Source organism: Microtus pennsylvanicus, chromosome 7, assembly GCF_037038515.1.
Source record: "Microtus pennsylvanicus isolate mMicPen1 chromosome 7, mMicPen1.hap1, whole genome shotgun sequence".
In the NCBI taxonomy this organism is placed as follows: domain Eukaryota; kingdom Metazoa; phylum Chordata; class Mammalia; order Rodentia; family Cricetidae; genus Microtus; species Microtus pennsylvanicus.
The window spans coordinates 39862042-39934130 of NC_134585.1; positions in this window are offsets into that span (position 1 = coordinate 39862042).

Sequence of the window (72089 nt, forward strand, 5' to 3'; positions counted from 1 at the left end):
GTGTGTATGGGCTCATCACAGTAACTCTCTTCATTTATCATCTGCTATAAATGTTTGTGCCTTCCTATTTTGGAGTTAATATTATAGCATAATTTCATTGCGACTACTCAGACATGTTTTTAGGATACTCTTTCTATTTATTCTCATTTGTAGCTTTCTAAATCACCAATCTCCAATCTCTGATTTACTGTCTTCAGTTATTGCTTTTCCAGATCATATGGATGAGCACTTTGTTGATGATGCTTTCCTTTTTTCCATTGTACAATTTGGCTTCCTCATCAAAAATCAGGTGTTGATAGGTGTGAGGGTTTATGTCTGGGTCTTTGATTTGGTTCCATTGATCCACCTTTCTATTTTTATGCCAATAACGTGCAGTTTTTTTTAAAATTACTATGGCCATATAGTAGAGCTTGAAATCACAGGTGGTGAAACCTCTGGAAGTTCTTTTATTATACAGGATTATTTTAACTATCCTGAGTTTCCATTTTTCCATATTAAGTTTTATTGAACTTGATAGTCATGTTTTGGCAATAGCTCTTAGAAGCCTACCCTTTTCTGAATAGAAATGGAGGAGTGGATGGAGTCAGCAGGAGGGGAGTGTGGGGGACAGATAGGAGGGAGAAAAATATTTTTTAAATTATGTTTTTTGTGTCCTGCTTGGATGTATGTCTACATACCACATCTGTGTCTTGTCCCAAAGAAGCCATTAGAGTGCATTACATTGCCAAGAACTAGAGTTACAAGTAGTTATGATCTGCCATTTGGGTATTGGGAACCAAATCTAGGTTCTTGGAAAAAGGAGCCAATGCTTTCCATATCTGAACCATCTTTCCATGGGCTTCATTTTTAAGAAGTATTATGTTTAATTAAGTGTATACATATGGGAGTGTTTTTCTGAGAACAAATACATGTGAGTCCTCTTCCCTCAGAGACCAAACAAGAATATAGTATTCCTGGAAGCTGAACTTATATGGTACTGTGAACATCCACTGTGAGTGCTGGGAACCAAACTTTGTCTCTACTCTAGTCAATAAGAACTGCAAGTCTTTTTTTCTTCTTCTTTTTTTTTATTGAGAAAAGGAGAAAAAAAAAAACAAGTTTCCACCTCCTCCCAGCCTCCCATTTCTCTCCCCCTCCTCCCACCCTTCTCCCCCTTCCCCCACTCCTTTCCCCCTACCTCTCCAGTCCAAAGAGCAGTCAGGGTTTTCTGCCCTGTGGTAAGTCCTAGGTCTTTCCCCCTCCTCCATATCTAGGAAGGTGAACATCCAAACTGGCTAGGATTCCACAAAGCCAGCACATTACGTAGGATCAAAACACCGTGCCATTGTCCTTTGCGTCTCATCAGCCCTCATTGTCCGTCATGTTCAGAGAGTCCAGTTTTATCCCAAGCTTTTTCAGTCACAGTCCAGCTGGCCTTGGTGAGCTCCCAATACATCAGCTCCACTGTCTCAGTGGGCGGGTGCACCCCTCGTGGTCCCTACTTCTTTGCTCATGTTCTCCCTCCTTCTGCTCCTCATTGGGACCTTGGGAGCTCAGTCCAGTGCTCCAGTGTGGGTCTCTGTCTCTATCTCCATCCATCACCAGATGAAGGTTCTATGATGATATGCAAGATATTCGTCAGTATTGCTCTAGGATAGGGTCATTTCAGGTTGCCTATCCCCAGCTGCCCAAGGAACTAACTGGGGACCTCGGCTTGGGCACCTGGGAGCCCCTCTATGGTCAGGTCTCTTGCCAACCCTAAAGTGGCTCCCTTAACTAAGAATTGTGGTTCTGTGCTCCCCTGTCCAACCTTCCTTTATCCCAATCCTCCTGTTTCCCCAAGGCTCCCCAAAGGCAATTTATAGATTCAATGCAATCCCCATCAAGATCCCATCAAAATTCTTCACAGATCTGGAGAGGACAATAATCAACTTTATATGGAAAAACAAAAAACCCAGGATAGCCAAAACAATCCTATACAATAAAGGATCTTCTTGTGGCATTACCATCCCTGACTTCAAACTCTATTACAGAGCTACAGTGATGAAAACAGTGTGGTACTGGCATAAAAACAGAGAACTCGACCAATGGAATCGTATAGAAAACCCGGATTTTAACCCACAAACCTATGAACACCTCATTTTTGATAAAGGAGCCAAAAGTATACAATGGAAGAAAGAAAGCATCTTCAACAAATGGTGCTGGCACAACTGGATGTCAACCTGTAGAAGAATGAAAATAGAACCATATCTATCACCGTGCACAAAACTCAAGTCCAAATGGATTAAAGACCTCACTATCAGTCAGAACACACTGAAAATGATAGAAGAGAAAGTGCGAAATACCCTACAACAGATGGGCACAGGAGATTGCTCCCTATGTATAACCCCAGAAGCACAGACATTAAGGGCAACATTGAATAAATGGGACCTACTAAAACTGAGAAGCTTCTGTAAAGCAAAGGACACTGTCACTAAGACACAAAGGCAACCTACTGACTGGGAGAAGATCTTCACCAACCCTACAACAGACAAAGAAAGGTCTGATCTCCAAAATATATAGAGAACTCAAGAAACTAGACTGTAAAATGCTAATTAACCCAATTAAAAAATGGGGCACTGAACTGAACAGAGGATTCTCAACAGAAGAAGTTCAAATGGCCAAAAGAAACTTAAGGTCGTGCTCAACTTCCTTAGCAATCAGGGAAATGCAAATCAAAACAACTTTGAGATATCATCTTACACCTGTCAGAATGGCTAAAGTTAAAAACACCAAGGATAGCCATTGCTGGAGAGGCTGTGGAGGAAGGGGTACCCTCATCCATTGCTGGTGAGAATGCAATCTTGTGCAACCACTGTGGAAGTCAGTGTTTTGGTTTCTCAGGAAATTCGGGATCAACCTACCCCTGGACCCAGCAATACCACTCTTGGGAATATACCCAAGAGATGCTCTATCATATGACAAAAGCATTTGTTCAACTATGTTCATAGCAGTATTATTTGTAATAGCCAGAACCTGGAAACAACCTAGATGCCCTTCAATGGAAGAATGGATGAAGAAAGTGTGGAATATATACACACTAGAGTACTACGCTGTGATAAAAAACAATGACTTCTCGAATTTTGCATGCAAATGGATGGAAATAGAAAACACTATCCTGAGTGAGGTATCCCAGACCCAAAAAGATGAACATGGGATGTACTCACTCCATAATTGGCTTCTAGCCATAAATAAGGGTCACAGAGTCTACAATAGGTGAATCTAAAGAAGATAAGTAAGAAGGTGAACCCAAGGAAAATCATATAGTTATCCTCTTGACTAAGGGAAGTAGACAAAATTGCCGGGGAGAAAATTGGGATCTTGGGGGTGGGGTGGGATGGGGGTATGGGGAGATGGGGAGAGAAAAGTTAGAAGGGAAGGAGGGGGGCCTTGAGGAAACAGGAGGATTGGGATAAAGGAAGGTTGGACAGGGGAGCACGGAACCGCAAGTCTTCTTAACTGCTGAGATGCTTTTCAAAGCCCTGATGAGCTCTTCTTAAAACATTTAAATGAAGCATGCAATAAATTTACAAAATGTGGCACATATCAATGATGAAATATGTAATAAGAAGGGCAGAACACCATTTATACATTCTTCTCCCATTTATAAGTTAATTATTGTTATTTAATCTTGCTAGAATAGTTCAACCTCTTCCTTAATTCATTTTGATTTCATCTAGATAACACATACTCTCTATCTGATTGTATGGTATATTTAGGTGCTATTTAAACATTAGATTGCAAAATATGTAAAGTAAAAATATGTGAATAATGTCAATCTGTTCATTTTAACTCAGGAAAGTTCTCAGAACAAAGTGGGTTAGATGACTACATCACATTTATAGAGAGGGAAGGTAAGTTTATATAACTTTAAGTTTAAATGGTTGTTTTCCATTCCTGTCATAAATTCAGAAGTTGAACCGTGCTTATCACTGTCATGCAGATGTGATAGACTCCATTTTACCCTCCCCAGTGATCTGTAGGATAAATAACTGTAGCTACAGTGACGTCTGTGAGATAGTAAATCACTGATGTCAGCTGCCAAGTCAACTCATGTTGTTGACTCAGAGTCAAGTTAACTCAAGTCAGGAAACCTTGCCTCTAGATTCTTTTTGTGTATTTTTGTTTCTTAAGCTAGAAACAACTCTAGCCCAGCTGACTGCATTTGGAAAAAAATGATGGACACTATTTGATGGTTTGGGTTTCCTTCGTGGGCACTGAGAATTATTTACCTACCACCACTTCCCCTACAAACTATAGAAGCACATTACCTTTTATTATCTGAACCTTAATTGCTGGAAATCACCCTGAAAGCACAAATTAATGTATTGTTTGTCTACTGTGTGGAATATATCTAATATATATGACAATTTGACTCAAAATAGTTTATAGAATTTATATTATGTTAATATAATAAGCATGAAATTCACAGTTAAATTTTTCTACTTCTTGGGAAAATGCACTGATTTAACATTATTCTTAGTGCTGAGAATCACATCATTCCCAAAGGAAAATCACTTGCGCCACACATTTCAAGTATACTTATTTGACAATCTCTTGATCAATGGTTGTCAACCTTCCTAATGTGACACTTTAACACAGACTTCCTCGTGTTATTGTGACCCCCAACCTTAAAATCATTTCATTGCTTTTTCATCACTATAATTTTGCTTCTGTTATAAATGATAAGGTAGATATCTGACATGTGACCCCTTAGAGGGGTCACAACCCACCATTTGAGAACCACTGCTCTTTAATCATTACTCCCAAGCTATGTATGAATAAGCATATATTGATAAACAGTTGGTATGGTTCTCTCTGGGATCAACTGTCTTTGGATTTCATTGTTTTTAGAAAGTAATATGCTTAATAATTATATTCAGAAGGTCCATAAGACGAGGCAACTCCAAGTCCCAAAGGAAACAGAGAAGACTGTATCATTAAAATCAATGTGCTTTTCTGATGTTTTAGCAATATTTAGGCAGTTTAATGTTGTTTGCAAAATAAAGGATATTAAGGGAAGAATTTCCTCCTGTTTCCTGCTTTGGTCCATCTGCTATGCCAAATTCACCTTGCCAATGAGAACCGTGTCAATAGACCCAAGCCCAAAATTCTGCTCACACAGGTCACCTAACACCTCATGAACATAACCTTTAATTTCATTGTCTTTTGCCTGCAACATTAAATATTTTTCTTCTTCCTTCTATACTATTTACAGGATTACATAAATATTCTTGAACTTTATCCCCGTTAATAGACAGTCCTGGTGAAAAGTGATGGGTGTGTGCTGGCAGGTGATCCTATCTACAATATTTGAAACATTAGAAATTTCTTTTGGATGGTCTGTTACAGGGTGGCACGTGGGGAGTCTCAGTTTGTAGTCTTTTGTGGAACCAGGTATTGCCTCATGGCAAACTACTGAGACTCAGGTCTCTATTGATCTTGTCATGGCTGTGTCCTACAGTTATCAACACTCTATTAGAGTACTTATATTTTTATTCTATTCTTGTTAAAGCATTATCTGGCAGGTGATATTGTTTATTCTCTTCCAGAGAAGCAAAATTAATCATAGTAAAATAATACAAGTTATCAGTGTCAACGCAGGGAATTAAATCCTAGGAATGTAAGGTATCATGCAACTAAGATCCCTCAGATAATCCTTATCTTACTTCTGCAACTTCAAATATCACTTACATAGTTCTACTTTCTACATAAACTAGTGATATCTAATTCCCCACTGAGTTTCTGATGTGGCCATGCATCTGTCACTCAGACATCTACCTTATATCTAATAGATATTATAAAAATGAATATTCTCCAGTGTTGTATAGATAATAATGTCTACCCCAGTATCCTATACTTTGGTATTTAAATAGCCTGTAAATGCTTCTTTATACGGTCTAGGGACTTAGAAGATACAGCTAAGATAAAGGTCCTTGTAGGGAGAGACTTCTGAGCTATTCTGGTACATTCAGTATTATAGCAAGTTTTGCAAGTAGGATTCAGAAAAATAACTGTTAGAAACCAGGATTTTATGAAACAAATGTTAGAAGGTGCAATTTAGGGGAAGTTACCAGAAAGCAAGAGACATGGGTGACTTGTAGAAGTAAGAACATTAAAGAACAGATTCCCTAACAACCTACATAAGCAGTGCTCTTCCTATGAAATCTTTCTTTTGTTACCAGAAAGTCCACAGCTATAGAATTATGCATTTTTAGAAATATAGCTACAAATTTGATGCATCAGCAACATAAAACTTATGTAAACAGAATATGCTCATTTCAACCAGCTCTTCATTATGCACTTTCCCCATTTTAATAAATATAAACACTTTCCTCTGACTGTTCTTAGAAAACCACAATTTTATGGTGAGTTAACTTGAAGAGTTGGGCTAATAGCTTACAGGTTCAATAGGCTGTCTTCACTGATAAGTTAATATAATTATAATACATCAAAAACTATGAGCTAAGACCTGTAAAATCAAACGAGCAGGTTCTTAATAGAAACATGACAACACTGAAAATACAAGACATACAAGCCAAAAAATATTGGTGCATGGATCTGTCATTTCAAGAAACTTCAGTAAAAGCTCTTTTTAAGAAGAGTCAGAAAAGATAATCTCAAAAAAAAAGTAAATGGATTTTTAGAATATGTCATTCTGAAGGAATATGGGAGCCACCTCACTTGCCATTAGAAAATAGCTATGCTATTTGATTAAAAATTAGTTGAAAATAGTCCTTTAATAACTAATAGAAGTGCCAGAAAAATCCAGAGAATATAGATAGATTTTTGTTGTGGAATAGGTACAACTGTGTAAAACACTTATTTACACATTAAAATAAAACAAAGGAAAGGTACGCTATCCCAACTTACTGCAATATAGAAGAATGCAGGCAGAAGATGTTTTCACAGCATCAAGGGAAAATTTCTCCAGTTGTTTTCCCAGGTGACACGCAAAGAACTTCTTCATTATAAAAGAAATTCCTCAGTGGAAGGTACAAATTGTAATTTTAAACATGATTTCACAGAAATATTATTTTCTACCAGAGAAATCTGTGTAGAAATAGTGAAAGCTTTATAGGATTGGTAAAGTCAAACATTCTCTTATTTTCGTTATCTTTTCAAAGTTACTATTAAGTTTCTGACACATTTGGAGTGTACAATGATTTAAACTGTTTTTATTTTTCAGAAAAGGAAGTATTTCATTATAACAGAATCAAGAAGAATAAAATAGAAGCAACCTTACATGTCATGGATATTACTTACTGTCTAATAAATTTAATGAATCCCCTTTTTTGAAGATGTGTGTGTGTGTGTGTGTGTGTGTGTGTGTGTGTGGTAGCCTGTTTGTATGTGTGTTAGAGAGCAGGGATATTTGATAAGCTTTGTAAACATACAGAGTAACAAATGATTCAGATTGTATAACAGAAAGAGTAGGTATAAGAGAGATATATCAATTAACTATCTGTTGCCATGGTTAGGAAAATATGAGTTGAGTCCTAGAATAGCCTTATCACAAGAGCTTGATATCATTTGCATACATTTAATTTTATTTTGTCATGATTTCAATGATATACTGAACAAACTTAGTAGGAACTGAATAAGGGCACAGAACCTTATGACATAGTAAAAATGGTTTAAACACAGAAGCTATGACTGTGTAAGGGCAAAGGATATAAGGGGAAAGTTTGTGGGCTACACAGAGGGCACTAATGGATAAAGTGGGTATGTGACAGTATATTGAGCAAGGCCCAGTAAGAGAGAAGCACATCAATATATAGTTTGATGAACAGTTTCCACAAAGAGGAAGAAGCAGGTATAGGAGTGGATTATTCTTCTTATGACCTAGGTGGCCATCACTTGAAGAGTAAGATGCTCCAGGGTCTCACATTGCTCCTCATGGATAGATGAATCTGTATTAAATGGAAGCTGCATTGAATGCCACTTATAGATTTATAAGACTATTCCAGGAATGCACAAAAAAAGGCTGTGATTACATTAGAGGTAGATACAATGGATAAACATTTTGCAAATAAATTTCAGGGAGGGAAATCTCTTTGACTTCTTTGATCAGAAAGTCCTGACCAGATCTCTATCTCCAGGAAAGAAAAGAGGAGGCCTCCAAATCTTTCACTTATTAGGTCCTTGCTAAAGTTCTGAGAGGTATTGTTGAAACCCATCTATGTGAGATTCCAGAAGAATAATCATGAGATCATACCTCCTCCAAGCTCCCAAAAAGAGAGTTTTGTCATACAGACTATCAAAAGAGGTCTATTCCAATGACCCATGAATTTGTCAAATACACCAAAGCTAAAGATAGAGACTTTATTGAGGGATTTTAGATTCCTGAATCAATTACGTGAGTTATCTTTTAATTATAACAGTTATTTTCTCTGTAGTTCCTGAAAACTGGGATGTCAGGCACAGTAGAGGTTAAATTGTATCTTCAGATTCTGCCTGAGAAACATCAGTTTTGAAGACCAGTCCATTGTCATTTTGTATGCTCTTTGGTATTCAAAACGTAGTATCAACTTTTTTTAAGTGGGCCCTTGCTACTTCTAATGCCTTTTCTATTTGACAAGGAACGTCTTCATCACATCTAGTGAACATATCCACCCCTACTAGAATACGGATTTACTTCCTCCAGTCATTTAAATAGATTGGACAGTCTTCTCCTGTATAATTTCTATTTCTGCATGTAGACTTGAAGCAGCTGATTGCTGCAGATTTTTTTTTATTTGACAGATTTCACATCTCTGAACTAGTGGGTTATAATTTTTGTATTATTTTCCCTGTTAACATTCTCATAAGAACAAGTTTGGTACACCATACAATTAAATGAAACAGCAGCCTCATTGATGAGTAGGAAGTATTCTACTCATCTCCGTTTAATAATTCCCTTTTGAGTTTCCACAATAGGTAAGTTATAGGGGTTGGAACATCCCCTCAAAAGTGTTCCCTCAAAAATCCCTTCAAAAGACAGCATAATAGACTTAAATCCCTTTGTTGTCTCAGTTTTGAATGTACAGTGCTTTGAATGGGAGGAAGTAGATTCTTCAAATGTATCAGGAGTAGTGTGGTAGCTGTCTTGGGAACTATTTTATCTCCATGTATCTTTATTTGAGAGTCTACCATTACTTTTTACCAGATATAGATATAAGGTTCCCCACAGAACTAATTCTACCCAGAACTGGACAAAAATATCTCTACTGCACAGAGTAGTGGAAATCATAAAGACTATGGAAAAAAGTGTTGGAAAAGAATACCCTCCTTCTTTGGCAGGCAAGAAGTTGCATAAAATAATCTTTTTAGGATTGGCCAAGGATCCCACTGAGGTTTGACTGGACCATGGTTCAGAACAAAAAGGTAATATAGAGAATTGGGTTTCCAAATCCACTAAGAAATTGATTATATGCTTGCCTATTTTTAAGATTATCCAGGGCTACTCAAGTTGGACTGATGAGTTAGAAACCTAGAGAACAGAACTTGAATCCCATCAATGTTCAGGGGAGGGACCATCAATATTCAGGGGCAGGAGAAAGTCTCTTGCTTTTTAAACTCTTGGGGGTTTCTGGCCTTCAAGTGATTATCTAGGGGCCTGAGACAGAGTTTTGAGAGGGGGCATCCTATCCCTTGTACCTGCTAATTACTGTTATATTCTAAATATGTTTAGAAGCATCATTCCTCAAGGATATAAAGCTACAGATTGGTACCCAATGTGGTAATGAACTCCATGTAAAACCTGAGAGAGAGCTTAATTTTAAACCAAAAAACAGAGTTTAACACAGACTTATCTATAGCAAAACCCTGTCTCAAAATAACAAAGTTAGAAAAAAAAAAGAATGATAAAAAGCAAACAATAAACAAAAATCAAACAACTATAAAAACCACTTCACCTCTCTGTCTTCCCTGCCTCTCCATCTTCTCTCTGTTCATCCTTGTGTCAGTCACTGGGAGCTGCTGTGTATTATGTAGTATATTCTTTTGTCCAAACAGCTTTCCTTGCAAATGTTCGCTGGTTCACTGTGTAACATTTGTTGAGCAGGTTCAAGGTTCTGGCTTCTGGTACACCAAAAATAGTGGATCCTCACCAACATTCCTCTCTGATATCCTGCTATTGTCCTGAATCATGGGGATCCTGCAACAACGGCTCCATAGGACCAATCACTTAACAGGCTCCAGCAAGTCATAGATGGGTAGATGTTAGGGAGTGTTTACTCAAATCCCTGGATGTGTGGCTGGGTGGTAGCTGAATTAATTGGTCAGTCTGAGCTGCTGGGACCACCACCTTCATGTGAAAAGCATAACCAGCTTTCCCAATTAGTGAGGCCAGGTACCTATGAGGAGCAGGGCCAGCTCTCCTACGAGTGGCCATTGAATCTGATATCCCAGGACCAGTGAGGGGTGGGGTCAGTTTCTTGTGGGATAGATGGCTATCCCTGGGTGAGTGAAAAGCAGAGTCTGGTCGGCATGTCCCCCATACTTCAGTACATGATTCAAAACATGGTTTATATGGGACCCTGTGGTGATATAGGCAATACACATCATCACAGAACCCAGCTGCAGCAGGACCATGGATCCAAACATGGCTATTATCGGAAGTGTGGTGTTTCCAGATTCCACCATGGTCCTGAAGGTGGCACAAATCCTGGAGATCCACAATAGACTTCGATGGCAACAGGAGCCATTATTAGTAGCACAAACCCTGGCATCAGTAGGAACCCATAAAAGGGTTGTGTTTGTCTCATGGTTCTTAGGTTAAACTCTATCACTGCAGGAAGTCAGGACAAGAACTCAATGCAGGCATCAGTAGGCAGGTACTGAAGCAAAGGCTATGGTGGAACACTTCTAGAATGACTTGTTCAGCCTGCCTTTATATAGCAATTGCGGTTACCAGCCCAAGGATGTCACTGCCCACAATGAACTTAATCATCCAAAAGCAATCATCAGTCAAATAAAGGAACTACAGACTTGCTTAAGGCCAACCCTATGGGAGCATTTTTTTTTAAATTAAGATTTCTTTTTATAAGATGACACTGGCTTGTGTCAAGCTGACATAGAACCTAGCTAGTACAGTTGGGCAGTACAGAAGGGGCCGTCATTAGTATCTGAAAATGGTAATAGGAGAAAAAAGAATCAAGGGTATGCACTTTTCACAAATATTTCTCAGAATTCAACAAAGTCATGACAAATGTCATGACCACAAAGAAGTCCTCCTGTCATTTGGGATGAATTTAAAATCCTTCTCAGCTGAAAAGAACTGACAGGATCATTATGTGTCATCATCAAAGTCTCTTAGTTCAGGAATAGTGGTACAAACCCTCACCTACTTCTTTGATATAACAGGTAGGAAATTACCATTTATTGTATGAGTTTCAACCTCTTCATTCTCCAGCAAGTTTAGTCTCCTATTCTTCACATTTTCCCAAAGAAAGAATACAATAGTTCACCGAGGATTCAGCTATAGTTCTTGTGCCCCCTGTGGTCTTCGCTTGGTGAGGACACCAGGTAATCCCAGTCATCCCAGAATCCTCTGCTGTAATTTTCACTAAGTGATATTGACCTTGAGTTGAGGAGTCTGCCTTGCATCACACACATGTCCCCTCAGAAATTATAGGGATATTGAAAATTGGGGTGCTTATCATGAAGAACTGACAAGCTTGTTCTGTGTGTTAAAAAAAAGTACATCCAGATAAGGCAGATAATCAAGATGTAGTGAAAGGAAGAGCAATCATAGTGGATATAACTAAAGCAACAAACTTTATTTAAAAGACAGGTCTTAACTGATGTAGAGGACTCAGAATTAAGGGACTTTCAAGTGGGCTCTGGTTGGAGGATATATAGGGCTTCAGGCCCCTCCTCTTTCTTGACTCATTTTCCAGCTTCTATACTGGTCCTTAGTATAACTTGACAGGAATTTAGTTCCTAGTATTCATAGTCACAAATCCACTGGGAAAAAGAAGCAGATCTCTTAAAGAAATCTGTTCTTGATTTCCCCATTTGCCTCATTTCATTTATTTCCCCTGCAGTGCTTTACATAAGGTGTGACAACCTGAGAATCAACTCCTGACTTCCTTATACACACACACACACACACACACACACACACACAAAGAAACACACAAACAAAATAAACAGTTTATAAGATATATTAAATGTCATATAAAACTTATACTAGTTTTTCCAATAAAAATTCTCATGTTGTAATTTTCTGTTACACAAAGATGTAAATAAAGAGCATGCTAATCTTCTAATGCAATAAGTTGAGAGAAATATCATTTTAGTTCAGTGACGGAAATCATTATTACATTTGGATTAAAAATATCCATCTTTAATTCTAGATTTCCAAAAAAAAAGTCACAAGAATAACAGAAACGGGTCCTAACATCATTCTTACTACAAACAGACAGTGCTACACTGTGCCAAGAGTGAGTAGAGATGTGTGCAGCTTCTATAAATTATAAATCAGACATTTGAACACACAGAGAAAATATGATATAGAAAAGGAAAGAATATAGTCCACAGATTTGAAAAGCCCAAATGCCACACTGTAAGTTTGACTTAGGAAAAAACATCTGTCAACTATTTCTTCATGGTTTGTTAACTGAAGGAGAAAACAAAGCCCCGGGATATGTGTCCATATACCATAACAACTGGAGACTTCTAATTGTGGAGACTGAAAAGCCGTTCTCTCATTTCAACTCAAAAAAGTTGATGGTTTGTGACCAGAGGGCAACTTGTCTAGACTTCAAACTGTATCGTGCCCTGCCTACTTGTTTTGTACTTCCCTGTTACTTCTTTACACACAGAAAATGAAAATGCCCCTTCTCAGAATGCTGAATATTTTAAAAGTTGACCCTTTGTCCCAACATTTCTTATACTTTAGCCTATAATATTTAGATTATATGCAACTGGGCAATAATTTCAAAGATTCTAAGAGTCTATAAAATATACTACACTGATGCAAAGAGGACTTCTCATTGCATTAGGAGGATGAGGATTACAAGACATATTTCCTTTCAAATTAATGGAAATACAATAGAAAAGTCAGGTAAAATGTGTATATATTTACAATGATTTTCATGATAAATATTTCTGAATATTTTATATTTCATAGTATAAAAAAGAACTTCCCAAAGATTGTATGTGTATCCTGAACTTTCTGAACATTTATGCATGTTTGTTTTTTATTTCTTCTGTTTTTAAATATTGACTCACATAAATATTTCATGTTCCAAACTCAAGTGGAAGTTTCTAAAAATAATTACCTTATATTTCAGTTTTCAATGTGAATAAAAATATTGTAGTTGTAAAAAGTATTTTATGTACATTTGGTTTAGAGTCAAATTATAAAATCTTTACCCATTGCTCCTAAAATTCCACAAGTGATTCTCCACTGGGTTCTAAATCAATTGTCTACTTATTGTATACCTAAATCTGGTCAACACAAAGTATTTGGAGTTTGGCTCCAAAGAATTAAATATATTTTGGTCTTAGCCATGCTCAGTTCATCCATTTTATTGATTTTTTGGAAGGGGCAGAATTGTGTTATGCTTATATGTCTCTTTTGATATTTGGCTTTGTGTTTATTATGTCCCATGTTCATTTGTTTCTCTTATATAGTCCTAAGCACCTAAGCTTTTAAGGCTGACATCTAAAACAACCACTTTTTAAAATTTAATGAGGTAATGATATAAATTAACATTTGTCACCACTCCAACTAGATGCTCCATATTTTTTTTGAGCACTCAGTTACCTGTTGACTTGTATTGTAACATCTATATGATTGTTAGGTCAGAAAGCATGGTATTGACATTGGTTTAAAAAGTTTCTGCATTCATGTACACTCAGTTCTATGGGGATCCAAAATCTCCTTCTGACCTCTGTGGACACTGCACACATGTGGTATACAGATACATATATAAGTAAAACACCTATAAACAAATGTAAAAAAAATAAAAAGTTTCTGCAAACAGACACACTTGGTAAATTTGAACAATATTAAATGTCAAATTTTGGGGAGTAGAATATCAACTTTCTTCAGAAAAGCTTCTTTTACTCTCAGGTCAAAGATCTTTGATATATTAGCAATTACCATCTGCTCCAAATAGTCATGCCAATGTACTTATTTAAAACAAATAAAAATTTTATTAAGGAACTGAAAAAGAAACTTTCACCTTTTCAGAAAAGAAGTTCTCTTCAACCATGTATGTATCATATTTTTGTATTTGTTTTTCTTTGTAAAATGGTTGTAGTCTAGAAACACACTGGTACATAGTAGCTCCGTAATAATTAAATGTCAATACACTGTGTAGAATGCCTTCTCTACTGAGTGCTTTGTAATAAGGGTGAACCTACTTTTCTTAACATTCTTAACCTTTTCTTCTACAGAATTAGAGAGAATTCCCAATTGTACAGGCTGTCTAGTAATGCATATCTCCGTTATAACCCATAGAGGCAGGAGGTACTTTTAAGCCTCTCCATTCCAAAATACTTTTAGATAATTTGTGAATCCATATATATCTTTCCTTTCCCCTTTACTATCCAACACTTTATCCTTCCTCCTCCCTTTTCTCCCTTATTTCAACACCATCACCACCTCCTTCCTTTTCTACATCACCCATCACATTCCTTTTATGTTATTGAGCCATACAATTTTCTCTGCTCCCCTCCCTGCTTCTCCCCCCTTTTCAACCCTCCCCCATGGTCCCCATGCTCCCAATTTACTCAGGAGATCTTGTCTTCTCTACTTCTAATGTAGATTAAATAAATGGATATCTCTCTTAGGGTCATCATTGTTGTCTTGGTTCTCTGGGATTGTGATTTGTAGGCTTGTTTTCTTTGCTTTATGTTTAAAAACCACTTATGACTGAGTACATATAATAATTGAATTTCTGGGTCTAGGTTACCTCACTCAGTATGATGCTGTCTACCTCTATCTATTTGCCTGCAAATTTTAAGGTGTCATTATTTTTTCTGCTGTGTAGTACTCTATTGTGTAAATGTACCACAATTTCCATATCCATTCTTCAGCTGAGAGACATTTAGGTTGTTTCTAAATTCTAGCTATGGCAAACAATGCTGCTATGAACATAGTTGAGCACATGCCCTTGTGGCACGATTGAGCATCATTTGGATATATACCAAAATTGTGGAAGGTTGTTTCCTAATTTTCTGAAAAATGGCCATACTGATAATCAAAGGGGCTGTACCAGCTTGTACTCCCACCATCAACACAGGAGTGTTCCCTTTACCCCACAACCTCTCAAGCATAAGTTGTCATCAGTGTTTTTGATCATGGTCATTTTTCCAGGTGTAAGAGGAATCTTAAAGTTGTTTTAATTTGCATTTCTCTGTCCCATTAACTTTCATTTCTCTCTCCTCCTCTCCCCTATCATCTCTTCTTTTCCCTTCTTTCTTCTCACCTTTGCCTTCTTCCTACTCTTCTTTGACCTGCTCTCCCTGCCCACTAGTTCTTTATCACCCTCTTTCCTACAAATTAAACCAGATTTATGATGGATTTGAAAGGACTGGCCTTGGGGACAAGAATAATAATGTTGGCGACAATCTCAGATCCTTATATAGGGCCAATGTTGCCTCCAAACTTTGAATTTCATTCTTGGTTCTTGTTGCTGATAAGAGGTTTCTCATCCTTACTTTGTCCAAATAGAAACCTTGTTTATATTTTATGTGAACTACCCTAGCAGTATCTCAGACTGAGATGAAACTCACAAATTATTAAAAACTAACTTCCTGCTTAAGTTTAATATCTGTGTGTTGATTTTTTGTCATTTCCAAATTATAATTATTTATTAATATTTGCTTTGATGTAGAACCCAATAATATTACACAACATTTTTAGAAGATTTTTATTGCAAATGTGGCTAACAAAGCAAGAAGTGGAAAAATTGACGTGTTTGTTGAAAAAGAAGAAAAAGAGAGTTTAGGCCTTTATCATGTATAGTTACTCTGGCTCTTAAAATGATGATAGAGTCCTTTTTGATTTTTTCACATTCATTATGTTGGATATTCATTATGTTAGATAACATAATATGCCATGACTCACATGTGGATTAAAAAGAAACACTTGTGGGAGCTGGTCCTCTCTTTCTACCATATTCTTTATTCTTTCTAGGGATGGAATTCAGGTCATTAGTCTCAGCAACAAGTGCCTTTTCCCAATGATCCATCTTTCCAGCTGAACCACACTTTGCTTTAAAAGCCAGAGTTATCAGTCTATGTTTGATATATAATCCGAACTCATGTCAATAGATAATAGACAAGAGAATCTGCTTCCTTCTTTAGTTCATTTTTGTCTATTTTTGGTGACCATTCTTGAAAAGTTGTTATCACACCACACTGAAACTAATTCTGCATAGTAGTTATCTCTAAAGAACAGATTATGTGTCATTTATACTTAAGAAAATTCAAGTATTTATATTTTTGAGCATTGAGTATTTTAATACCTTTAATCTGGTATATATTTTTAGCTTCCAGAAGATATGTAGTAACTTAGTCTATTTGGGATTTCTTTCTCCTTTTGAATTGCTCTTTTCACTAAAATGGCAGAAGAATTTTATTTATTTTTTGGATAATAAAATCCCAGGATAAAAAATGGAGAAATTACTATTCTAGCCACTGGTATGGGAGGCAAATTCATGTAATTCAGCGTTCTGAAGTATTTTGGAGGGAGGATTTCCAACTCTGCTATATTTTTGGAGGCGTAATCTCTCTCCATCTTATATCTTATTTACAAATAAGCAACTACAATCACAAGAAATGAGAGGCTTTGAAAATCAGAAAGTATATTCAAGCAGCTACTCATGGATCATTTTTTAAAGGCAATGTTCAGATATAGAGAACTGTGTATATTTTAATACTGTAGGGAGACTTGTTGGGAAAGTGTCTTCTATTACCATTAAATTTCATTCCTTTGGATAGCACCTAGAATTTGATTTTTGCTCCTGGAAATAATCACTTGACATATAATTGTAAGTCTTTGTGCTTTAGCACCTGTTTTACACTTGTCTCCAGAACGGCTGTTTTACAGTCTAATATAAATGTAACATTCTGAGAACATGTGAAGTTCTGACCATTTTTGGAACAAGAACTCATAAGGCTATTATTTCTTCAGTATTAATGTTGTAATTCTTTGAGTATTAAGGTAACAAATCTTTTATAATAGAAATCTATCAGGCCTCTCACTTTTGTTTACAAGGCACTGTTTCATGAAATTTCTTGTCTGTGCCATTATCCATGAAGGTAATGTGAGTTTACAATGGAACAACAGTATGGCAAAACACAATCAATAAGGAGTCTGTGCAACTAATCCAGTACAGATTTATATTCAGTAACTAACACTTCTTTACATCCATTGAACCAGAGTAGAAATGCAGGTTGTTTGCAGGTTCTCTACAAATAAACGAAATTATAGTCATCCCTACCTTGATTTGTGTTTGGAACTTTTATTCACTCCTTGCTTGGCTCTTGCTGCAGCTGCTGCTCCTGCTGCTACCATCTCCTTTGTCCCAACAAATTCTGTAAAAACAAAGCCAAATCTCATGTATGATTAGCATTTTTAGAAAATAAGAGTTAAGAAATGGCAAGTGAAGTCATAAAATTTTTCAAAATTGAAGCCGAGAATCACATATTGATTCAAATATAGGGTGGCTGAAATATTTGCTTAAATATGCATTATTCACTGATTTGACCCATGAGAAATCTATGTTTGATCATATCTTAATGTTTATATCTTATGGAAATACCATGGAAAACCACATCAAAACATATTTAAAGGGATGCCTGGTATAGTGATACTTCATTTGTATTTTAATAAATAAAAATTGCATGAAGACCAGAGACTAAAACAGCCCCACTGGTCAGCCTTAGAGACAGTGGTGACACACGTCCCACCATAGTCCCACTAGTTTGCCACAGAAACTAGGTGGTAGTGTGCACACCTTTAATCTCAGTCCTAGAGAGGAATATAAGATGGGAGAATATAGCTCTCAGACCGTCTCATTCAAGAATAAGGAAGTAGAATTGAATCATATACTAAGATCATATAGCCCCAATAGAACACTTTAGTGACTTTTACAAAGATTAACTAAAGCTGTACAAATAGGGGGTAACAGATTCAAACGCTAGATGAACACTTATTGAATTTATGGCTTGTGAAAATGCCAACTTAGAATGCAAAAAGATACCTAAGCCTTTAAAGTTATATTAGCACCAATGGATCCTGCACAGTCAATGTTGAGTCATTGGACTATAATACTGAGGCCTGGGTAGGAGAAGCAATTTCCAAAGGTATGAAGAGACATCAAAATACCAAATGTTTTAATTATGGTGTAACAGGACATTGATAAGGGACTGTAGACAAGACATACCTGGAAATAATGTTTCCGTTGGGAATGACAAAAATAGAAAGTCTCAGTCTTCTGGATTATGTAGAAGATATGGCAAATGACAACATTGAACCAATGAATATAGATAAACAAGATACAAACAAGGCCATCCATTATATAGGTAACCTCCCTGGGAGACCTCTTGCATGTCCCCAGGTCAAACATGGTCCAGTCATTCCCAGTCATTGTGGAGGACATGTCTCCCAGGAAAATTAAAAAAGCCAGTGCCTGTTGAAAAAAAAAAAACATACTGTTCTTGATGATAGAATAAACATTAATGATGAATCAAAAATTCCAATAGAAAATAGGAAACATATATTGGCATATTTTTTAAATGTTTAAAGTCCAAATATGAATAAACAACATTGTAATTGAAGGATTACAATAAACAGTAAGGATATAACTATTATTAGTCCAGAATCTTGGAATCTGAATTGGCCTCTTCAGGAGGCAGATGTTTAATTCCTGGGATTTAGAACTCTATTTCAAGTAAAACAAGCATCAGTTATGATGCAACAGGAAGTCTAGTAGTGGGCTAAAGGAAGTATCCTCAGTAAAGGAATAGACAAATTGGGGTTCAGAGTTAAAAAATCCTGCCATATGGACTTGTAAGAGATGAAGTTTATATTTACAAAGACATCTGAGAATGTGTCACAATGCCACATAAAACCTTTCTCCTAGCATGGGTTCTGTAGTATCTTCTTTTCATCCGCATTTGGCTTCTGTTCAAGAAGTGATGGAGGAAGGTCATTGGCTAATAAAGGAACTGCCTTGGCCCATCCTATTGGTTAGGACATAGGTAGGTGGAGTAAACAGAACAGAATGCCGGGAGGAAGAGGAAGTGAGGTCAGACTCGACAGCTCTCCTCTCTGGAGCAGACACCTCAGAGAGAGACACCATGCCTCGCTCCCGGGCAGACACATGCTATGAAGCTCCGACCCAGGATGGACTTAGGCTAGAATCTTCCCAGTAAGACCGGTGCTATATAGATGATAAGAAATGGGCTAGTCCAGGTGCGAGAGTTAGCCTAGAAGAGGCTGGGTAGAAATGAGCCAAGCGGTGTTTAAAAGAATACAGTGTCTGTGTTATTATTTCGGGTAAAGCTAGCCGGGCAGGCGGCTGGGGTGTTGGGAATGCAGCCCCGCCACTCCATATTACTACAAAGAAGTATTTTCAAATATTTCAGGCCCTCTCTCGGCGCGTGGCATTGGGCGCTGGGTCCCAGTCCTCGGGGAGCCCGGATGGGCTGCAGTTCCTTTGTTTCTGTGGCCTACCTACACCAAGCAGGGTAGGCGCTTTGTTTGCAAGCTGCCCAACCAGCACGGAGGCCTGATCTTTCGGCCCCAGGAGAACCAGCATTGGGGTGAGTTCCTGGCCTGCGGTGCCAGCCGGGGACGGGGAGCTCGGCGGTTCCTTGGCATCCTGTCCTTCTTGGGCTCTCTGCAGGGCCTCTATTCCCTGGGTACTGCCTCTTTCTTCCCGGCCCACCCAGCTTCCGTCCAGAGCCCTCCCCACTTAGGCCCCACCGCCCTCTCTCGGCGCGTGGCATTGGGCGCTGGGTCCCAGTCCTCGGGGAGCCCGGGCGGGCTCAAGTTCCTTTGTTTCTGTGGCCTGCCTGCACCAAGCAGGGTAGGCGCTTTGTTTGCGAGCTGCCCAACCAGCACGGAGGCCTGATCTCTTGGCCCCAGGAGAACCAGCGTTGGGGTGAGTTTCTGGCGTCAGCCGGGGACAGGGAGCTCAGTGGTTCCTTGGCCTCCTGTCCTTCTTGGGCTCTCTGCAGGGCCTCTATTCCCTGGGTACTGCCTCTTTCTTCCTGGCCCACCCAGCTTCCGTCCAGAGCCCCCCCCACTTCGGCCCCACTGCCCTCGTTCGGCACGTGGCATCGCCCAGCCTGTCTGGGCGCTAGGTCCCAGTCCTCGGGGCGCCCGGGTAGGCTCCAGTTCCTTTGTTTCTGTGGCCTGCCTGCACCAAGCAGGGTAGGTACTTTGTTTGCGAGCTGCCCAACCAGCACGGAGGCCTGATCTCTCCCCGCTAGACGAGCCAGTGTTGGGCACGGAGACCTGATCCCTTGGTGCCAGGAGAGCCAACATTGGGGAGGCTGCGTTGGGTAGGCAAGGAGACCTGATCCGGTAAAAGAAGATCCATAAGGGAGCATTTGGAAGAAGAGATGGGCAGACGCCAAGGCAAGAATTCGCCCAACAAACTGAAAAGCAACATGAAGCCACCAGAAACCAGCGACCTCACAACGGAAGGACATGAACACCTTAATCAAGAAGGAGAAAAGATTGACTTCATGAAAGTGATTGACGCCCTTAAACAGCATGTAAAAAACGCCCTTATAGAAATGGATGAGAAATATAACAGAAAGTTTGAAGAATTGAATAAATCAGTGAATGATACCCTAGAAAACCAAGGAAAAACAGTCAAACAGATAATGGAAACAGTTCAAGACTTGAAAACTGAAATGGAGGCAAAGAAGAAAACACAAACAGAGGGCCGGCTGGACATGGAAAATCTAGGTAAACGAATAGAGACTACAGAAACAAGCATAACCAGCAGAATACAAGAGATAGAAGAAAGACTCTCAGATTCTGAAGATACCATAGAGAAAATAAACACTATGATCAAAGAAAACAGCAAGTCCAACAAACTCTCATCACAAAACATTCAGGAAATATGGGACACAATAAAAAGACCAAACCTAAGAATAATAGGAGTAGAAGAAGGAGAAGAAGTGCAGCTCAATGGTCCAGAAAATATATTTAATAAAATTATAGAAGAAAACTTTCCCAACCTAAAGAAAGATATACCTATGAAGGTACAAGAAGCATACAGAACACCGAATAGGCTGGATCAAAAAAAAACATCCCCTCGCCATATAATTATCAAAACACAAAGCATACAGAATAAGGAAAAAATATTAAGAGCGGCAAAGAAAAAAGGCCAAATTACTTACAAAGGTAAACCTATCAGACTTACACCTGACTTTTCCATGGAAACCATGAAAGCCAGAAGGTCCTGGATAGATGTACTGCAGAAACTGAGAGACCATGGATGCAAGCCCAGATTACTATACCCAGCCAAACTTTCGTTCACTATAAATGGAGAAAATAAAATTTTCCAGGATAAAAACAAATTCAAACAATATGCAGCCACAAATCCAGCCTTACACAAAGTAATAGAAGGAAAATCAATAACCAAGGAGTCCAACAATGACCACAATAACTCAGACATCTAGAGACCCTTCATCAACACAAACCAAAGAAGGGAAACACACAAACTCTATGACTAAAAAAAAATGACCAGAGTTAACAACCACTGGTCATTAATATCACTTAATGTCAATGGACTCAACTCACCTATAAAAAGGCACAGGCTAAGAGATTGGATAAGAAAACAGGATCCAACATTCTGCTGTTTACAAGAAACACACCTCAACCACAAAGACAGGCACCTACTCAGAGTAAAGGGTTGGGAAAAGGCCTATCAAGCAAATGGACCTAAGAAACAAGCAGGTGTGGCCATACTAATCTCTAACAAAGTTGACTTCAAACTTAAATCAATCAGAAGAGATGGAGAGGGGCATTTTATACTCATAACAGGAACAGCTCATCAGGATGAAGTCTCAATCCTGAACATCTATGCCCCTAATATAAAAGCACCCACGTACATAAAAGAAACATTGCTAAAATTCAAGGCAGCCATCAAACCGCACACACTAATAGTAGGAGACTTCAACACTCCTCTCTCAACCAATGGACAGGTCAATCAGACAGAAACCTAACAGAGAAATAAGAGAATTAATGGAAGTAATGAAGCAAATGGACTTAACAGACATCTATAGAACATTCCACCCAAATAGGAAAGAATACACCTTCTTCTCTGCAGCTCATGGAACCTTCTCGAAAATCGACCACATAGTCGTTAACAAAGCAAAAATCCACAGTTACAAAAAATATTACTAACCACCTGTGTCTTATCAGATCACCATGGATTAAAGTTAGAATTCAACAACAATGCTACCCCCGGAAAGCCTACAAAGTCATGGAAACTGAACAGCCAACTACTGAACCATACCTGGATTAAGGAAGAAATAAAGAAAGAAATTAAAGTCTTCCTGGAATTCAATGAAAATAAAGAAACAACATACTCAAACTTATGGGACACTATGAAAGCAGTCCTAAGAGGAAAGTTCATAGCACTAAGTGCCCACTTAAAGAAAACAGAGAAAGCTCACATTGGAGACTTAACAGCCCACCTGAAAGCTCTAGAAAAAAAAGAAGCAGACTCACCTAGGAGGAGTAGGAGACTGGAAATAATCAAACTGAGGGCTGAAATCAACAAAATAGAAACACAGAGAACAATCCAAAGAATCAATGAAACAAAAAGCTGGTTCCTGGAGAAAATCAACAAGATTGACAAACCCCTATCCAAACTAATCAAACGGCAGAGAGAGAATTTGCAAATTAATAAGATCAGAAATGAAAAGGGTGACATAACCACAGACACAGAGGAAATTCAGAGAATCATTAGATCTTACTACAAAGGCCTATATGCCACAAAACTGGAAAATGTAAAGGAAATGGATACTTTCTTAGATAAATATCATTTACCAAAGTTAAATCAGGACCAGGTGAACAGTCTAAATAGACATGTTAGTCGCGAAGAATTAGAAGAGGTTATCAAAAACCTCCCTACCAAAAAAAGCCCAGGACCAGATGGTTTCAACGCGGAATTCTACCAGAACTTCCAAGAAGACCTAATACCTATACTCCTTAATGTATTTCACAATATAGAAACAGAAGAGGCACTGCCAAATTCCTTTTATGAAGCTACAGTTACTCTGATACCAAAACCGCACAAAGACTCAACCAAGAAAGAGAATTATAGACCAATCTCACTCATGAACATTGATGCAAAAATCCTCAACAAAATACTGGCAAACCGAATCCAAGAATACATTAGAAAAATTATCCATTATGATCAAGTAGGCTTCATCCCAGGGATGCAGGGTTGGTTCAACATACGAAAATCTATCAATGTAATCCATCATATAAATAAACTGAAAGAAAAAGACCATATGATCATCTCATTAGATGCTGAAAAAGCATTTGACAAAATTCAACATCCCTTTATGATAAAAGTATTGGAGAGATTAGGGATACAAGGGTCATACCTAAATATAATAAAAGCTATATACAGCAAGCCGACAGCTAACATCAAATTAAATGGAGAGAAACTCAAAGCCATCCCATTAAATTCAGGAACACGACAAGGCTGTCCACTCTCGCCATACCTCTTCAATATAGTGCTTGAAGTTCTAGCAATAGCAATAAGACAACATAAGGGGATCAAGGGGATTCGAATTGGAAAGGAAGAAGGTAAACTTTCGTTATTTGCAGATGATATGATAGTGTACATAAGCGACCCCCAAAACTCCACCAAAGAACTTTTACAGCTGATAAACAGCTTTAGTAATGTGGCAGGATACAAGATCAACTCCAAAAAATCAGTCGCACTATTATACACAAAGGATATGGAAGCAGAGAGGGAAATCAGAGAAGCTTCACCTTTCACGATAACCACAAACAGCATAAAATATCTTGGGGTAACTCTAACCAAGGAAGTGAAAGATCTATTTGACAAGAACTTTAAGGCATTGAAGAAAGAAACTGAGGAGTATACCAGAAAATGGAAGAACCTCCCTTGCTCTTGGATTGGGAGGATCAACATAGTAAAAATGGCAATTCTACCAAAGGCAATTTATAGATTCAATGCAATCCCCATTAAGGTCCCATCAAAATTCTTCACAGATCTTGAGAGGACAATAATCAACTTTATATGGAAAAACAAAAAACCCAGGATAGCCAAAACAATCCTATACAATAAAGGATTGTCTGGAGGCATTACCATCCCTGACTTCAAACTCTATTACAGAGCTACAGTGATGAAAACAGTGTGGTACTGGTATAAAAACAGAGAAGTCGACCAATGGAATCGTATAGAAGACCCGAATTTTAACCCACAAACCTATGAACACCTCATTTTTGATAAAGGAGCCAAAAGTATACAATGGAAGAAAGAAAATATCTTCAACAAATGGTGCTGGCATAACTGGACGTCAACCTGTAGAAGAATGAAAATAGACCCATATCTATCACCATGCACAAAACTCAAGTCCAAATGGATTAAAGACCTCACTATCAGTCAGAACACATTGAACCTGATAGAAGAGAAAGTGGGAAGTACCCTACATCAGATGGGCACAGGAGATCGCTTCCTATGTGTAACCCCAACAGCTCAGACATTAAGGGCAACATTGAACAAATGGGACCTACTAAAACTGAGAAGCTTCTGTAAAGCAAAGGACACTGTCACCAAGACAAAAAGGCAACCTACTGACTGGGAGAAGATCTTCACCAACCCCACAACAGACAAAGGTCTGATCTCCAAAATATATAGAGAACTCAGGAAACTAGACTTTAAAATGCTAATTAACCCAATTAAAAAATGGGGCACTGATCTGAACAGAGAATTCTCAGCAGAGGAAGTTCAAATGGCCAAAAGACACTTAAGGTCATGCTCAACCTCCTTAGTGATCAGGGAAATGCAAATCAAAACAATTTTGAGATACCATCTTACACCTGTCAGAATGGCTAAAATAAAAAACTTCAATGATAGCCTTTGCTGGAGAGGCTGTGGAGGACGGGGTACCCTCATCCATTGCTGGTGGGAATGCAATCTTGTGCAACCACTTTGGAAATCAGTGTTTCGGTTTCTCAGGAAATTTGGGATCAACCTACCCCTGGACCCAGCAATACCAATCCTGGGAATATACCCAAGAGATGCCCTATCATATGACAAGAGCATTTGTTCAACCATGTTCATAGCCGCATTATTTGTAATAGCCAGAACCTGGAAACAACCTAGATGCCCTTCAATGGAAGAATGGATGAAGAAAGTGTGGAATATCTACACATTAGAGTACTATGCTGCGGTAAAAAACAATGACTTCTCGAATTTTCCATGCAAATGGATGGAAATAGAAAACACTATCCTGAGTGAGGTAACCCAGACCCAAAAAGATGAAAATGGGATGTACTCACTCATAATTGGTTTCTAGCCATAAATAAGGGACACGGAGCCTACAATTGGTGATCCTAAAGAAGCTAAGTAAGAAGGTGAACCAAAGGAAAAACATATAGCTATCCTCTTGGCTATGGGAAGTAGACAAAGCTGCCGGAGAGAAAATTGAGATCTTGGGGGTGGGGTGGGAAGGGGGTAAGGGGAGATGGGGAGAGAAAAGGGAGAAGGGGAGGATGGGGGGAACTTGGAAAAAAAGGATGATTGGGATAAAGGAAGGTTGGATAGGGGAGCACGGAAGCACAATTCTTAGTTAAGGGAGCCACCTTAGGGTTGGCAAGAGATTTGAACCTAGAATGGCTCCCAGGTGCCCAAGCCGAGGTCCCCAGTAAATTCCTTGGGCAGCTGGGGATAGGCAACCTGAAATGACCCTATCCTATAGCAATACTGACGAATATCTTGCATATCATCATAGAACCTTCATCTGGTGATGGATGGAGATAGAGACAGAGACCCACACTGGAGCACTGGACTGAGCCCCCAAGGTCCCAATGAGGAGCAGAAGGAGGGAGAACAAGAGCAAAGAAGTCGGGACCACGAGGGGTGCACCCACCCACTGAGACAGCGGAGCTGATGTATTGGGAGCTCACCAAGGCCAGCTGGACTGTGACTGAAAAAGCATGGGATAAAACCGGACTCTCTGAACATGGCGAACAATGAGAGCTGATGAGACGCCAAGGACAATGGCAAGGGGTTTTGATCCTACTTAATGTGCTGGCTTTGTGGGAGCCTACCCAGTTTGGATGTTCACCTTCCTAGATATGGACGGAGTGGGGAGGACCTAGGACTTACCACAGGGCAGGGAACCCTGACTGCTCTTTGGACTGGAAAGGGAGGGGGAAAGGAGTGGGGGGAGGGGGAGAATGGTGGGAGAAGGGGGAGAAGGGTGGGAGGAGGGGGAGGGAAATGGGAGGCTGGGAGGAGGTGGAAACTTGTTTTTTTTTTTCTCATTTTCTCAATAAAAAAAAAAGATAAAAAAAAGTAAAAAAAAAAAAGAAAAGAAAATGATATTTCAGCATAAGCCATGCTTCTGATTTATGCCTCTAGAGTTTGGTTTAGAATAGGATGATTACCAGTGGAGACATTTGCTACAATTCTTTCTGTTATTTATGTTCTTAATGCAGAATAAAAAGTATTCATTTAACTTGATCGGGAACTAATTATATAGTCAAAATTGGCCTCAGATTCATGGTAATCCTCAAGCACTAACAATCACATCTTCTTGCTAATCTTTCTTTTTTTTCATCTTTTGTGTATAACTCAGATGTCACACCTGAGGGTTCTGATATGGTAGTTACTACCTCTTCCTAGGTTGAGGAAACGTTATTCTTTGGTTTACTCTGTGATTCCTACACTGTTGGACATTTTTTCTAGCAAAATTTTCCACCATTGAGGCAATGGTATTAAAATTCTGTCAATGTTTATTTGCCTTTTATCTTTATGATGAAAATGTTTGATTTTAGTACCCCTGGACTCCGTGATTTTTTTTGTTTTTTTTTCAGCAGTTTTGAAGACTAACCCTATATAATTCTGAGTTATACTCACAGGCCTTCAACTTTTTTTTCTTTTCAGTGATTGCAATACAATTGCAATCTTGTTTAGCTTTCCTCGTTTCAAACTCCCATATATACCCCTCATTCTCTCTTTTAAATTCATAGCCTATTTCTTTAATTACTATTGCATGTTTATGTGCATATGCCTATATATGTGTGCGTGTGTGTGTGTGTGTTCTTAAATATAACCTGTTCAGTCTGTGTAAGCTTCTTGTATGCATGTTTTAAGGACTGACCATTTAGAAATAGATAACTATTTGGAGTGTACTTCCCAAAAGAAGATGTTATCTCTTGCTCTCAGCATTACTTAGTTATCTTTAGTTCTTTGTTTTGAGTAGGGACATTTTGGGTTTTTCCACATACTTTGGCATGTCTATTGGTGCGGTTCTTGTTCAGCTCATGTATAGGACAAAACTTGGAAAGTATCCCATGTTGGCCATGAGCTCAAACATTTATATCTACATTTTGAATGCTATGTTGTATGTCTTTTACACTGTCCAGTTTCAAGCATTTGGTTGAACATGCATATATGGTGATTTCTAATTTTTAGTTTCATGACAATAGTTATTTATGTCATTATAATATATTATTTATTATATTAGAAACAAGTCATTTCAGTATTTGTGTGATAACGCTTTGTCTTAGACACCAGTTCTTTAATTCTTGTATGGTATGGCTTTCCATTCTTTTGGTGTTTCAAACTCTAATTTGATTGCTATAAAGTCACAGGTGGCAGAGTGGTAGATAGTTTCCTTATGGCTTGTGTATGTTCTGTCTAGAAACATATTTTCTTCTTTGTTATTATAAGTTTCCAATAATTATTTTCCTATTTTAGTTGAGGATGATTTTGTTCTCATTGAGCATGCAGTGTTTTGGTATGGGGAGGTTCATATATGAACAATATTTGTTATTTTTCATGATTCCTGTGCTTCAGCTTCCATCATGTATAAATGTAAATTGAGAGACATCTGTCATTGATATAGCTATAATAGTAAATTATTGTTTTTTTCCCAAAAATTCTTTGTTGTATGACTTACGTTTACCTTGTAGTTTGGGAAATTCTTTTTACTTGTGTCTTTCAATGTTTCTTGTCTTTTAGGGGCTACATTTCCACATTGCCACATTTTTGGGGTGATTTAAAGCTCTCCATAGTAGATTTTTTATATACTCTAATTTCATTCTCCTTGAGTTTCTAGATGGTAAAGATTTAATGATCCAAGTTGACTTTATAGTGATTCTTTTCTTGACTATATTGAGTCCATTAAAGTTCCTGTCAAATCTCTTTTCCCTATAATAATTTTATCTGATTTTAGTTTTGTTTTACTTGTAATATTTTCCTTGAGATAAAATCTGTTCACACCACTGAAATCATTAACACAATCATAAACATTTTAATTCCAGCATACAGCTGAAACATGCTGTGTGTAGCCCAACTAATAACTTTGGATCTTTCAGTGCCCATTTCTTTCTTCCTCTTACGTCTAATTAGTATTATTGTTGCTAATAGTTGGCCATTTGTGGTTGGGTAGAAACTGAAGTAAATAGCCTTTATATTGAAAACCATATCTTCAATGCAGTTGTGAATTTTACTTAGTAAGGCATGAAGCATGTGTCTGTGATTGTTTTGTGATTTGTTTTGCTTGTGGTTATGACTTAGTCTTAACGATATATTGAATATTTGTGGTGCCCATTGGTTTTTCAAAGAAGAGTATAAATTAAAAATTGAAATCGTTCCTTTATCCTGCACTCATGAACTGTTCCTTAAATGTAATTTTTTAATTGTTTCTTTCCTACCAAAGAGCAAGATTCTTTTGCTTTTATTAAAATTTTTCTTCAAGAGAGTAGCTGCAGAAGCTTCATTCTCTAGTCTAAACGGGCATCTGTCATAGGTATGACTGTGATCATAGTTTCAACAACATGTCTTCATTTTAGTTACATTTAGCTATTATTTATTAATTTAGCTATTATTATTACCAATATCATAATTAATTATTCAATTATTATTATAAATGCAGGAAGGCTCATGTCCTACAGAGTCAGGAAGACAGCTTTCAGGAATCTGTTCGTACCTTTTACCTCAGGATTCAAGGATGAAACTCAAATCAAGTTTGCACAATATTATCTTTCCTCTCTGGAGCCCTTTTATCAACCTAGAAAGGTATTTGTCTTTAGCTAACTGTGTCAGTTGCATTGCTACACTTACTTTAAATCCATAATTCATTGTTACTATATTTTGAGTCTGTACCAGTTTTTTAAATGCAATTACTAAATACTCATTATGTGTGAAAAATTCAAATGTCTGACTCTACCAAATGCTAGTATTGCTGAAGAGTATCATGGATAGCGTTAATCATGACTGTGGCTCTGGACTAAATAGAAGGAGAACGTACTAGCAGAGCTCATGCATTTAAGCATTCTGCTATCTGGATGTAGATATGATGCATCCAATTCTTGTCTCTGTGATTTCTCCATGATGATGAACTGTAACTTGGTAGTGTGAATCAAATAACCCTTTTCTTCATTAACTTGTTTTCAGTGAAGATGTTTTTATCATAGCAACATGTGATAAAACAAACAAACAAACAATTAAAAAAAAGTAAGGCAAAAGCTCTTCATCAAGAAGGATGAGGAATTTTTTTTTCTTTATTGGTAGAAATTTAGAATGTAACTTTGCAACCTGTCCTGCAACTAGCTCTTTTAGATCAGCACTCGAGAGGCAATGACAGGCAGATATCTATGAGTTTAAGGCCAGCCTGGTCTACAAGACTACAAGAGCTAGTTCCAGGACAGGTTCCGAAGCTATTGAGGAAAAAAAAAACAAAAACAACAAGAAAAGAAATTTTGAATGTTGTCACCTTGAATTAATTTGATCATTTCTAAAGGAATTAAACAAACTTACAATACCGTAGTCTGGACATCTTACTACAACGTCCTCTCAAGCTTTGGCATCAAGGGCACACAGTACCACACCAGGCAGTTACAACGCTGTCAATGGAATCTCCACTCGAGTGTTTACCCTGGAGTTAATGGATCAAAGTAAAGATTTTAGGTGAAGTATGCTTTCTTCACATTCTTTTGAGTAAATGACATGGCTGTCCATGTTGTGTGTGTCTCTCCAAATTTATTCCTAGTTGGTATTAGAGACTGAGTTTCTATCAAGGAAGTTACCTTGATAGAAAAGTTGCCTTTCCCTTCCGTTTCCTTTTTCTTTTCACAGGCCATCTAATTCTCTTGGTACCTATTCAAGCTGATGCAGAAAATTTACAACTTGTGTCATCACATAGAAGCTTACAGCACACCCCTAGTGTATCAAACTCAAATGACATAGATTCAATATTGTGATCTTATTAATATTTAATTTTTCAATAATGGTAAAAATTACAATATATTTTTAGTAAATAAAAATATTGAGAGACAGAGAATTAAACAATGTTTTGATACTAACACAGCATCAGAAGGAATTAGGATATTGACAGTACATTTGTAAATTTATTGCAACTGCATATATATTTTTGCTAGGACAAGTGACTTAGTTTTTTATTAATTCATCAGAAAATTATAAGCCACAACCGATTCATATATAAATGTACTTGCTCTTCATTTTGGTTTTGCTTTCTTTTAGCAATAATATCTATTACTAGAAATTTAATATACATGTGCTGATTAAATAAACTTTAGTTATAATTTGTTTTCTTCCTCACAAATTAAACTGCAATAAGTAGTAGTTAAAATCTAATTATCTAAAATGACTGTAGATTTTAATGTAGGTGACTCTGTCTTCAGACAAATAATGCTGCAACCAAGAAATTATCAGGTTTTCTTGTGTATATAAGTTAGTTTTTGACATTGGCAATAAAAGTCTGGTCAAATTATTAATCAACAAGGTATAGGTATCAGATTATCAACAAATTGCTTGTATTTTGAAGAATAAATTTATCATGATTTCAATACCTCGTTACTGGTGTCCACTGATTTTTTAACATTATTTATTGTTAGGGGTATTCCTTAGTAGTCTGTGCTATCTTATAATTCATATATCCCTCTTAAGTAATATATTTGAATAATTCGCTTAAGCTAGTCCTTTCAGTAATTTAAAGATATTTAAGAGAATCTAGAAATTATTAAAATGCAGTTTCAAGAATTATTAGTAACTAATTATCTGAGGAATCTAGTACATCCCAATTTATAATGTTAGAAGATATAAAACTCAACTAAATTAAAGCACTTTGGGTACTAAAACTTTATACATTACCTGGTTATGGAACTTATTCTAATTCTTCTCACATCCATTTGATAAAATAAATAATTTCTCAAAAGCTTCATAAAATATCTGATATTCAGCCATGTTCTTAAATTTATGTGGATCATTAATTTTCAAAAATCATTAGAAGGGTCTTTTGAATATAAAGTATTTAGATCTTGCTAAGTTGAAAAAGTATATAGCTCAGGTATGAGGAGTCTATTATATTCAGATAAAAGTGGTCAAGAAAGCATGGAGACATTTAATAAACACCATGAATATACTTTATATTTCAAATCATCAAAGTGCCATTCTCAAGAGGGTAACTCCATATGCAATTTTAAGTAAAGATAAAATAATAAGATTATCACAACCCTTTCTAACATTTTTATTGTTCTTTATTCCCATTTTCTTCCTCTTCTTCTCTATTATATCTCTTTTTAAAATATTTGAGTAATGCATGAGGAGCCAAAGTTTTTCAAAATTCTAGTTAAATCTTTGTCTTCAAAGTAAAATTAAAGTCTTATAAATCATAGAATGCATTAAATACATTGTGAATAATAATGACTGATAACATTCACCCTTAGTAACAAAATATATTTTCACACAGTAATATTTTTTTATTTTGAAATAATATCATTTATACACATCAGTACATAATTAACAAGTTTTATTTTCAAATAATAATAATCTGAGAAGGGTAAATCTTGAAAGTGAAGAAAATGATGATATTTCAGACAACATTATAAAAGTGTTGGGATGTGAATTAGACTTTTGGAGATCTACAGAGTTGTAGAAATGAAACTGCATTTTGGTGACACATGAATGAAAGTGATGAGTGGAATAGAAACCAAAAGAGTGCAAAGAATTTGGGTGGACAAAAAGTTTCACTATACAGGAATTTCATGAGAACGTACTAAAGGGTCCAGATTAAAATACAGGATAGAAAAAAATAGCTGTATTCAAATAATTAACAAAAGTAGATTTGCTACTAGCCACAATGACCAGAAAATAAAGTATTTTGAATAGATGGGTGTTCTGAAATGATTTTGCTTGTGGGTAATACAAATAATTACAAAATGCATGAATTTATGCGTGAATGCATGCTTTTGATTTATATTCTTAAAGATGTGATTAAACTATTCAGTTTTTAACAGTTTTGGAATTTTTTTTTGTTGTTTTGATAGTAGAACAGTAACAGGCAAAGGTATATGGTGGCAATTCACTGAAAAGATCAATGTACCCATAAAAAGTGGAAGAATAGCATAGCAATGGGAAGCAAATTTTTAAAAGCTATTTTAACGAAACATTATATGATTTTGCATAAAGATGCTAGACAAATGGATTCAGAGGTTAGATAGAGGAAACAATGGAAATAATCCACAATATTCCAGTTTAAGCAATATCAAGAGATTAACATGTAAGGAAAAATTAAGTATCAAATTGGTAGTTTTGGAGAAGTTATAGCTACTTTACAGTATGCTGTATGTGAAGATTTTTAGGATGAGGAGTCTGTTCTGAAAGTGCCCCAAAGCCAGATGACTTCTAGGTGAAGTCATGAGGGAAAACTAAAAAAGACACAGATAAACCCAGGAATGGGAAAGGCAAGGAGCTGTACTCAGAAGCTTTAGTGATGCTGAATGTGGTAGTGATGGTTTAAATAAGTTCGCTAAGATAAGGCGGCATTCTAGCAAGCATTAATCTAATGGGGCCCTCAGGTATAGTTTATAAGTGATTGGTAAATGTTTTTCTTCTAGGAGACGATTTCTTGATTTATATTCATTACAATGCACTGCAAGGATAGGATGCTCCAGTTATTGGAATAAATTGCCTCCAGAGCGCATTGAGCTTCCCATTTAATTAAATAACACCATAATTTATTCCTTTTTATGTTTTAGTATTTTCCTTCGTGGGATGTAACACATCTTAAATATCTAGGGTCAGAATCTTTTTAGTTGCATTAACTCTTTCCTATTTTTTGTTTGTTTGTTTTATTGAATTGAAGGCCTTGGTACATCTAAAAGACTCAGGAAAAATAGGTAAATTTGATTGCACACAAGAACAGTTTTTTTTATCAATTGTAGAAATGAGGAAAGATTTCTTAGTGTATAAATTATTAATTGAATGTGAAATTTTTATTCGCTGCAAGTATGGATACGTCATCATTACTTATTGACACACACCAATTTTCATAGCACACACAATACAAATTCTTGGAAAATTAGGCAAAAAGTAAGATACTGAAGAATGGGAAGGATACTGAATACTGTCCTCTACATGTGAAATAAAATGAATATTGAACTTATAAACTCATAACAATTGTGGTTACATCATTGCATATACATAAGCTCAAAACAGACAAAATCCTAGCATAAATGGGGTAGATGAAGTCCAGGCCTCACACAAAAATGTGGGATTATTGGCAACTGATCATTTCTGTAAAAAAAATAAACTCTTTCTTTCTTTTCTATTATTATATCTCTCCTTCCTTGCTTGCTTCCTTCCTTCCTGTTTTTTTCTTCTTTCTTCTTTTTGTATTGTTAGTAAGCAATCATTGGTAAGATTTCCATGCTAAAATTTTTGACATCATACTCATGAGCAGCACTATCTGGAAGTATTAAAGTCTTTTATAAAACAAACAAACAAAAAAAGATGTGAAAGTGGCAGGGGATATATTGGGGTACTATGAAGGAGTTGGAGGGGGTAATAAGGAATAGATGTGACCATATTGTATTGCATTCTTGTCTGAAATTATAATGAATGAAAGAAAAAAATAAGATGGACTATCCTTTGTTGTGGGAGCAGTGTGGCTGCGTCCCGCCACCCAGCTAGCTTTACCCAAAATAATTACACGGAAACTGTTTTCTTTTAAGCACTGCCTGGCCCATTAGTTCCAGCCTCTTATTGGCTAGCTCTTACATATTGGTCTAACCCATTTCTAATAATCTGTGTAGCCCACGAGGTGGCTTACCAGGGAAGATCTTAACCTGCGTCTGTCTGGAGTGGGAGAATCATAGTGACTCCCTGACTCAGCTTCTTTCTCCCAGCATTCTGTTCTGTTTACTCCACCTACCTAATTTTCTGTTCTATTAAAGGGCCAAGGCAGTTTCTTTATTTAACCAATGAAATCAACACAAAACAGGAGAATCCCACATCAATCCTTACTATAAATTTTTTAATATTTGTAAATTCTAGCATATGAATAAAATCACAGTGAAAGAAAATAATCATTTAATATTTTTCTTCTTTCAGCACTTCTTTTCTTTAGTGGCTGATTGTATAATAGCTTAGTTGATTTAAAAAATACACATTAATACAGAGAAACCCTGTCTCGAAAAAATAAAAAAATACACATTAATTGTACACCATGAAATGTTATTTGTTTCTGGAAATATAGCAGAATATACATTAATTTTTGATATTTATTAGGGAAGGATGTTACTAAGTGGTATAATATATTCCAAGATCAATGTTGAGTTAAAAGGTTTATTATAAGTTGATTGAAAGTTTTTGATAGCTTGTCTGTACAAATTCACGTACCTCATCTAAAATTAGTCTATCTTTTTTGTTTTAATCCATCTATTGACCACCACCTGTAAGCACTAGTCAGAGAGCAAGTTAAATCATTTTAGAGCTCCAGCAAGACGCTTCTGAAATCCCAGTCAATCAAACATACAAAATTGTGGTCATTTGTTAGAATGCACAGGTCTCATAGCTGTCACATGAGCCGGATGTATACAAGTTAATGAAAACAGAGAATTTGATTTTGTCAGTTGTTGCAAGCTGCAAAATCTCTTTTTTTCTCAACATATTTCTATGGTCTGAAAAACATCCAATAGTAGTCTACCTTACCTTGAACGAAAACAAACCAAAGAATTCCGCTTAGTGTTGTTGGCTAAAAGGGAAAACAGAGCTCTTGTGTAGATTTTCAGGAAGTCATGCAGTCAGCTATTTCTGAAACCTATGTGTAGTTACAGGTTTGATTTGTTAACATAGTAGACCCATTTAATCTTTAGTCTAGTCTGATTTGAAGTAACTGTTACTTGCATGTTACACTGAGTACCAAGAGTATCCCCTTCAAAAAAAAAAAAAGTGCCGTGCACACGTCCCCGTGTCTGAGCTCTGTGCGCTGGCACCCAGTTGGCGAGCTTCGGGAAAAACGGCTGGAAGTTAAAATACACAGACATACACAGACAGAGAGACAGCGACACGGGTCATCCTTGAATTCCCCAAGAATGCCCTCTTTATTGTGTTCACGGGCAGATTATATAGAGATAGCCACGCCCCAGCCAAACCCACCTGCCATCAGGAACTCCTGAAGGTCTCATGCTCAGAGCAGCTGTAAGCACTCAGATCAGGGGATTGCAAGAAATTCAGGATCTGGGGTCTCACTGCTCCCAACAAAAAAGAATACAATTAGAATAGGATATTCAAGAATGAGAATGTTCGTTGAATGAGAAGAACAGGAACATGGATAGGTTATAGACCTCATAATGTATAGTATAATGGACATATCTTCATGTATTGAAATCATAAAGATACACATAAAAATATAGAAATGTGTTTAAATTACAAATTTAGACACAAAAACATAGAAAATCATACTGAATAAGGAACTCTAGACACAGAAAGACAAATACAGTATGTATTTACTCATAAGTGAATATTAGCAGTTATTGAAATGCATAGATCCAGAAAATTTAAGTTCAGAGGAGGGCTATAGGGGAAATGGCATGGATCTCCCTGGGAAACAAAAATACATTAATTTTCCGAGTGGATTGGTGATTAATGGGTTTAAAGTGGGAAGGATCATATGTAGGGTGTAGGAGTAGAGCAAGATAGTACAGGAAGACAACTGGAATTGGTGAGCATTGGAGGGATGGTGTAGAAACCTAGTAATTTGGAAACTTTCTAAGATCTATGAGGGTGATTCTAGTGAGGACTCCTAGTAATGGAGTCTATGGAATCTAAATTGATCTTCTTTTGTAGCTTGATTACCAGTGGTGGAAGTGGGATTGCAATTCCTTGAGTTGTTGGCCAAAGGTTTTCCTTAGAGATACCAAAAAAACCCAGGCTGATATGCAAGATATTCGTCAGTATTGCCATAGGATAGGGTCATTTCAGGTTCCCTATCCTCAGCTGCCCAAGGAACTAACTGGGGACATCGCTTTGGGCTCCTGGGAGCCACTCTAGGTTCAAGTCTCTTGCCAACCCTAAGGTGGCTCCCTTAACTAAGAATTGTGCTTCCGTGCTCCCCTATCCAACCTTCCTTTATCCCAATCATCCTGTTTCCCCAAGTTCCCCCCATCCTCCCCTTCTCCCTTTTTTCTCCCTATCTCCCCTTACCCCCATCCCACCCCATCCCCAAGATCCCAATTTTCTCCTTGGCAATTTTGTCTACTTCCCATAGCCAAAAGGATAACTGTATGTTTTTCCTTGGGTTCACCTTCTTACTTAGCTTCTTTAGGTTCACCAATGGTAGACTCCGTGACCCTTATTTATGGCTAGAAACCAATTATGAGTGAGAACATCCCATGTTCATCTTTTTGGGTCTGGGTTTTCTACTTTGGGTATAGTGTTTTCTATTTCCACCATTTGCATAGAACCTTCATCTGGTGATGGATGGAGATAGAGACAGAGACCCACACTGGAGCACTGGACTGAGCTCCCAAGGTCACAATGAGGAGCAGAAGGAGGGAGAACATGAGCAAAGAAGTCGGGACCACGAGGGGTGCACCCACCCACTGAGAAAGTGGGGCTGATCTATTGGGAGCTCACCAAGGCCAGCTGGACTGTGACTGAAAAAGCATGGGATAAAACCGAACTCTCTGAACATGGCGAACAATGAGGGCTGATGAGAAGCCAAGGACAATGGCACGGGGGTTTGATCCTACTTAATGTGCTGGCTTGGTGGGAGCCTAGCCAGTTTGGATGTTCACCTTCCTAGATATGGACGGAGGGGGGAGGACCTTGGACTTTCCACAGGGCAGGGAACCCTGACTGCTCTTTGGACTGGATAGGGAGGGGGAGAGGAGTAGGGGGAGGGGGATAAGGGTGGGAGGAGGAGGAGAAGGGTGGGAGGAGGGGGAGAAGGGTGGGAGGAGGGGGAGAAGTGTGGGAGGAGGGAGAGGGAAATGGGAGGCTGGGAGGAGGAGGAAACTTGTTTTTTTTTTCCTTTTCTCAATAAAAAAAAAAAAAAAAAACAAACCCAGGCTGATTCTATGACAGATGGTCACTCTGAAAACTGACGGTAGAGTTCCATTGCTGAGGACAACATCAATATAGATCACTGAATGTAGAAAGTTTGGCTTGACACTTGCAAGGGTCTTTCTCTATGATCTAGACTCCTTGTCATAAGAAGGTACTCTGTAGGTTACAGAAAGAGTAACCTGAACACCAAACCAGCCACAGGATCCTGGTCCTACAATATGTGCAGCCTGTAAGGTATTGGGCGCAATACTGGCACAGTACTTGTAGGAGTGTTTGACAAATATTTGGTTTAAGCTGAGGCCATTGTAAGAAGAGTGAGCCCATGTCTTACACTTGCTAGATGCATGGTTAGCCAGGAACTGGAGACTGTAGAGCCCAGATATCTATGACAGAAGCAAATACAATTGAAAAAAAAAATCAAAGAAACGATTACTAATTATATTCTGCTATTCTCAGATGGATGGATTGTCCAATCAGCAGCAGATATGAGAAGATGAAGCAGATCACAGCCAGATATTTTGCCAGAGGGATTCTAAATTGGTCTCCATCAGGTCCCTCCCATTGGATCAGGGAACCCCTAAAATACGGGGGCTGTATTTTACTCTGTACTAGGTCCTCTGAATATATATATCATGCCTGTTAGCTTGGTGTTTTGTGTACCTCCAAACAGTCCCAAGAGCAGACAAAAGACACCAAGATATACCTACTCACACTGTTAGATACTGTGATTTGTTGCTTGCTTATTTTTATGAGTTTTACCTCAGGGTATTTTTTTTATTTTTTTTTCCTCTCTCTCAGTAATAGCAACTGCTGTTGAAAGCAGAGGAAAGGCAATGCGACCAAGTATAATGGCTTTTCTAATTATCTGAGAAGGATGACAGAACTAAGAATAGCATCTGCCTAATAACTCCGTGAATCCTCTTGTAGTGAATGCAGGCACTCACCGCAGCTATGATATTTCAGGCAGTAACCTTCGTACACTCTAGGTAATATGCTTAGTGCCCTAGGGACAGCACAGTTATTTAAAGGGTATAAGATGATTCCCCACTTTATAGAGTTCATATATTTGCAAAATGACACATGTAAAGGCTAAAATAAATATATACATATGTATATTAACATATGAATAGCTGTACTTATGAAAAGTGAACTTTTCATATTTTTTAAAAGGCAAGACAGGGATTTATAAAATACTAACATAAAGCAATTGGTATATTGATGATTACTCATATTGATAAGTTGGGGAGAGTGGAACATAATATCTTCAAGACCAGTAATATCCTGTTTTTACGTAGAAAGTTCACAGACATTGGTATAAGAAGATATATTAGTGGTATATTTTATATTATCAATTCAAGAGTCAGACGTATCAGTCTTATTACCTGAAGCTATAATAAGTTCTTTGTTCTTCATTTCCTTGCCTATGAAACAGCATGATAATGATATCTCTCTCCAGTCTACTAACAGGAATAGGTGAGCTTGTTTGTTTCTGTGAGTCAGTTAGAACAGAAATTGCTACCTAGCACAGTGCCGTAAAATTTTCTTACAATAACTGTCATTCTTCAGTTTTACTGCATTCTTCATGTGTATATGTCTACCTATACTGATAAGCTATAATTATATTTGACCTTAAGGATCTTGAAGTTTTTTTTTTTCCTCTGGAAAATGTTACCTATCTCACATGGAAATATTTGGATTAGGCTAAATTAGTATAAACAAATTGACTTGGATACACAGTTGTCTCTATTAACTATGTCATAAAACTGAGCAATTCATTTGAATATTGTACTCTCACCCATTTTCGAACTCAAAGTTGACACCTGGGCAGTGCCCTGTGCCACTGTCACCCTACAGGTTTTCTGCATAGAATTATTAGTATTCGATACAAGACTCCTCTGTGTGTGAATAGCATTATTTATGTGGTAGAGATAATAGGCCTGTAATGGGCTGGGCGATGCAGATCCACGCAGAGGGCACAATGCCGTGATTTCCGAGGCTTGTTAAGATCAGCAGGTGCTCTCAGAGACAATGGTATGAAGGGAATGATGAAGCAATTATTATGTGTTTTAAGCCACAGTTAATTGTGCAAATTGCACATATTAAGTGAATGAGAATTAACCACTCACTTTGTACATGCCTTTTTGTAGTAATAGGTGGCTTGGTAGATATAAGAAAACAAGAAATTAAAAGGATTTACATTTTCTTGCAGACATCACATGATGCAGATGATGAAGGTTAATATGTACTCTATATGCTCTTTGTAACAAGATGAGAAAAATGTGGGATAGCAATAAGCAAAAATTAAAACGTGCCTGATGGAATTTAAAATGCAAATATACAATGACTTTTCTACAGGTTATTCATAGTATTGAAAAAGAATTTTTACTTTTTTTGTTTGTTTGTTTGTTTTTCAAGGTAGGGTTTCTCTGTAGCTTTGTGGCCTGTCCTGGAACTAGCTCTTGTAGACCAGGCTGGCCTTAGACTCACAGAGATCTGTCTGCTTCTGCCTCTTGAGTGTTGGAATTAAAGGCATGTGCCGCCACCACCTAGCTGAATCTCTACTTTTTTGTTCTCTAATACAGATAAAAAGCATTACTAATACCCCTTTAGAGCTAAGTTCTAGACTGATAAACTAATAACTGTGCATAAAGAGGTTTTGCAAAATGTTAAAATTGTCTCAACTTTGAATAAGGATATCCAAGAATATCATTCAAATTTTTTAACTTTTGAGGGAAAATAGGATTGAGTCCTGGAACTACTACTGTGTGTGTGCATGTTTTATACACAGGATCTTAACAGTTTTAAAACAGTAAGCTAATTACCATTTCAAACTATATGTAGAAATCTTTTGATAGCATATATGTGTAAGGCTTGTAATGTTATAATAGGTATTTTGCAATAATTATATGGGCACCCATGAATATATATATATATATTCCTTATGTTTTAGTAATTAATAAACTTAAGTAGTTCCAATTAAAACAATTCATGGATTGAAAATCCTGGGAATGTGAGTTAAGAAAAACAACCAAGGAGCAAAACCTCAGGATGATAAAGAAGGTTGTTCTTAACTGTAATTAATCCATAAATTAATATTTTACCTCAAATTTTAACTGGTCTAGTTGTTGTGATCTGCTGCTCTGGTCTGTCATTTGGGTAACCTGTCCTTTTAAAAGACAATCTGTGCCCACTCCCAACCTCACTCCCCTCCTTCTACTCAGGCAAGTGGCTCTCCCACCTTCTCTCTCTCTCTCTCTCTCTCTCTCTCTCTCTCTCTCTCTCTCTCTCTCTCTTTCTCTCTCTCTCTCTCTTCCTCTCTCTCTCTCTCCCTCCTTCCTTCCCTCCCCTTCTTCTGGAGAAGCAGAAGCTGCTTCTCCTCTTCTCCCCCTTCTCTCCTTTCCCTTCCCTTGCCCCTGCATAACCCACTAAATAAACTCTATACCCAAACTGCCTCTGTGTTATGTAACTAGCTGTCTGTCTCCAGCTATAATCTCAATCCACAACCAGGGGATTTATGGAGGCCTCAGAAAACCAACCACCCCTTGTGGGAACAGTCCCCCCCCACCTCTTTATAAATAATAATGCCAGAGTTTAGTCCCCCAATTGCCATCCTCCTTTTCTCTGTTGACAAGATTTTCTGACTTTCCTAAAGTTTTACCACTCTTACTTTCAAAGCTTACTTGCTTCCCAACCGAAGTAACAACGCTTTCAGAGTATAGAGAAAAGCATTCTGTGATTCTGCTCAAAACCACCCTATATCAAAAAACAAACAAACAAAACCCTCAAGGGTATTTACAATAGTAAAAATCCCTGGAAAATTGTAACCATTAGGTCCATTAAATCTCAGATGATATCTTTTGGTCAGCCCATTGCTCTTGTACTGAACATGCTACCAGCTCACCTTGGAAAATCTTTACTCATGAATAACATGTTTATTCTTCTCAGTGCCTGTAGTAATAAGAGCGGCGGCGGGGCTATGTCCCCAAAACCCCAGCCGCCTGCCCTGCCAGCTTTACCCGAAATAATTACACAGACACTGTATTCATTTAAACACTGCTCTGGCCCATTCCTATCTAGCCTCTTCTAGGCTAACTCTCGCACCTGGACTAGCCCATTTCTTATCATCTGTATAGCACTGGTCTTACCGGGAAGATTCTAGCCTAAGTCCATCCTGGGTCGGAGCTTCATAGCATGCGTCTTCCCTGGAGCAGGTAGCATGGCGTCTCTCCTGCGTCTGCTCCGGAGAGCTGTCGGGTCTGACCTCACTTCCTCTTCCTCCCAGCGTTCTGTTCTGTCTACTCCTCCCACCTATCTTCTAACCAATGAGATGGGCCAAGGCAGTTCCTTTATTGCTTAGCCAATGAAATCAACAGATTGATATATGACACTCCCCCATCACTTCCCCTTTTTCTGTTTAAACAAAAAAGAAAGGCTTTAACTTCAACCTAGCAAAATTACATATAACAAAACAATTATCAAGTAAAAGTTACATCAGAAACATTTATACATATAACAAAATTGACCATAAATCTCTATCAATAAAGCAAAATCTATACTAATGTAAATTATTCATGTCTATATCATATCCCCCTTTAAATGTAAAAGAACGTTTTATAAACCATATTTGGGAACATGGGCGCAGTTTTTTCTCTCCAAACTGCTTCCTGCTGAATGGGGGCGTCATTAATTAGGCCTTTAATGGTATAACCTGTGTGCCAGGGTCATCTCACTTGGCAGTTGAGCGAAGCAATTTTCTGAAGATGTTCACAGCAACCCTTCAGGAGGACGTGGTCCATCATACCAAATCGGAATTGAAGAAATGAACAAGGTCTCATTCTCTGTGAAAACAAAATAAGAAACTCCTTTCCAAAGCATCATATCCTTAGATCCAAATTCTGAAATCATATCCTCATGATATCCGTTCTGGTTCCACTGGGCAGCCCATATAATGAAATGTCTGTCTGTACTTAGCTCCTTTACAGTCAAAAATTTTAAAGAAAACACAATGTACATAATCCAGACTCTCTGTGAATTTTCCATCTTTACGCGGCTTATTTTTATTTATATCTATAACTATCTGTACTCTGTCTCTTTAAAGACTTTACTTTTACTTTTTTCTTTTTAAACCATTAACTTTATTCTCTATATTCTTTTTCTTCTCTCTCCCAAGCCTACATACATTCATCCAACAGTGTGACTCATTTAATGGTCTGAATCTGTCCTATTGTGAATCTGCAATTTTTTACTATCCAGGAGCACTTTTGATTTGTGCCTTTAAATCACTAGGCGCTTAATAATCTAAGCTGTGACATTCCTAGGTTAACTTTTTGCTTTTTGAGCGTACATCTGTAGACCAGGCCGTCTTTGAACTCTCAGAGATCCGCCTGTCTCTGCCTCCCAGGCATTGGGATTAAAGGTGTTTGCTACTACACCTTGAACTCACAGAGATCTGTTCGTCTCTGCCTTCTAGGCATTGGGATTAAAGGCATGTGCTACCACACCTTGAAGTCACAGAGGTCTATCTCCCTCTGCCTCCCAAGTGTTGGGATTAAAGGTGTGTACTAGGACACAAAACAACTCTCTTCCTTTTTTGTTTTTTGCTTTAAGAACTTCAACTTTCAGCTTGCATATATTTTTAACACACTTTAAACCATTCAGAAATTTTCTTTGTCTTTGAATCTCTCTTTACTGTATATCTCTCTTTTTATGACCACATGAGTCTATAATTTACCAAGCAATCTCAGTAGGACTAAAGACGTGCCTTTGATGGCTAGATGTAGCCCATTCCTTAGCTTTCCAGCCTCATGGCTGATATACAGGCTGCAGCCATGTTTATAGCCACACCTCTATGGCGTTTCAAGGTTCCTGCCAGCCAGCGAGCTACAACAGACAACACTCAAGTCCTCTCTCAGTAGCCGGCCCTCCTGCCTCAAACAGTCAGAGTTTGCCCTGGCAGGATGGCCCAGAAAGCCAGCATTTTTAAACAGCGCAGCTTTTTTCCTGCTACGGCTGAAAACCGAAAAGCATGTGTTCAGCTTTTCGTCAACACCGTTTAAGTGTTTTGTGGCAGGACCTCTTAATGAGCTGCAGGCTTTGCAGCTAAAGCTGAGTCAGGAAGCCTCTCTTAGATGAGGCGCTTGCTTGCCTCTAGCAAGCAGAGTAGACCAGAGAAATTGTCACAATCAAGAAAACATGCTTTACTCTTTCCCAAGCTTTCTCAGGCTTTCTGTGGACTCAGTTAGCCACACGTCTGGGCGTCATTTGTAGTAATAAGAGCGGCGGCGGGGCTATGTCCCCAAAACCCCAGCCGCCTGCCCTGCCCGGCTAGCTTTACCCGAAATAATTACACAGACACTGTATTCATTTAAACACTGCTCTGGCCCATTCCTATCTAGCCTCTTCTAGGCTAACTCTCGCACCTGGACTAGCCCATTTCTTATCATCTGTATAGCACCGGTCTTACCGGGAAGATTCTAGCCTAAGTCCATCCTGGGTCGGAGCGTCATAGCGTGTGTCTTCCCTGGAGCAGGTAGCATGGCGTCTCTCCTGCGTCTGCTCCGGAGAGCTGTCGGGTCTGACCTCACTTCCTCTTCCTCCCAGCGTTCTGTTCTGTCTACTCCTCCCACCTATCTCCTAACCAATGAGAGCCAAGCAGCTTCTTTTATTTTAACCAATGACCTTCCTCCATCAAGTGCCTGTTGTTCAAAAGGTTACACATGCTCCAGTAGACTGCCCTACACATCAGAACATAGAGAACATTTGAACATATAGAAATCAGATCATTTGTATATACTTCTTTTTAAATAATAGCATACATGTTGGGTGGAAAATTGTATGGGTTGGATAGTAGAAAAATGGGATGCAAAGGAATGGTTTAGTTTTGAGCAAAACTTACTATATGCATTATGATATTCTCAAATAAACCCCATTATTACTCTCTCAGTACCTCTTATGACTTCTATGAGTGAGATTGTCACTAACACCTCTAAATAAGGAAGTGAATCTCCTCTGTATATACCATGCCTTTCCATGTCATATGGTGTCGCAGGGCAATAATGCTAGCATAAGCAGATGCATGCAAACTCACAATGAGTAAGCAAAATTGGCCAAGCTAACCTGGCAGGAGACCAAAAGCATGGTAAGTTATGATGCACGCTTCTAGTCAATCAAAACACACCGGCAGTGACCGCCAGTTTCAAAAGGACCAGCCAGAAATGTTCATGTTATAGCTTAATTTCCCTAAGCCCATAAAAAGCCCTGACCATTTTACAATAAAGAGCTTATGCACTGGACTCTCTCAGAGTCTGTGTTGTTGCCTCTGCAACTTCTCACACCCTGACATGCGGCAAACAGGGATCACACAACAGGCAACAGCAACAAGTTTGCAACAACTAAAACATGGTTAATTATAACATATTTCTTTGTCTTTCTGTGATACAGAAGTTATGAGAATGTAGGAATATCTTCATTTATCTAGTACTTTATCTCCAGGACCTAAAACATTCCCTGATGGGCAAAAAGTGAGTCCTCTTCATTGAGCTGTTGAATTAATGAAAAGTTGAAATGACACAGGAATGGCATTGCTACTGTTCTAACACTTATTCTACATTGTTTTTAAAAACTTAACTCTGAGAAGGCAATTCTTGTAGTATTATTTTAACTAGAAAATCACTGAATCAGCAATGGCTAGTGAAAACATTTTAAGAATGTTTGAGTTCTTAATCAAATATGATATAAATATATTATCAACTAGTTTTAACGAATTCAATAATATTTGAGATATTTTAGAGGAGACTATCTCTGTTATTAAAAAATGACTCAAGAGCACAATATCTTTGCTACCAATCTCTGTGTTATAGTTTAATCATTAAATAATTAATACTCAATTCCTATAAAACATTATGATAAATACTCAACCAGAATCTGAAGAAGAGAGGAATTTAATACAAGTCTCAAACTGTATGGTTGGCAAATCAGAAAAGAGCTCAGAATTTAAGACCAGGTACTGCTCATACAGAGGACTCGAGGTAGACTCTAGCTCCAGCTCCTTTGTATCCTGTGCTCCCTTATGGGTTCTAAGAGCATCTGAAATTACTTGCAATTGTGTTATATCTAAATTTCCTCTGAGACAAACCATTTCACCTTTGATTGATTCTAATTGAAGATTCAGGATGCTCTAAAAGGAGATAAAACTTTTTGTACTGAAAGGAAGCTGCTTAAGTTCAGGTTGTGGACAACTCAGAGCCTTCCAAAGTTCTTTGAAATGGACAAGATTCACTAAATCCTTACCTCCTTAATTGTAGGTTAGCAGTAAGAACTGTTGAGAGTGAATGTCTACTGGCCATGCTGTTTGGAAGACTCTCAGGGAAGATGAACTCCCTGGGAGAGAAAGAAGAGCAGAGCTACCTAGAAGGGGTGGAGGTCAGCTGTGCGTCCTTGAAGAGACTCAGACCAGCTGAGTTGCTAGGAAAGAACACTAACTATTGACCTGCCTGAAGTTCTGTAGTAGGGCCTCTTTTTAAGCTTTTTTGAGCTTTCACCTGTGAAAGGGTCAGCTTTTAGCTGTCTTTGAGTCATTCTTTAAATAATCCATCACCCATACTTATATAAGTAAGTCAAATAGAACTCCTTGGTTCACTTAGTTGGCTTTGGCTTTAGGTGGTATCCTTGTACTGTTATTGGTTTCCAAGCTCATTGGGTGCATAGAAATTTGATCATATCTTGCCAAGAGTAATGTTATATCATTTATCCAGTACTTTATCTCTGGGACCTAAAACATTCAGAGATAAAGTACTAGATAAATATATATTTGAGAGCGAGAGATACTAAAATGATTGAATGAAAAGGAATTAGTCAGGATTCAGGGTAATATTATCAGAAGAATCAGATGGATCAATACCACAGTTACCTTAGAGTAGAATCCACCTACGGACATTAGCAGTTGCTTGGGTGTGTATCTAGCAGCTAGTGAATATGAAATGTCAAAGGAACCCCAATAATGAAGGAATGTTTGGGTAGTACAGGAGAATTTGGTTTAAGAGAAGGACTATATAATTTGAAAATTAAATGTCAATAAAATAAACTACAAAGTACAGAGATTTGTGCCTATGCTATACAAGGTTCGGAAATCCAGAGTAATTTTAATTACCAAGACATAAATAGAATACTATTTAATTTAAATTGTAATAAAATAGTAATTCTATAATTAGTATCATTTTATACTTTCAAAATGACATGGGACTTCAACATGTATCTTGTAGGTGTCAGTGACTAAACAGATATGAAATTAAACATTTTTGATTTTGTCATATATATATCAATAGTGAAGATATTTAGACTCCTCACTCTAAACATAGGTCAATTTTAACTTTTAATACTTTAATTTCAGATAACGATTCTTTGTTTCAGGAATAAAGATCAAAGAAACATTATCACATAACAAGAGACCATGGGGATATAAAGAGCAGATAACAAAATGATAATATCACTACAGTAGAGAAACCCCATGACTGTGAACTTGAAAACTTGACATTTGAAGTTGCACTTGCGGAGATTGATAATTTGGCTGAGGAAGGCTCTTCCAGCTTGAATGTAGGTAAGAATTAAAAAAGGAACTTCACCTTCTCTTCTACGAATGATGACTTTCCACATTATATCACATTAATGTGAGAATTCTTCTGAAAGACACATTTACTAAGAATGAAAGTCGCCAATAGAAATAAAGATCCTTGAACTGCTGTCTTTTATTCTCATCTTCAAAAATCAGCAAGTGAGGCCCATTCTCAACAGCAAGTCTAGGTGGCTCCAATCAGACCAGACATAGAAAGATTCTATAGAGTATGACCTTAATTTTGTCTGGTTGCTTTGAGAAGAATGGACTTCCTGAATTTGACTGAGAAACTTCTTTTCACTGAAGTGCTTTGAAAGCTACTTCTGTGTACAGCAGATTTGCCATAATAGAATTCTAAGGATCTTTTCTGTCTCAATACTTCAGCCCAGATAACTTCAAACACTTTTAGTTCTGCCTCCTATAAGGGACAAATTTGTTCAATCAAGTTAAATCACTGAACAAGCTCAGCTCCAAAAGCACTCTTGTTTTACTTAACTGCTAATATTCCAAGGTAATTAGTATCAGAAGTTCAATATTCTCCCTAAAACTTATAGACAAATATTTGCACAATTATATATAAAAACAAAAATATTTAAGAAGCCAAATGAAATGAATGTATTTGGCCTTCTTCTTAAAACAAACATTAGTATAAATATTAAAGAAAAATAATTACTTTGATTGGACAAGGGTTGATCAATAAGCTACCTTTGGACATGATGTGTTCTCTAGTGTTATCTGATGTATAGACAGACACATGACATGTAAGCACATATCCAAACCCTTTGATTCAGCTCACTTTTAACATTGCCCAATAATTTTGCCCTATTTGTTTCACAGCTACTCTTTCTTCTTTAATCAATTATTCTTTAAAAGAATAATAGTCTTTTGTGATTTTACATACCAATCCTAATTCCCACTCCCTCCTTTAATCTTGATTCCTCCACCTTCCCCCGACCCTACAGCCATCTGGTCATCTGAGATGGTAAGGCTTCCCATGGGGAGTCAACAAAGTCTAGCACATCACTGGGAGGTAGAATCAAAGCCTTCCCCTACATGTAGGCAGAGCAAGGTATCCCTCTAAAGAGATTGGACTTTACAAAGCCAATTCAAGCAGTAGGGATAAATCCTGGTCCCATAGCCAGTGGCCCAACATACTGCCCCAAACATATAACTGTCACCCACATACAGAGGGTTTAGTTTGTTCCCATGCTGGTTTCCTTGGCTGTCAGTCTAGAGTCAGTGAGCACCCATTAGCTCAGGTCAACTGTTTCAATAGGTATCCCCATCGTGGTCTTGACTCCTTTGCTCATATTATTGCTCCTCCCTCCTTTCGACTGGACTCTGGGAGTTTATACCTGTGGTTTTCTGTGAATCTCTGCATCTGCTTCTATCAATTGCTGGACGAAAATTCCATAATATGGGTTTTTCTTCATTTCTCCATTTATGTATTCAGTGACATTTTCTGTTCCCATTTGTTTCATTTGTCTTGAATCCTTATTAAATATACTCAATCATTTTTTTGTTTCATTTCCAAATACTTTCCCAGATGGTCACACTATTACTTTTTATTGAATATTTACTGGTAAATCATTTGATATTAGAATGTAGGAAACAATCTTTCATATGTATAATTTAATGATGTAGAAATATATCCATCCTGCTTTTTTACGTACAATTTTAGCTTGAACTGTCAAAATACAGAGATTTTTTTTTTAAGTTGTGCTACCAGGTTCTGGCTATGACAAACAATGCTGCTATGAACATATAGTTGAGCACATGTCCGTGTGCACAATTGAGCATCCTTTGGATATATATCCAAAGGAGGTATTACTGGGTTTGAGGAAGGTTGTTTCCTAATTTTCTGAGAAATCTCCACACTGACATCCAACGGGACTGTACCAGCTTACATTCCTACCAGCAATGAAGAAGTGTTCCCTTTAACCCACAACCTCTCCAGCATAAGTTGTCATCAGTGTTTTTGATCTTGGCCATTCTTACAGGTATAAGATGGAATCTCAGAGTTGTTTTGATTGGCATTTCTCTGATGACTAAGGATGTTGAACATTTCCTTAAGTGTCTTTCAGCCATTTTAGATTGCTCTGTTGATAATTATCTTTTTGGGTGTGTACTTCATTTTTTATTGGATTATTTGGTTTTTTTTTTTTTTGATGACCAATTTTTTTTTGAGTTCTTTGTATATTTTGGAGATCAGACCTCTGTCTGATGTGGGGTTAGTGAAGATCTTTTCCCATTCTGTAGGTTGTTGCTTTGTCTTGTTGAACGTATACTATGCTTTACAGAAGTTTTTCAGTTTCAGGAGGTCCCATTTATTAATTGTTTCTCTCAGTGTCTGTGCTGTTGGGGTTATATTTAGGAAGTGGTCTCCTGTGCCAATGCATTCAAGTGTACTTCCCATTTCCTTTTCTATGAGGTTCAATGTGGCTAGCTTTATGTTGAAGTGTTTGATCCATTTGAACTTGAGTTTTGTGCATGGTGATAGATATCTATTTTTGTTCTTGTACATGTTGATATCTAGTTATGCCTAAGTCATTGGCCAGACAGTGTTGTTGTTAATTTAGGGTTTGTGTGATTATTTGGGTCTGGACAGGCAGGAAACTAAACCACAGTCTTTGTTTACAAATGGTGCCCAAATGTTTGGCAAGATTATCCACATAAAGCACAAGAAAGCTTTTTAATAAAGTGGTGGGGGACTCGAAAACAGGAGTCAATGGCAACTTCTTGGTAGCTCGTGATAAGAAGAGGTGCATCTCCTTTAATAGAAGGCTTCTTAACTCAGCATTAGTAGCAAAACCTGTCTTATCCTACCTTTAAGAAACAGATTCCTGGTTTATGCTGGTGACACAAATGGATTGGCTTTCTAGGGATGTCCTGCTGGGAAGCATTTGAATGGGGTTGGTATGCAGCATGCTTTAAGTTAGTTGGTGGCAGCCTGGGCCAACTGTTTCCCAGAGTTGGTGTGGTAAACATGACTTTCAGAACTGGTGATAAATGGACCTTTGTCATGATGGAAATCTGAGCAGGGAGGAACCAAGAGCCAAAGCAGCCACTTTGGTCTTAGCCCTGCCTACTTAACAGTTTACAACCATGATCAAAAAAAGGACTACAAATACAAAATAAAGACAGATTCAGACAGAGATAACCCTCTGATAGAATCACAGTGTTTTTAAATAAAGTACTTGGGCTAAAGAAAAAAGAAAATAGGTATAGGCAATTATAGAAAAAAAAAACAGTTTTAACAAATAAAGCATAGTCTTTAAAGAGACAGTAAAAATAGTATAAAACAAATAAACCATGCAAAATAGAAAATACACAGAGTCTGGATTATATATATTATTGTGTTTTCATAGAACTTTTTGACTTCAAGAGACATTTGATTCTGGGGAATGCTAAGCTAACATATACATTTAAAAGGTATTTTGACGTCAAGATTTTAGTCTAAGGATATGTTACTTTGGAAAAGAGGTTCTGCTTTTGATACCACAGAAAATGGGAACCTGTGGATTCCTTCCAGGCTGATGTGGTTTAATGGAACAAAACCCCCTGAAAGGTCTCTGTTAACCCAAGAAATACTTCTCCCAACAAAAAACGGGAAGCAGTTTGGAGAAAACAACACCAAAATGTCCAAAATAATTAATTATAATTTTTCTCACTTAAAGAGGGTTGATTATAAATGATTAATGGACACAGTCAATTTCTAAAAATATAATAAAGGAAATATGATATAGAGATTTATTTGATACAAAAATGAGCTTTCTGTAAAGAAGGACCAGTTCAAACGTGGAAACTGACTCTCATGTGGCATAGTAGTAAAGTCTGTTAAATGGGAATCGGGGGACATAATATTAACACCTTTATAAGAAAAAGACACATATAATGTCTAAAATTCCCAACATCAATTAACCTGTTTATTCAATATCATTAGCAATTTTCATTTGCTAAGTAATCTCGTCACCTTTGAGAACATTGCTTGGCTTTAGCCTTTAGAAGTATAGTTCGACATGGCACGTCACTTTGCTCCAGTGGACACCATAGTAACTATGATAGAATGGCTGAAATAATGATTTTTAAATTACCTCTAAGTAATATTTTTATATAAAAGTATGAAAGCATTTTTATCTCTTAAGCTGACAAAATTTATTATTTTGTATCTTTTAAAAATAGCTTTTTATTTCAAATGAATTTTACTCAGAGTATGCATCACAAAAGTTGATAATAATTTAGCATTAATATGTAGGTTGGTTCTAACTTCAGTATTTTCTACTGTTGTGAACCATTTTAAGTGACAATAATTTTATCTCAATTTTTGAAGGTTTTTTTTTTTAAATAACCCTCTGCTAATGCTAAAAGTTCCTCAAAAAAACCCAAAATGAAGAAGTTACAGTTTGGCTGACACCTAAGTAAAGTGATAGAAAATTATTATCTGAGGATTTTTGCCCAGATTCCAACCAAAGAACAGTCCATGTATTAATTTTGAAGTTCTGAAATAAATGTTTTCTACTTCTAATTGAGAAATTTTAATACAAAGGCCTGTATTCAGACTTCAAAGATTGAAATACTTTCATGTACATAATAGAAAATCTTAAGAATGAAACTCACTCCTTAACAAATTTATTTATGTTATCCTTTAAAGCCATATCTTTGAGTAGCTTGGATAAGGTATTTATAATGAACTTGTAATTATATGTAGTCATCTAAAGATTTCCTACCTGTGGTATTGACAATTGGTCAGTACTCACAGATTTATTATATTATATTATAGCATTTTAGCATTTTGACCTTGGATATTATAGCATTTTAGATTTTGACTTTGGAATGGTGAGGCTTTTATTGTGTAGATATGAAATGTCCATCAAAAGCTTATAACGACTAACCAAAATAAATAAATAAATAAATAAATAAAACAAAACAAAAGCTTATAACATGAAGTGCTCAAAGGTGAGTCTTTTGGAAACTCAGAGGGTTCTGATATCATCAGTGGGTCAATGGATGAATCCATAATTTGATGGTGCTTCTGGAAACTTTGGAATTAACTTGTAACCTACAGGAAAGAAATAGTTCAGGAGCAGACAGCTCTAGGAAATGATGAACAGTCCCTGGTCTCATTTGCTGAGTCTCTACCCACTGTCATCAGGAAGTGAGCTTATCATGCCATAGCACATCATGGTGATATTCTTCCTCATTAAAATAATGAGAAGTCATGCAACAATTTCTGAAATCTTATTTCTATTAACATTATTTTGAAATACATTCATAACAATAACAAATGACAAGCATAGTGAAGCTGTATTTTGACTCTGGACAAAATCAAGATAGAGATAGAATTAATTATAAACTTAAGATTGTTGTAAATTGATACTGATCTAAAAATCTGAAAAGCAGGCTATTTTTTCTTGGTTATATGTGTGCATGTGTTTCATATATATAATTTTAAAAAGCAGCTGGAAAGATGGCACTGTGTTTAATAGTACTTCATGGTCTTGATGGCTACCAACATTTACTTCTCAGACTCCACATAGTAGCTCACAATCATCTATAACTCCAGTTCTAGGGGATCTGATGCCTTCTGTCTTCTGCACATACAGTATATATGTTGTAAACCTAGATTATGCAAATAAAACATTCATACTCATAAAATAAAAAATAAATTTAAAAGGAATTTTGAGTAATTTCAACAAATTTTAAAATATTCCAATTTTGGAGAAGAGCTAAATGATTATGTATTTAATGAAATTTTTGAAAAATTATTCATTCGGTTTTTATTCATCTATTTCATAAAAATTATAAATTAAATTGATTTTTTGTGAATTTAATATAATAAAGAATAGGTTTATAATCTGAAATAAAAACACAATATAAATAAAGTAATAAATTGTTTCATGTACAATTTACTATGACATTTTTTAGAATGTTTTCTTTAAAAATTAGAATTAATCTAAAATATTTAAACTAGACAGCTGCATACATGCAAATAATATTCATGAAAAAAATCATTCATGAAAAAAATAAACACAATCATAATTCTTTGTCAGGGTCCAGCTCCGACATTAATCATTTCTTGTGCCAGAGTGGAAGTGTGGGTATAAATAAGGCACAATTTACACAACAGTATTGGGAGGGAGATTCAGTGATCATTCAAATCCTGAAATCACCCACATTACTTAGCAAACAGCTTTTATATCATTGTAAACTGAGGGGGAGGGTAACAAACTAAATTACCATTGTTTTTTAGGTAGTTGGGGAATGACTTAAGTCACTTCTTGTCTGTACCTGTTTTGTCATGCCTATGCCTGTTTCGTTATGTAGACTGAAACCACCCCCTTCCTAGGTGATCTCCTAATATATAATAGAAAGAGCAGAAAACCATTAGCATATCCTGACCACTTGTTAAAATGGCCTCAGCTATACTATCAAAAAGCCAGGTGACCACCTCCTCTGTGGAAGGTACAAATTATGCCTTGTAGGTTGCTCAGAATTGTTTGACTGCCAGACAAGGTAGGAATGGGCCTACAATTTTTGGCCCCTACATTCCTAAATCAAGGAACTCAGGAGCAGGAGTGAATGAGGATTACATGAGATATTGGAACAATCAAGTCAATTATGAATTAGACTGTTAAGGTCAACCCATTATGTCTGTTCTTGTTATTGTCCAGTGATCTTTTATCTCATCATAGTTGTCTCTCCTAATAAGACACACCCGTCTGCATATTGATCTGATGGCACATGCTAGGAAGTAAGTGCAGCTCTTACACATTAAATTATTTTATATTATCATATGTTTCCTTTTGTTTTATTTCCTCTTCTTTAAGACTCTTGTAATTTTGTAGATAAAAGCCTTATGTATTTGAAATCTACCTGCAAAAAAATTGTGTATGTACATTAATGTTTATGATATACCTTTTGCTAGGTACATTTATTTAAAACATTTATATTTTGAACATAGCTACATAGATACCTATTGATGGCCTAAGATATCTAATATTTTCAAATCTGGGTTCAATAATAAAATATTCCTGACCTATCTTATGGTAACCACTGTAAGTATACTCATTGATCTCATACAGTCTTTGTTAACCTGGGTTAACAGGTAGATGGTTGAAATGAACAATACAGAGTACCTTAGTTTTTAGTTAGTTATTTTTTGTCTGAACATTTATTCAATACAGTTTGTTGTTTTTAGTCCAAACTAATATATTTTGTAAAAATTCTAGAAAGATATTTAACATAGAATTTTAAATATTTGAATTGAATGTGTGAAAAATGAACACATTTTTAATCTTCATCTGAAATTCCAGATATCACTACTTTGAAAATTTAATGTTCATGTCATAGAATGACTTTTCATCAAAATAAATACCTTTAAAAATCCATCATATTAATATATCTTACAAGGTTTTATTGATGTCATAAATTAAAAGTAACAAAACTCTACTTTGGTTATAAGCAAATGATTAAGACTGTTACAGATTCATATGAGTTAGCTGCTGTGGCCAGCACAACAGTAGGCAGCACAGTGACCTGATAAGGAGGACATTGGTAGACAGAGACACAGAGTTCTGGTTTGCCTCAGGAATGAGAAAAAAAATTCACAGCTAATTACAGTTAACACTAAAAACAAAGGTTGTAGCAATTGGACTTATGAACACTTTGTCTTATTTTCTGAGCTCATTCTTCAGCCTTTCCCCATTCTTGTGGTCATCTTATCCCTGGGGGACATCTTTTCTTTTGAAGTTATCTCATGCCTGCCACTTTCTAGAGTCATATATTTTCATTTTGTTAAAGGAATTACAGACCATTTGGACATTAAAAGTTAGTGTCATGATATTCTTAAGTCAGAGCAGAAGGACTTGTCTAAACTCTTAGGTAGCCTGCACCTCACATTTGCCTTGTTTCTATGGCCCAAACCTGATTGCGTGGTTGAGAATAAAACAGATGGATACTAAGAGTCTTCAATCCAATGAGACAACTGAGCTAAAGCTACTCTAATCCTTTGAAATGCTTACAAGGGAACCTGATTAAATATCTCCCTGGTAAGTAAACAAACCTTGATTTTACTCTGGAGAAAGACACTAACTATTTTTAAAAAATACAGTCTATATAAGCATAACTGATGATGCAGTCTGTGAAGGAGACAAAAGGTTATCAAACGTGCCTAAAGGAAGATGTACACAGGTAATAAACATACCGGAAATGGTGTTCTAGCAATATCCTGAACAGATATATTTACTGTTTGGGTTGGGGGGGATTGGTAGACAGTTGTTTCCAACCCCAAAAGCAGGCTACATTTGTATTGCTCATTCAGCAATTATAGTGGTGCCTATTTAAAGAATAAGTGAAAAGTGACGCCTGGTGTGTGCGTTCCTGCCCAAATCATGTGCTAACCCCATAAAGAAAAGTTTACAATTCTAAGTATACAAGGTCAGTGATATGCAGGGGTAGGCAAGATTGACAGTTATTCAAAATAAGCCATCTATAATGTCTAAATGTTTGGCATCTCTTAGGTTCAAGATAGCTTTGAGTAGATCAGGGCAATTGCTAACAGCAGTGTAATGATGGATTCATTTTAATTGTCTAGATTTTGCTTATAGAGAACTGTTAGGTTTAACTTAAGGTTGCTATGGAAATGATGAGTAAGCAGGGTCAGCAAGTCCAAAGCTAGATGCTGTCAAAGCTGAAAAACTGAATAAAACTCTTGTTCATAATCTGTTTTCTTGGTAGCAATTAGGTTTTGAATATGCATAAACACATCCTTGTAGTGACATAGAATTATTACCTACTGGTAGAGAGTATGTTTGTAAATACTTTCTTAAGAATATTCACTAATTTTCATCCAGGGTTGGGTTATGCTTAGTAACCTTTACAACTTCTATTTGTGGATCACATATGAAGTAAAAGCCATGTGAGTAGGTATTTATTATAGTGGAATTCCTAAAAAGCAATGTGATTCCATTATCTTCTGGCATAGCTGTATTAGTATATTTTGATTCCTATACAAACCTTCTGAAACAATCCCCATTCTAATAAGATTTGCAATTAAAAATAGCACCTGAGAAACCACCAGAACCCAGCGACCTCACAACAGGAGGACATGAACAATTTAATCAAGAAGAAGTAGAAAAAATTGATGTTATGAAAGTGATAGAGGCCCTTAAACAGCATGTAAAAAATGCCCTTATAGAAATGGATGAGAAGTATAACAAAAAGTTTGAAGAACAGAATAAATCAGTGAATGATACCCAAGGAAACCAAGGAAAAACAATCAAGCAGATAATGGAAACAGTTCAAGACTTGAAAAATGAAATGGAGGCAAAGAAGAAAACACAAACAGAGGGCCGGCTGGACATGGAAAAATCTAGGTAAACTAATAGAGACTACAGAAACAAGCACAACCAGCAGAATACAAGAGATAGAAGTAAGAATCTCAGATTCTGAAGATAACATAGAGAAAATAAATGCACTGATCAAAGAAAACAGCATGTCCAACAAACTCTCATCACAAAACATTCAGGAAATATGGGACACAATAAAAAGACCAAACCTAAGAATAATTGGAGTAGAAGAAGAAGAAGTGCAGCTCAACGGTCCAGAAAATATATTTAATAATATTATAGAAGAAAACTTTCCCAACCTAAAGAAAGATGTACCTATGAAGGTTCAAGAAGCATACAGAACACCGAATAGTCTGGATCAAAAAAAAAAAAAACAAAAACATCCCCTTGCCATATAATAATCAAAACACAAAGCATACAGAATAAAGAAAGAATATTAAGATCTGCAAAGGAAAAAGGCCAAGTTACTTATAAAGGTAAACCTATCAGACTTACACCTGACTTCTCTATCACAAACCAAGGAGTCCAACAATAACCACAATAACTCAAACATCTAGAAACCCTTCACCAGCACAACTCAAAGAAAGGAAACACACAAACTCTACTACTAAAAAAGTGACCGGAATTAACAACCACTGGTCATTAATATCACTTAATGTCAATGGGCTCAACTCACCTATAAAAATGCACAGGCTAAGAGATTGGATACGAAAACAGGACCCAACATTCTGCTGTTTACAAGAAACATACCTTAACTACAAAGAAAGGCACCTACTCAGAGTAAAGGGATGGGAAAAGGTTTATCAAGCAAATGGACCTAAGAAACAAGCAGGTGTGGCCATACTAATTTCTAACAAAGTTGACTTCAAACTCAAATCAAGCAGAAGAGATGGAGAGGGACATTTTATACTCATAAAAGGAACAATTCATCAGGATGAAGTCTCAATCCTGAATATCTATGCCCCTAATATAAAAGCACCCACGTACGTAAAAGAAACATTACTAAAACTCAAGGCTGCCATCAAACCGCACACACTAATAGTAGGAGACTTCAACACTCCTCTCTCACCAATGGACAGGTCAATCAGACAGAAACCTAACAGAGAAATAAGAGAATTAATGGAGGTAATGAATCAAATGGACTTAACAGACATCTATAGAACATTCCACCCAAATAGAAAAGAATATACCTTCTTCTCGGCAGCTCATGGAACCTTCTCGAAAATTGACCACATACTGTGTAACAATGCAAACCTCCACAGTTATAAAAAAAAATATTCGTAACCTCCTGTGTCTTATTAGATCACCGTGGATTAAAGTTAGAATTCAACAACAATGCTACCACCAGAAAGCCTACAAACTCATGGAAACTAAACAGTCAAATACTAAACCACACCTGGATCAAGGAAGAATTGAAGAAAGAAATTAAAGTCTTCCACGAATTCAATAAAAATAAAGAAACAACCTACTCAAACTTATGGGACACTATGAAAGCAGTCCTAAGAGGAAAGTTCATAGCACTAAGTGCCCACTTAAAGAAAACAGAAAAAGAACACATTGGAGACTTAACAGCCCACCTGAAAGCTCTAGAAAAAAAAAGAAACAGATTCACCTAGGAGGAGTAGAAGACTGGAAATAATCAAACTGAGGGCTGAAATCAACAAAATAGAAACACAGAAAACAATCCAAAGAATTAATGAAACAAAAAGCTGGTTCCTGGAGAAAACCAACAAGATTGATAAACCCCTATCCAAACTAATCAAACGGCAGAGAGAGAATATGCAAATTAATAGGATCAGAAATGAAAAGGGGGATATAACCACAGACACAAAGGAAATTCAGAGAATCGTTAGATCTTACTACAAAAGCCTGTATGCCACAAAACTGGAAAATGTAAAGGAAATGGACACTTTTTTAGATAAATACCATATACCAAAGTTAAACCAGGACCAGGGGAATGACCTAAATAGACCTGTTAGTCGCGAAGAATTAGAAGCTGTTATCAAAAACCTCCCTACCAAAAAAAGCCCAGGGCCAGATGGTTTCAATGCGGAATTCTACCAGAACTTCCAAGATGACCTAATACCTATACTCCTTAATGTATTTCACAATATAGAAACAGAACAGCCATTACCAAATTCCTTTTATGAAGCTACAGTTACTCTGATAACAAAACCACACAAAGACTCAACCAGGAAAGAGAATTACAGGCCAATCTCACTCATGAACATCGACGCAAAAATCCTCAACAAAAATAGCACCTGAGTGGTACCAAAACTCACCTGGTCACCATGGAAACCCAGCTGATGTTCTACATATATGGGGTGTTGCATTATGTACTTATATTTCTAGCCAACAAGTAAGAACTCTTTCTTTAGTACTCAAGATTCCTAATACAGCTGCTCCCAGAGTAGATCAATGAAACCCTTACTTTAAGATATACAGGGAACTTCCCCTGATCAAAAGAAAGCATTACCTCAAGACATAGAGGACTCTTCCTTTCAAGGCCTTTATGTCTAGACTCATAAATCATTACAGTTCTGGAGTCTCTGACCTTGTGGAAAATTAAGTTGAAAGTATTAAGACTAATAATTTTACATTGTTTCTTTAGTTTTCTTGAAGAATTATTTCATTAGCATAATGTTATAACAAAATGGAACAGTGGTGTTCCACATTTCATTTTCACTCTCCCAATAACTGTTTTTCTAGTCCAGTTCTGCTTTCATATGTTAAAATTAGGCATGAAAAAATACATTGTGATGGTTCATTTTATGTGTCCCCTTGTTGTACTCTTGAGTGGCTTGATATCTGGGGAAGTATTGTTTCTAGTGTTTCTGTCAGAGTGTTTGTTTGAATTTAAAATGTATATTATACTGATTACAAAATGTCTATCACAGTGCAAGTCACCCTCATTGGCTCTGCCTAGGGTGGGAAGAAAATAAGTATCTGGAGAATGAGATATAATCTCCCCCCCTTACCTCTCATCTTTGCCTTCCCCCTCTTTTTCCTCCCCCTTTTATTCCTTTTTTTCTAATCATTTTTTCCTTCATCTTTACTTTATCTCCACTTCATATCTTTCTAGTGGACTATATGTTTTTCCAGTCCTGGGAAATGATGTAGAAATTATCTCATTGACTGTCCTCAGTGATTACATTTTCTTCTGTATATCTGAGGTCTCTAATTTCCATAACTGTATGGAAATTTTAATTTTACATAGGCTCATGATTCTGTTCTTCTGGAGAGTCCTGACTGATACAGACAGAACAAATATCAAAAGAAGGACAAGTTATAAACAGTTCAGGGGCCTAGGCCATGGTCAGTAGAGAAAATGTATGAAGGTAGAACAGAAGCATTGCAGTCAATCTTTCAAGGTCAATCTACTCTCCACAATTCAACAAGGTCACTCCAATATGGATAAGTCACATGACAGTATAAGAATCCAACTTGGATAACACCCATAGCAAAGGTTATGGAAGATCAGATAAAAACTTTAGAGTACATCTCCAGAATATATCAGCAACATTGACAGCAATTATGTTTACATTCAGGCAAATCTGAAGTGCAGACATGAATGCCACCTTCTGGAATAGTTCATGTTTTAGTTTTGTATATTTTAACTACAGATTTATTTGAAAGAAGTATTATTTTACTATTCAAGAAAATATTGATAAATATTTATGCAATATTATGCAAATTAATGTTCACGATCTGTTGTGAATCATTCCCAAGAGAAATAAACCTATTCATTTAAGTTTATTTATTATGCTTTTCTATATGAAAATTTCATTATACATTGAAGTAAAGTGAACAAAGGTATTTGTAATTCTATTTAGACTTAAATAGTACACTTCAAATGCACATTGGATCAGATTTCCAAGACTCTGGAGAATGGTGGATTTGTCTGTGAGCACTAGAATCAAAAGATGCCAGTATCGTTCACAAAGAGTGATACATATTCAATGAAAAAAATCTAAATAGGATTCACAGAATACAGGTATAAAGTGGTAAAAGGTCCCCAAGTTCATTGATTTACACAAATATTAATGACTCCCAAGTTATACTTTATGAAGAATGTCCTTCTTATGCTTTGGCTATATGTTTCTCTTATTGGTTGATGGATAAAGCTGTTTCAGCCAATGGTGCGGCAGAATACACTTAGGCAGGAAACTAAACAAAGATAGGGAGAGAGAGAAAGTGGAATCGGGGAGATGCCATTAACTGCCCAAGAAGAGAGATGCCAACAGCAGCCTAAGGCGAAAGATGCCAGAATAGAGGTTATGCCCTGGTCATGTGATAATACACAGATCAGTAGAAATAGGTTAAATTATAAGAGAGAGAGCTAGCCAGTAAGACACCTAAGCCATTAGCTGAACAATTGCAACTGATAATAAGCCTCAGATTGGTTATTTCATAAGTGGCTGTGGGGACCCAGTGGGCAGAGAGAGACTGGTCCAGCAGGACTGCTGGGTGAAAAAAATATCCATCTCATTTGAGAATACGTTGTAAAATATCATGTGTCTCTGTGCAAGATCTATCCTGGAAGTGATTAGCAAATCTCCCTCAGTATCACTTAATAACAAAACTTGTTGATTCAGGATTGAACTAATTGATAATATTAGACAAGGCAATAACTTAAAAATGAAGTAAATAGATCTGGGGGTGTAGCTTACTGGTAGAAAATTTATGTGACATACATGAGACCTAGTGATTTATCCTAAACAGTGAAAAAGCAGCTTAAATGTAAATGAGTAAAAACTAACTCCAAATTACACTTTAGAGAGACTTTTAAAGAAGTTTGCTTGAAGCAATATGCTTATTGTCTGTAATTTTGACAGCAATGCTAAAATTATAGGCAAAAACATATAAATCGTGCACATATTTATTTACAGTTCTTACTGTGCCTGTTAGGGAATGAATAAAACCTTCCATGACTCTACTCAATTTTTGCTTACTTCGTAAATGTAAAAATATTTTCAAATTGTAGAGAAAATAAGTAGTGGATGCTTCTTTTTGAATGTTAAAATAGTTTACTTCTTATCATAAGTTCTAAATCTTATCTCTGAAATTCTTAGGTATGGCATTTTGAAAGATGCTTTAGAAAGAAAAATAATAACCATTGTTCTATTTGCTTGCTTTGTATTTTCAGGTTCTCACCGATACTGGAGATCAACGCAAGAATTCCCAAACTAGTGGAATCAAAGAATGTGTGTTAACTCACAATGTTGGGGTGTAGAACGGTGGACAGGTCCTCAATTAGTTAAATTCTAGGTGAAAGAGCTTGTTCCTGTCCAGTAACATAATAGGAATCCTTAGCTACCATTGAAGACATGTTGAATGTTATCATCTGTTCCCGTGTATGCTCTCCCATCCTGGGGATGATGAGTAAATCTCCATAAGTACCATTTACTTAACAAAACCTGCTGACTCTGTATTGCATTAATTGATCTTATTAAACAAAGCATCTATTTAAAAAATTACAACAGAAATGATAAATGCCATACTTTATTATAGATAGATGTATTTATCAAACTCTTAGGATGACGAATAATCCCCACTGCAAGATTATATTCACTGCATTTTAGTCCTTGACAATCATAAATGAATCTCTACACCCACTTTGATCTGCTCTATCTGCTTCCATCTGCTTAAGCTTCTGCAGGAAAAGATTCTAAATTGGAAGTTTCCATTGAGTCCTTCACCTTGGAGCTCAGCAACTCGTTTAGTTTTTGGGTCTTCTTGTCCAGCCATTATATAAAGGCTTTTCCTTGTCTTAATGTATCTTTTCATCGTGGTTAGTTGTTGTCACATAGAGACCTTCCGTTTTCTTAAGGGAAATGAAGGGGGAGAGGATCTGAGGGAGCAGGTAAGTGAGGGGGGAGCTGGGAGGAGCGGAGAAAGGAGAAACTTAGGTCAGGATGTATTGTATGAGAATAGAATCTATTTTCAATAAAAAGGAAGTTTCAAATGAGAAAAACCTCTAATATTTGAAGAAATACATGTAAGATTAATTAGTCAAAGATATCTTATAAATATTTTGTTATATATTAAAACTGTAAAGAATATATACACTTATTATATAAGGAAACAATTCCACAAAAGTATATGCACATATTTAATCTCCCATCTCCATTTCACAGGGTGATAACACACTATGTGATATATTGTACACCACAAACTATTTAAACAGCAAAATGAATCTTTGTATGAGATTCTTTACTACTGATTTTTTTGATGAAAACTCATCAAGCCTTTCATATAAATTCCCCAAACTCTAGATGCTTCTAACAACTCATCATAATATAATGTAGAAATAGTTTAGTCATTTTAATTATTTCTAATCCCATTGAGAACTCTTACAGTTATTCTTAAATAAGCTGCATAAAAATATTCTAATCATTGTGAGAAATGGAGATTCATTAGCAGTCATTCAAGTGAATGGAATTAACTCTTGTCTCTCAGGAAATCTCAGGAAGTAATGTGGAAATTTCTGCACAGATTCTGTTATTATTAATAAAATGGTTATAAAAGAACATTAAAATTTGTTTTACAAACTTTATATTAAATAATTGTTTTTAATTCCATATATGTTCTCTGGAAATGTAGTTCTCATTCATTTATTAGTTTGCTTAAATTTTATGTTATTTTCTTGATTTTTCAGGTGGTGGATATTGTTTCTTATGTACCAATATCATTCAAAACTTTTTAACTACATGAATATTGTTCATTTAGAATACGAAGAGATTTTTAAAATGTTAATAATGTTACTAATTGAAAAGTAGTTTTTTGTATTTATTAGAAGCCACATTAATTTTTTTCAGTACGTATGAAACATTGTAAAACTGATGATATTGGTTTTGTGTTTCCTTACTTTGTTTTGATTATTTTAAAGTTTATGTATATGGGAATTTTTCCTGGAAATATGCTAGTGTACTCTGTATGTGATTGACACAAACACAGGGCAGAGGAGAGCATCCAATTCCTTGGAACTAGATTTACAGATGGTTCAGTGTTTTTGTTTGTTTTGTTTCGTTTTAAATAGATTTATATAATTATTTATTTCACTTTCTGGCTGCAGTTTCCATTCCTCCTCTTCTCCCAGTCCTGCCTTCTAAGTTCCCCTCTGTGACTATTCTCAAATACACTTCTTCTTTGTTTCCATTTAGGAAAGGGCAGGTCTCCCAGGAATATCAACGAAACATGGCATATCGAGTTGCAGCAAGACTAAGCACCTCCCCATATATTAGGGTGGGAAAAGGTGACTCAGTAGAGGAGAAGAGCTCCAAAAGGAAGTAAAAGAGTCTGACTCTATTCACACTGTTACAAGTTCCACAAGAAGACTAAGCTACACAATTGTAACATATAGACAGATGGCCTATGCCAGTCCATGCTGGCTCCCTGGTTGTCAGTTCAGTCTTTGTGAGCTCCTATGAGCCCAGGTTAGATAATTCTGTGGGTTCTCCTGTGAGTGTCCTTGACCCTTCTGTCTCCTACAATCCATTCTCCTTCTCTTATGCAAGATTGCCCGAGCTCCAACTACTGTTTGACTGTGAGTCTGCACCTGTTTCTAGTAGTTGCTGGGTGAAATGTCTCTGATAAACCTGGGCTAGGCACCAAACTACGAGCATAGCAGAATACTGTTGGGCATTATTACAGTGATTTATTTTTCCTCTTCAAGTGGTGTTGGTTCTATCCTACGTCTCCAGGTCATCCAGTGTGCAGATCCTGGTGTTCCAGGCAGCATCTTCCTATCCAGGCATGGGGTTTAGGCTAGACCAATCATTGGTGCTGGATATCAAACCCTGGTCTTCTGCAAGACAACTCAGTACTTTTAAATTCAGAGCCATTAGTCCTTCTCTAATAAGGACCCTTTTTTAAAGAGAGTGTTAGTGACATCTGATCTCTGACTTCTGAACTATTGTAATGAATTTCTTACTTCTTTAAGAATCAGCTTACTCTAAACCCAGTTTGAGTTTTAGATCCCTGGAGCACAGATTCTTACACTTGCAAATATCATGTTCCAATGTGGAAAAGCTCTAGTGAGCTTTTATGACAAGCCAAAAAGTCATAAAAAATAAATAAACAGTAATTATTGAATACTTTTGTGGGATTATAAGAATATTCTGAGAGATGAGGTAGTGGAACTTAAAACATAGGAATAGACAATAGTCATGTTATTGAACTTGAGACCTGACTCAGTAGGAAGAAATTTATGCCTGGTATTATAAGCCTACCAAACTACCTACCTATGGCTGGAAAGGTCATGGACCCTAGAAAATAACTGACTATCACTGCTCTACTAAACTGGTGGATTTTCCAACTGCATACTAAAAACTATCATTAGATTCCTAAATAACTGTAACTCTCAATACTCATTAAAGATACATTGTAGTTATTTGAGATTTTAAATACCAATACTCTTACTAGGACTGCCCTGTATGCCCTCTATTCTAATAAAAATATTCAAAGGAATATGAAGGTCTTTCTCAAACTATCTCAAGACATAAATCAATCTAGTAAAGGGCATTATTTTAAACTATATATCTTATTTAATAAAGATATGTGTGTAAGAGAGTGTGTGTGTATACTAGGTAAAGACAAATTATTAAAAACATAAATGATTTACCTCTAAGATACACAATGGATACACCTATGCAATTCCCACTCTAAGAGTAATAATTAAAATGGAAAAAGACAATAATTATATCAGTAAAATCCCGAAAGACTGGTTAAATTCCACTTGTCTCCTCCCGCATACTAATTTGCAACAAACCTTAGAAGGTAAAGCAGTTTAGTTAGCTTATATTCTCTGTGGGATGAGTTTTCAGTTGACTGACAGTTCCAGTTTCTGTCATACATTTAAATGCATGTGTTAACTGTAACATAACTATAGCAGATTTGATTCAAGTAATGGCCTTCATACCCACCCAGTTGTGTTTAGTGGTTCGCAGCAAGGTTCTGTTGATTCTGTTAACTGGAGCAACCTCAAAATATTCTCCTCCCAGAATGTTTCAAGAGGTCAGGGTGAGACTTAAGTGGCTTTTGCTGGTTAAGTGGAAATAATTCCAGGTTTATAACGTGAAGTTTAAAGGTATAGAGTGCTAATCACACAGAGGTGAAGAACAAAAGCACCCACTGTGTTTTTGTATTCAATGGAAGCAATTAACTCTGAGTGTGTGAAGAGGCCAGGAGCCTGGATTCTCTTCTATATTCCGGGAAGCACTAATCAAGTCAATATAACTGGTCTATTGTTTTATATTTTGTTATTGTTGTTGTTGTTGTTAAATCATTTAATAAGATAAAAATAAAAACTGACACACTAATTTAAGGACAAAACAAACAGAAATAATGGACCACTTGTTTGAACATGCAGGAATCCTACAGAAACAACAAAGTCATGATATATATGCAAAGGCCCTGTAGCTGAAGTATGGGAAAAATATAAATAAAATAAAAGCAGAAGTAAATATAATAAAATATAAGTAATAGAATAAAATACAATAAATTTCTTTTAAAAAAAAGAAAAAAAAGAAAAGGCTCCCTCACAACATTATGAAAAAAGGAACTTCCAAAGATGCCATTGAGTTCATTTTCTGATTGCTACCCACGGCTGGGCATGCAGCCTACCCTTAAGTGCAATTTGTTTCTGCAATGAGACTCCCTAGGATACAACCAAGTTTTCATTTGCTAGTGGATCTCAATTAGAGATAGCTTCTGGCTTAGAAATGGGCTTGGACCTACTTGTCCTTTCAGCTTAGGACCCCATCTGGTGCAGAACCATGCATGGTGCGTCATTATCTATGAGTCCCTCCAGACATCAATTATTGTGACTTACAGAATCTTGTTTTCTGGTGTCCTCCTACCCTCTGGCTCTTCCCCTTTTCCACTCAGGCTTCTGCAGAATTCCCTGAGCCCTGAGAAGAGGGATCTGCTGGAGACTTCCTGTTTTGGAATGAGTGTCATAAGATCTCACTCTCTGCATAAGGTCTATCTGTAAATCTCTGAACTAGTTTCCAACTGCTGCTGGAAGAAGCTTCTAGGAAGGTGGGTGAGCAACGCTCTGATCGATCTGAACTATGAGTATAGCAGAATTAACAGTTTTGTATTTTATTTCAGTAAAATTTGCTTTTACCCTTGAACACTCAGGATTGTCTAGCTTCATGTTCTTGGTTACCCAAGAAATACCAGGTATGATTTTCCTTTGTACGGTAGACCTTAAGTCGTATCAGATATTGAGTGGTTACTTATATAGGCTTTATATCACAATGACACTACCACACCTAGATAACTTGGCTGATAGCAAACCATTAGATCTAAGCGTTTGTGGTTGGATTTCTATTTAAGCTTCTATTTTGGTAGCTTTCAGAGTACCTTCCTGTACCAAAAAGACTAGCACAGAGAGCAGAGTCTAGAATCAACAAATAGACGCCCAGGGAGTAGGAGATGAGTGTGTCATGCAAATAAAAGTACCAGCACTAGGCAGAGTGTAAAGAAGAAATTAGAATTAACTTAAATGTAGGAGCTAGTTAGTTAGTAATAAGCTTGAGCTATTGGTCAAATGTTTATAATTAACATAAGCTTCAGTGTGCTTATTTGAGTGTGATTGTGAGATAGGAAACTCCACCTACAGTATATCACTTGTATTTCTAGTCTTCCCAGGACTTTTATCACAAATGATTGTTGGATTTCATAAAAGGCCTTTTTTGTATTATGAGATGTCACTGCGTTTTTTGTTTTGTTTTTCCTCTTTTTTAATTCTTTTTTTTAATTTATTAAAAATTTTATTAAAAATTTCCACCTCCTCCCATTTATCTCTCCTTCCCCCCAACCCCCTCCCCCTCCCTCTCCAGTCCAAAGAGCAGTCAGGGTTCTCTGCCCTATGGGATGTCCAAGGTCCTCCCCCCTCCATCCAGGACTAGGAAGGTGAACATCCAAACAGACTAGGCTCCCACAAAGCCAGTACACGCTGTAGGATCAAAACCCAGTGCCAATGTCCTTGGCTTCTCAGTCAGCCCTCAGTGACCGCCACGTTCAGAGAGTCTGGTTTGATCACATGCTCCATCAGTCCCAGTCCAGCTGGCCTTGGTGAGCTTCCCTTAGATCAGCCCCACCATCTCAGTGGGTGGACGCACCCCTCACGGTCCTGACTTCCTTGCTCATGTTCTCCCTCCTTCTGCTCCTCATTTGGACCTTGGAAGCTCAGTCCAGTGCTGAATGTGGGTCTCTGCCTCCATCCATCGCCAGTTGAAGGTTCAATGGTGATACGCAAGATATTCATCAGTTTGGCTATAGGATAGGGCCATTTCAGGCTCCCTCTCCTCAGCTGTCAAAGGAACTAGCTGGGGACATCTCCTTGGACACCTGGGAATCCCTCTAGAGTCAAGTCTCTTGCCAACCCTAAAATGGCTTCCTTAATTAAGATATATACTTCCCTGCTCCCATATCAACCCTTCCTCCATCCCAACCATTCCATTCCCCCAAGTTCTCCCCATCCTCCCCTTCTCACTTTTCTCTCCCCATCTCCCCTTACCCCCGCCCCACCCCACCCCCAAGCTCCCAATATTTGCCTGGCAATCTTGTCTACTTTCATTATCCAGAAGGATAACTATGTTTTTCTTCAGGTTCACCTTCTTATTTAGCTTCTCCAGGATCACGGATTATAGGCTCATTGTTCTTTATTTATGGCTAGAATCCAGTTATGAATGAGTACATACCATATTCATTTTTGGGGTCTGGATAATGTTTTCTATTTCTATCCATTTACATGCAAAATTCAAGATGTCATTGTTTTTTACTGCTGAATAGTACTCTAGTGTGTATATATATATATTCCATACTTTATTTATCCATTGATTTGATATTCATTTTGCTTATATAGTGACTTACATTTATCAGTTTACTCATGTTGAACCAGTCCTGCATCTTTCAAATGACACCTACTAAATCATGGTCAATAATCTTTTAGTTGTGTTCTTGGATTTGGTTTGCAAGTATTTAATTGAGTATTTTTGCACAGGTGTTCATAAGGGAATTGTCTTTAATTATCTTCCTTTGTTGGATTTTCACAATAAAGGGTGACGTTGGCCTCATAAAATGAACTGGACAGAGTTCATTCTGTTTGTATTTTGTGGAATAATTCGAGGAGTACTGGCAATAACTCTTCATTAAAAGTCTGATACATTCTGACTAACACCATCTGGCTGTGATCTTTTTGGATTGAGAGACTTTTAATTATTATTTCTATATCACTGTCATCTATAGTTCTATTTAAATTACTTACTAGATTTTGATTTAACATTGGTAAGTTTTAAAAAGTGAGAAAATTAACTATTCTTATTAAACTTTTAAGTTTGGTTGATCAGAATTAAATGTGTGTGTGTGTGTGTGTTTGGTAAGATATATATTCATATATATATATATATATATATAAACAAAAAAGATACAATATAATTCAGTAACTTATATATAGTACTTCTATAATAAAAACATATATATACCTCTAAATATATTACTGAAATATTTTTTGGTATCATGTTTTGTTTTGTTCTGAGACTGGGTCTTAGTATGTAGCCCCAAATGGATTCAACTTGCCTGAATGCTCCTTCTTCTGCCTCTGGAGTGCTAACGTTTGCTGTGCTGGTTTGCAGCACATAACTGGCAGAAAACAATACTGAGCTGCCCAAATGATGCCTTCATTCATTGAGATTTGTCTTTTCTGTTTCACTGTTTCAGGAAACGAAGTATACATACATTATTAGATGTATCTCTTGTGGATTTCAGTTCTTCATAATTAGATTTTCAAAATAAAACCTTGAGGTATGACCCCTCCTACTCGCATTGGCTATATCAGATAGGATGTGGTAGACTTTTTTGTAAACTGTCATCATCTACCTTTCTTCTACTAAGTTATATACTGGAAAAAATGGGAAAATTTTAAATAATATCTCCCATCACAATAGCAATCTTTCCTATGCATATAAGATTATTCTTCATAAACATAGTGTTTTTGAGGGAGCAGCAAATTAAATGTTGATCATATAAATTAACTTGTAATTATTTTATTGGTTTAACATTCTCTTTTGTAAATAGCTACAGTTATTAACACCAGGATGTTGGAATTGAGTGGCTTGATCCTGAGAGAGAGGGGACTCAATATTTTATCAACTATGTTTAGAAACAGCAAATACACAGCAGAAAATTGATGCTCAGCTTGGTTGTGCAGAAGTTGGCAAGTGTATAACTCAGCTTTATTCTTACATCCTTTCTGTCAACGATGCAGCATGTAACTACCTCAACACTGGTTAAAGCCTTCATCATCAGAATGCTGAGTTTCCCTCACCCAAAATTTTGAGGATCACGCATTGTGAAATCCATTAAGAAACAATTTTATCTTATTAGTATCTTTGATTTTCTAAATTTCAATGCTATTTTGTAAGTTTATAAACTTTTTAAAGCATCATGGTAATTCTTCTAAAAATCTATTTTTGTCACATTGAACAAACACTTTTAAATATAGTAAATAAGATTATGGTTCTTCTGAAATGAAATTTGAATGTTTAATGTGTTGGACCAGTCTTCACCTAGTGAGTCATCATGCAGATGTGAGGTCCTCTGTCTAAATGCATATATAGGCAGAAGTTTAAAATTTCTTTGAAGCTAAGAAAATTTTATCAAAATTAGAGCAAATCTAGGAATCATAGTCAGAAAATAAATTTTAAATCAAAAATGAATCAGCTTATATTAGTGTATTATAGTTTTAAAATGAATATTACAAAATAAGAAATTATGTATTTTGAGGATATCAAAAAGTATTCATTTTTAAATCATGAGTTAAAGTTGACAGCACTGTCTTTAATACACCTCATTTTTCATAGGATGACATGAGGAAATAGAAGCTTGCTGCTCATTTCATAGCTGAACAACCTTCCAAGAAGTAAACACACTTGTATATTTCATGTGAACCTTTTGTAAACAGTGTTTAATATGAGATACAGCTAAGTGTGTGCATCAATAGGCATCCTTTATGGAATTATATATTTGTGACCCTCCTAAATATTGGTAGTTCAAATACTAATATGCATTCACATATAACCCATTACTAATTTTAAAAAATATTTTGAATTATCAATACCTTTAATTGTTTAGTAAACAGATCTTATTTTGACCTTATATTGACATTCTCGATATTTTTACTTTAATCTTATCATAAGATAAAATTTGTTTGAAATTCATTGTTTTTAATGATATCAACTACATTTATATAGATCAAATTACCCTTGTAAATTTGTCAGTATAATTTAAATTCAAGCATGTACATACATTTTAAGTGCATAAATAATACAAATATATAAAATTATAAAGACAACATATTTAATTACTCAATTTTACTAAAAATATTCTAAATCTACTGGCTTCCAAAATCCAGCCCTTACTGTAGTGATTGCAACACGACCATGCTATTGTTGATACTTGAGTATAATTTTTTAAATAAGAAAATTGTGGACAAAATGAACAGGCACAAGTGAACCACAACAATTTATTTGTCACAAATTAATTGCATTTCATTTGCATATCCAATTTTATCTTCTTTCGTTAATTCGTGTCTTCACTAGGCAGCTCAGTGAGAGCCAACAATATTTACGTGACTCAGACAGCAGCAGCTCTTGTCTGCCCAGCATCCTTCTTATGTTACTGCAGTTTTACAGTCATCATTATTTATACTACATTGATTGCACCCTCTGTCCTGATACATTATTGCTGCCAGTTCCTCCTACACTTCAGCTTGCTAATTAGTCCACTCAGTCCATTCATCTCTCCCTCAGCCTCCCGTCCAATTGCCAATTTGTGGAGTGCACATGAATGATCTGTATCCATTACACCTTACCCATCATGGTTTTAACTTTCCCCCTAGTTAATCTTGCTGCTGAGTAAGAAGATGTGAGCAAATGTATTAAAATTATTCATTAGTGACTAGAAATTTATCTAATCTTGCTTCAGTTATTGTAAATTCCCCTCATTCTGTGAGTTTGTCAGTAGTATTCAAGTGCACCATGGTAGTCTGATCCTCTTGGATATATATATATATATATATATATATATATATATATATATATATATATTAATACGTAGCTTTAGTTGCAAACTCCGACAATATAACTAATTAATCTTTTGCAAATTTACATCAACAAATATTAGACTTGAGCATGTTTCATTGTATTTATATTAAATAATCTTTATTGGTCATGTAGGTCTATTTCAGGTTCTCAGCCTGTCATTTTAAGAACTTTAAAAAATAATAAATACAGAAAAAGCAACTTATTTCTGTCCACAAGAGAGTTTAAGATAATTTAGCCTCATTAACTAATTTTGTAAGTTAGTTAAAAATAATCTAAAAAGATATCAGACTGACGAGGCCTGACGCACAGTAATGAAACACCAAACAACAAGTATGCATCCCTAGCACTCAGGAAAGATGCTTGTTATCACTGTCATCACAGTGCGATAGAGTCAGAGTTAGGCCTTTCCCTAGAACTCATTGCTCATCCATCCTAAGCGAATCAATGA